Consider the following 69,802-nt stretch of genomic DNA (forward strand, 5'->3'; position numbering starts at 1 on the left):
AGCTTCAACTATAATTTTGAGAGTTTGTATCAGACATGAATAACTTTATAACATTGCAGATTAAGGTTCAAAATATTCAATAGTTGTCATTCTTTTGTGCGTGAAAATGATTGTGAAACCCAAAAGGTTGGTATTTAACCAAACAAATAAGAGGTTGAGTTACATGGTGCATTTTTTTGTCAAGAAAAAAAGTACAAAAAGGTGCTGATATGATGAGCTTTGCAAAAGGTTGCATACTGAAAATGCAAATGAGATTCATGACACTAGAGCAGAATTAATCAAGCTTGGAAGTTCAACTCCTAATTATTTTCTTTATTTTTTTCTAGGTTCCTTCACACTTATTGATGGCCGATGGGTATTCCAAATAGAACACACTTGTTTTCCTATCTTTGATGGTCATAAACCTTGGAGATTTCTAAAAAATTCCAATGAGATGATAGCCACTGGCTACTCCTTAATCCAAAGGTTGCACGATATGGTGAGTATGGTCTGATGAAAAGTACTCTCCATCTAGCCCTTAGCTTGGACCATTTTTCTGGTGATCAGGTACATTTACATGCAACAACAGACTTAATATTTTCTCTTCTTTTTATGGTATGAGCAAAAGTTTATCTATTAAAATGCTGGCATCACTGTCTTAGTGGATCATAAGTTCATACTTGCATTCTCGTTTCACTGCTTTTTATTCACGTTTTGGATCATTTTACCAAGGAGATTGTCTTTCATTTCTATTTGTTTTGGAGAGTGAGAGTGTGCAGACTTTAAAATAAATGCTCCAAGCTTCTAAGATTAATCAACATTATATGCATTTTTTAACACATCACCTTTCATTCACAAAACCTTATCTGATTGAACACAAGGTGGGCGGATTTTATGCAGTTTTGGCTTGACAACTTCACCTTCTCTCTCTCTCTCTACGTACATCTTTTTTTTTTCCATATTTACTCTACCTCATCATCCATTTCATTGAACCTCCTGTCAGTTTAGCGGATATTGTTTTAAACCATTTTGCATCCGTTAACCATAGTTTTGACTTTGGATGTTAAATTTTTAGTTGCAGGGTTAAAGTTCTTTAGTAGCATGCTGAATATGTGAAAGAATATGTGGATGCTCTTTAGATCAAATGGGGAGTTTTTTTATTCAAAATGAACGTAATTGGAATAGAGGTACTCTTTTTTCCTTCTATTCTTGCTAGAATGGCCTGCATCCTTCTACTGATTGAGTTACATTTATATTGCAGAGGAAAACATGTATTTAGAGACATTGGAACCATCAGATGACATTGGTTCCACAAGCGTTAGGGATTTGTTGTCAATTTACACACTTCTCAGATGTTAACTTGTTAGGGATTTATGGTGTTTTTTGAGATTTTATTTGGTTTGTTTCAGACTTAGGAACCCGAATCAGATTGCATTTGTTGTTTTTTATTATTATTGTGCCCGTGTTTCAAACTGTGTTGAACTAATGTTGAGTTTGTTCTTTTTTAGAACAAAAACAAGTGTATTTGGATATCAGATTGATTTTATTGCTTTAGTGCACAATTTTTAATTTTTGTTTCAACATTGTTATATGGATTTCGAGTTGTTCTATATTTGGTTTTTTTTATCATACTGTTATGTTTTACATTGTCTCTTTATCAAGTGTTATTTTGCTCATATTTTGATTCATTTGGGTGTTGTTAAAAAAAAGTAAGGCAGCGTGTTGATTCATTTGGGTGTTGTTAAAAAAAAGTAAGGCAGCGTGTTGATTCATTTGGGTGTTGATTCAAGTCGTTCTTTTTTTTTTTTGGTTATATGCCTAGATGGGTAGCGGTTGAAAAGTTAACCGACATAAAAATGTCAGGTGGTTAGCGACGGATACTTCCGTCGCAAACAACGACGGACTGCTATATTATGTCGTAAATAGCGACGGAGAGTTCCGTCGCAAATAGCGACGGAGAGTTCCGTCGTAAATAGCGACAAATAGTTATATTCCGCCGTAAATAGCGACGGACTGCCCCGTCGGAAATAGTGACGAAATCATGGGATAATCCAGCAAACGACTTAGCGACGGTAATATAGAAATTAGTGACGACAGATTTTCGTCGCAGATAGCGACGGATTTAAGAATCCGTCGTTAAATATTTATCGAGACCACTTTTCACGACGGAAGAAGTTCCGTCGCTAAAAATTTAGTGACGAAATTTTCGTTATTTAGCGACGAATTTCGTCCCTCGCTAATTTGCTGTTTTAGTAGTGGTTGGCTAGAGCCACCACTCCGGCGAGGACCTAAAGGCACCATTTCATGAAGTTACACCGACGAGGAACCAAAACCAACCGTCGGTCATAGTTCTTTTTTAGAAAAGAGAATCAAATTGATAAAAAGATAGACTTGGAAACATGCTCTTCCAAGTGAGCTTTAGGTACAAGAAAGCAACATAAACCAAAAGAAGAAGAAAAAAAACATTCTAATACAATAAGAGATACTACTGCAGTAGAGAGAAACTAGAAACAAAGACTAGGAAAAGCAGCAGCAAACTAAGTTAGAAGACTACTACAGATATCTAAAGTCTAAAACTATCCGATAAAAAACTTTGAGCAAGGCAGGCCACGCAAAGCAAGCAATCTCCACTCAAATCCTTCTACCTCAATCACGTATCATGGCGCACTTGAAGTAAAGGTGACAGCCTCTCTACTGATATTCATTTCACTGTGAGTGAATGCAGCGTACCCATCAATTGAAACAAGACTCAGCGTGCCCATCAATTGAAACAAGACTCACATACCAGATCAAGTTCTTCTGAGAAGCAATTTTATTGGTAAAAAGCCCAGATAGAAGTAGTTCTTGTCACTCCTGACTTTGCAAAATAATCAGCCTTGGTGTTAGCTTGACACCAGAATACTGAACTTCAACCATTAACAAGTCTATCCGAGCCAATTCTTGTAGCAGCTTCCATGGTCTGTTGTTTTTCGACATCACCCACCCTTGGTCATAGTTCTGGGACGATTTTCATATTTATCCCTATTTACTATAAAATGTTGTAAACCTTATTGGAGTCTATATATATAATAAACACTAAACTCAATTGCACTTTTAGTCCTTCTAATTTAGCTATTGTCTGGTTCTAATCACCTTAGTTATTTTTTAGCAACTTTCGTCCTCATAGTTTTAAAATTAAATTAAGCATTTCTACCTCTAACTTTCTATCTAAAATTTAACGGTTTAAGTTTATCTATGTCTCATTTGTCAACGTTGCACGTACCTTAGATGATTGAGACATGTTCTACTTTTTATTAAAATTAACCAAAATATATTTTTGGTTAGTAAGTTATAGATTGAAAATGCCTGTATTTTTTATTTAGCTTAATAGCAATTTTGGTCACTCACTTATCATGATTTGATAGATTTCGTCCTTCAAAGAATTTATTAGCCTATAACGTCCCTCATGTTTACTAACGGTTGCAATTTTGGTTTTTGTCAACTTTCATCCAATATTTAACAATTTTTAATTAAAAAATCAATTAAAAATAAGGCTTGAAGAACATTTTTATGTTTTCTTATTAACAATTTTATGGTTTCTAGTTTTTCTTAATTGATTTTTTAATCAAAAGCCATAAAAATATTGAATGGAAGTTGACGGAAAACCAAAACTGCAACAATTAGTAAACGTGAGGGACGTTGTAGGCTAATAAATTCCATGAGGGACCAAAACTATCAAATCGTGATAAGTGAGGGACCAAAAGTGCTATTAAACCTTTTTATTTTAATTTCGTGTGATTATTGGTCATCATCTGCTTACGTTTTTGTCTCCGTCGGAGCTGATTTCATCATATGTAGAGGATGCTCACAGCTTCATCTGCAGGTCCAGGGTATGAGAGTCTATGGAAAAAGAAAAGAAGTTACATTGTTTGATATTTGGTTCCCATTGACATTTGATTATTTGAATATTGTCCAACAGTCCAAGACACTGGAAAATTCAATGCAAGCAAGCAAGCAACTGTATTAGGAGTGGAGGATTTGGGGCAACTTATCATGATTGTGGGACTGATTGGATAAGAGAGTCTAGTAAGAAGTTAGTTATAGCTAACTCAGTTAATTTGTTATTGATATGTTTAGTTTCACAATGAAGATAAACATGTTATAAATTACACTGAACCAAAAGATCAATCTAATGAAGATAAACATGTTATAAATATATAATTATTCAAGTGTCTTCACCAAACAATTTAAGCTTTTGGATAGTTAATTCATAATAAATTCGATACTCTCCCCTCCCCCAAAAATAATTTATTCTAAAAAAAATTTGAATTTTAACACAAGGTATTCTCGTATTGTCCATGTTTCAAGCCTAATAAACTCTTGTGCGAGGTGGCTAATTACAAATATAACATAAAATCACTCATGCATTTTCATGTGACGGCTTAAATTTTTGGGATAGTTGATTTATGATACATGCCATCTCACAACAACAGGGAAGAAGCCAAAGAAAAGGTAAAACTCTGCAAATTCAACATTCCAGGTATCATCTTTATGCTGTATAGCTCAACTCAAACTGGTCAGAGACAAAAACAATAGATATAGATATTAAAAGACACATGTCCAAATGGATGCAGCTTCACCTGACAAGTGGAGATACCAATATCATTTTATCTAATATAAACACAGATTATTCTCAAATTCAAAAAGATGTATAGTATATACTGGTCCTGGACAATGAAATAAGAAATTCCAGCAGCTACACATAATAAAATAGGATGTGACAAGCATGAAGATGAAATATGCCAGAAAGTTGGCTCAAAGCACAAGTGTTCCAGGTTTGAAAACTCACGTTAACCAATTTCTCACTCCAAAACATCCTCTTGACCATTGTCATCTCGTTAAGATTTTCAGTCGTTCAAATGCACATTGTATTTCATGCCTTTCTTCAATTTTCATACTTTTCTCTGATGACTGCAAAAGAACAAAGAAACTGAGCAGAGAAGGGCAAGCATAATTTTTCGAAAACTAAATAGCTTAAATAACAGAACGATAAGAGAATTAGAACATTAACTAAATAGCACAAATGACTATCCCAAAACATTGAAAAAGCTACGGCATACGAAATATCATTTTGGGCATGGAAGTTGTAATCTTTCCAACCATCTCTGGCCAACGTGAACCTAGTATAATGTGAATTTCAAACTATGAAACCATGATCTTAGCCTGCTTGCAGTGTCAACACAAACTCATAAAGCTGCCCAAATTTTACTACTGATTCACATGCACTTAATCCTCAAACAATGCTCATGAGTGATAAGTTAGAACAAAATAAATGTACCTACAACATCAAAGACATTTTATCTATGTATCTCAGAAGCAAAATTGGTAACATCATTAAGGTTCAAATCCATAACCAAACCTTTTTCTTTCATTCAAAGACATTGAATTATCTTGTTTTAAAAATTAAAATAGTTAATTTTACATGTAGCACATGCAACTCCATTGTCTTGCATTGCTAACTTCAAACCTTTCTAGTCGGTTCTGATGACTCATACAAAGCATAATAGACAGAAGCACAGATTTGAAAAGCTGAAATAAGAAATGGATGTTATCAAAAAAGGAGTTCAAACAAGTTATATAATTGTAAGCTACCAGGAGAAACTTTGAAACGCAAGACCAAGGTAATGAAGACACTCAAGTAATCTGCAATTTTAATATGTCCAGCTCTATATGCAGAATGGAGAATCTCTATGATCCGAAATAATACGCAAGGATCTAGATCAGGACCGTCAATTAGCAGAAAGCAAAATTAAAATACATTCTCTTTAACCTAACAATGCATTAGTATCATTAGCATCTGAAATCTAAATCCAACATAAATGGAATTTGTTATAGTGTACATTAAAGGTGCTTGTACTGGAAGTGAGGAAAAAGTACAGTACAAAGTCGAATCCACCATAGTTCTAATGTTTAACTTATCAAAGTACTAAAATAGCATATGACCTCTCAAGAGCCCCAAAATACAGACTCCATTAATCACTCCCTACCCGACTCAAAGTCCCCTAGTCACGAACGCCTGGTCGACAACCTCCTGGAGCAGGGACCTCAACCTGCGCTCCAAAAGTCTGTCGAACAGTCTCAGCACTGCCTCTGCTTCGTCCCCAGCACGTGTCTCGAAGACCGGGGCTGCAGCAGCTGGCTCCGGCTCCGGCTCTGGTGATGCGGGAACATTCTCCTGCGATGCTGGGGGATTCTCCGGTGCCCGAGGAGAGTATCCTGGAGAGTATGTCAGGTCCACCTCCATAGAAGGGGATGGTGTGATGTCATCAATAGGCAAAGCGAAATGCGGGGGAGGATAGGGCATCCTCAGCCGCCCAGAGTACCATCTAACCTTTCTGCAACGTCCATCTCGGGAGAAGGTCGACTCCAAAGTCGGACCTCTATATACATAGCGACTGCGAGAGTGGTCAATCTCCCACGCAGCGTTGGTGGCGGCGTCAATCAACTCGAGGCGTTTCAACCGGCGATCCATCTAGGCGTTAAGAGAGAACTCACAGCTAGAACAAAAGAAGCTTATAGTGTGAAAAAAATGAGAGGGAACTCTATTTATAATGTAGGATTAGGGACAAAGCTTTAAAGTGAGAAATAAATGCAAAATTCCCTCCATTTTCCCCTTTGAGTCCAAAACTGAAAACTCTCTTTAAAATCTTGCAAAATTCGCTCCTTTTTCCCCTTTGAGTCTAAAACAAAGCTTTAAAGCCATTAATTTTTTTTTAATTTTACCTACTTATCCACCTAATATCATGCGACATGTTTCCATCTCAATCTCACATAACTTTCTCGAAGTTACAGGATACACTACTAGTGTTTCTTCACTTGCACTTGCAAGCAAAACCAACAATGATTTCTCTTTTACTAGGCCAACAATGGTAAGGACCCAATTAGACAAGTCCCCCGCACACGTGTCGCAGCGGATTAAGATCAACACTGTGCCTCAATGGCCACCCAGAATAATCTTCCTTCAACTCAAAAATGTCATATTTTAAAGTTTGCTTAACAACTGTAATTGTCAAATGCAAAAGCCCTCCAGACTCTCCGAAGTAACTGATATCTCCGTTCACCCACTCCGAATCTCCGTAGAAACTGTATTAGGAGTGGAGGATTTGGGGCAACTTATCATGATTGTGGGACTGATTGGATAAGAGAGTCTAGTAAGAAGTTAGTTATAGCTAACTCAGTTTTTTTTTTTTTTGATAAGCTATAGCTAACTCAGTTAATTTGCTATTGATATGTTTAGTTTCACATTTTGTTAGCAGTTAGAATGTAGTTGAGTTGTTATTTAAAGCTGAGTAGTTTGTAATCAGTTGAGTAACTATTTCAAATCGATTCAGGTCAATGATTTGATTCTCTCTTTATCTCTGAGTTCTTCACTATCACCATCCCATTTACTTGTTCGTCACAGTAAGTCATATTTCAGGACATTTACGAAGCATTTCACAAAATATTCCTCTCTTACAAATTTCATCCGGAGTAACAGGATTAAACCAAAAATCCAATGTTTAGACCTATCGAAAAGTCAAAATATAATTGCACAATATTAAACTTATATCTAGTTACATCATTAGTGCAATCTCACTACAAGAATGGAACTTCAACAAGATTATAAAAAATTACCAGTTACACAACCTATAATAAGGCAGGCCACTGCTCCCTTGGAATTGTTGGTTTCTAATCTTAGTTCTCCAACTCTCCTTTAATCTCTATCTTCTCCAACATCACAAAAAGATGATAAAGATAACAAATCACTCCATTGAATGAACTTGGACAACATCATTCTATTCATCAGTGGAGAGGTATGCACCAGATTTTCAAGACATGACTTGTTGTATTCATTTTTCTTTCTCTACACCTCTGTTTTATTGGCTTTATACACCAAGAATGATCCAGTACCAGTGTAACTAGATGCTAATGCCTTTCCAGCTGAGGTTGGCTGAGAGAATGCTAGCTGAGCATGTTCAAGCTCACAGCCTGAGCGGAAACTTTTCCTGCCATGAATTCAGCACAAAAGAGAATCAATAAGTTGACAATCTATTGAAGAATATTCAACCGATCAATTCAAATTCAACGCATTTAGTATTAAAAGCTTCAAAGATATGATATTACTAATGTTATTTCCTGCAGAGAAGCTTAGAGGGAAATTAGGATTTGGCAGATTCAACTCCAGTACCTACTGCCCCCGGAAGAACACAAACTTGAGGAACTTTTAAAAATGGAACAACGTTCTGAGTCTACATAAGCCATTGAAGACAAGTTCGAGCAGAACATAAATGAAGTTTTAGCAGATAACTTTTCTTTCAGGTTAAAATTCATTATATAAGGTTGGCTATAGTTTCCTACGAGAAACACAAGTAAACCCAAATTTACCTCACAGCATCTAGCAATTGGCTAGCAATGCGTTTTCTCCTGTTTGAGGGAGTAACCCAGATGGCTCTAATACCACAAACAGCAGCAACTGGTTCATTCTCACAGAAGATTGCCCCAGCATCCATCACCTCAGAACCACTCAAGGTCACCGCTCTTTTTTCAACTTCCCTTTGAAATAAAATATTCCCAAACTGGAGAGTGGTTGAGCTTGACTTCTTTTCCTTTCTCCTTACACCATCAGAATGCCCAGCATCCGAGCAAGACACAACCTTGAACGCTTCTTCGATTGGCTCCGCAACCAGGCACCCAACAATCCTCTGAAGAGAAACAAACAGATAGACCTGTATACACATATACATACCTCCATGTCAATGAGTAATACATAACAACCTAACAAAACCTGATATTTTAGGTTCAATTCAGCAAATTACAAACACAGACACACAATCTAAATAGCAAACAAGGAAAGCATTATTATTCACCTTACAGTGTTGATGAACTATCCATCCACTTCCAAACTCAATTTCCATCATTTTCACAACTTGTTCAACCTATCAGCAGAAACAATTTCTCAATCAAAAGCTACAAAAGCAGGAAAAATTATTGAAAAAAGGATTTGAAATTGAAGCTAGCTAACCTTGTTCCTATGAGCAGAAGGATCGCTGTCCAAGACCAAAACGATTCGATCCTCTTTGACGGTGGGCACTGAGATAATCCTTTCCTTGGTCCAACCCTAAAAAACAGAATCAGAAAATAAGGACTCATATCAAATCAAATCGAATCGAATCAGACAAATTGGGAATCACGCTGAATAAAGCAGGAGAAGTTACTCTGAATTGGATCCCCTGGGTGTAGGAATTGTGAAACTCCTTGTGTGATTTCTCGTCTTCAGCGTCGCCGGGGGTGAACTTGACGCCGCAAGTGGAGCAGCGGCGAAGAAGGAAGTCGGATTGGCCGAAGTCGAGGTGGAACTGGGCATAGCTCCTCTTCTTGTTCTTGACGACGGGTTTTCCGGTTACGGTGGGTTCCGGGTTGGGAGGGGAAGTGACGGTGGTGGATTTGTGGCGGTTTCGGGTGTAGGTGATGGAGATTTGGTGCTGTTTGTTCTCCCAGGCGGATAAGTCATCGTCGGAGAGGGATGTGGGAGCGGAGGAAGAGGGAGATTTGAAGAAAGCGTTGATCTTCGGCTGCATTTGCGATGGAATTGGCTCTTCTTCAGTTCTTCGTTCTGCAACGAGCGATGCTGTTGAATTTTATTTTATTTTTCATTTGCCGCCAAAACCATGGTTTTATGTGATGATTTAGATTTTGAGTTTCCCGCTCATTTTCCTTTATGGGGGTGGGGGGAATAATGTTTGGTGCCCCATCCATTTCCACCTCCACCTCTTTAAAATGTGAAGGAAATGAGAGATATGAGTGATATGATATGTGATGTGACAGGAAATGCAGAGAGAGATAGAAAGAAAAATCAGTGGAAAAGAGATGGAAGAGAAAGTGAGGTGTGAATATATCATTACTCGGGGTGGGGGCTTCAGCGAAATTCTATGTCTATGATAGGTGAGGATGATGAAGACAAGGGTGGTCCTTTTTTCGGGACCGATGGTTTCAAGGTCAATTTGGTAATTTTCTTTTTTAATTTACGGGTGATTTATTTTCGATTCTTCTTTTTCCTTGTGAACACCATCACTATGGCTGAGACCATTACCACCATCATGAATCTCAACTTTCTTTTACGAAAGCTTCCACATTTACCTTCATCAAAGCCTTAGAAGCACCTCTCTCTTCCTTTTCCTCTCATTACTTTCACTTATTCTTCTTCCTCATGAACAACGTACTTCACATATCAGATTGCAGGTGGTTCACAATGGAGATGCAACAACTCTATCATTGGAGCATAAACTAAGTAGTAGATCTTCTTCCTCTCATGGCCAAGAGCGCAGTGTGGTGTTTGTTTTGCCTAAAACCCAACAAGTTGGCCATAAACTCCATTTACAGGTCGGAGTTGCTCTCCGTAAAATTTTCATATCTGAATGAAATTGTGTCTTTTGTAGTTTCTAGGTCGCTCTCCTCCTTCCAAGACACAAATAACGTTATCCTCAAGTCATTTTGGGCTGCAATCGCACAAAGTTGAGGCGGTGGATCCATAAGAAGCTCTAACGAAAAAATGGAAGGAGACCATAGTGGTGTTGGTTTGTCTAAAAATAAGGGAAATGAGATGATTTTGTAACGCTTGAAAAACCTTCTTCATGAAGCAAAGAAAGGAATGAGACCATAGAGAAAGGATTTGCGAGAAAGAAGCGGTGAGAGAATTCAAGAGAGGGGTTCCATCCCGCGGTCCCTTAAAGTGTCAAGCGCTGTCAAGTTAGCATATAACGTGTCAACTCGGCTTCTCCCGTTAGCGTTTATTACGTTTTTAACATCGGGGACTAAGTTGACCGATGTTTGCCACTTTCAGAAATCGCATGATGAATTTTTAAGTTTAAGGGCAAACTTGACACTTTCAATAACCAACTTAGCTATTTACCCATTATATTTTTATCCCCAATTCAATCATAACCATACATCTAAAGAATATTCATAAATTTCAACATCTAAAAGTGTTCAATGATGAACCACTATAGGTCCACTATATTATTTTTCTATTCCATTTAACATCTGTTCAATTAACAAACGATATCTACAGCCCAAATGATCAAAATCAGCAAAATTTTAAGTGTAAATCTATCATAGATATTAGATACTTCTCAATAAAGTATTCACAACAGAAAGAACATATATATTTTTTTAAAAAAAAAATCACGATGATCAGTGACGGATCCAGAAATTTTATGCAGTGAGGGCAGTATATACATATAAATTCGTAATAAACAAAATTAACATATGTTATTAGAAGTGAGGACATATTTTACCCAAATAGACACACATGAAAACATTTTTACCAAAGGGGCCACCAAAAATCACATATTTTTACTATTGAAGTGAGAGCATTTAACAATGTGAGATACAAGTGAGGGCATTTAGCAATGTAAAACATAAGTGAGGGCAATTTTTATCAAAGAAATTATAAAAAGCCACATACTTTTACTACTTAATTTTTTTTCTAATGCATTTTTTCATATTCAATATTCAAGTGAGGGTACTTGCCCTCATACTTGGCTACATAGATCCGTCACTGACGATGATTCCTGACATTTTGTACGATTCATGGGTTTATATAAAACATTGGTATCGTGTGTTGAATTGATTTGATTCAATTCATGAAACTCATGTGGTCGCAGATATAGTAACAAAATTTTGGTAACCCGGCTGTTCAAGGACCAAGACAGAAGTCATGGAAGTAAACTATTCCTATCACTTAATTAAAAACAATGAATCTAACTGATAAAACATCATTATCAAAAATTGGAGGCAAAATTTACATTTCTCCGCATGAAACAAACTGCCAACTAGCAGGCCTCATAGCGGAGGGGAAAGTAGGTAGGCAGTTCAGGATACCGAGTTCCACTATCAAAGCTGATAACATTCTCCTTAACTAGTTCCAACCCGGAGTCGCCTGAGATCAAGAAAACAAGTAGAAGACAAACTCATAAGTGATCTAACGGATAATAAAGGCACAGGAAACAAATTCAGATATATGTTCATAGAGTGAATGCGATAATATCATTTTGTCTATACCATAAAGCCGGTTTAAGTCCTTCTGCCCGTCAATTTGACAATAGAGTTGCCAATAATGCCTGAAGATATTAGTTCAAAGCATATCAGAGATATCCAATTGTTACTTTTATTACTATAATACTATCTTATTTAAAAAACAATATGGCTGGATCAACTAAGTGAGCAATGGAATTATATGTTCATGTTATGTGGTGACTATGGAGGTCAAAACAAATATGATTCATTTAAAGGGCAGAATGCAAACAATGAAAAGAAGGATTTGTGAGCAGAGCACAATTACACTGAACCAAAAGATCAATCTAATGAAGATAAACATGTTATAAATATATAATTATTCAAGTGTCTTCACCAAATAATTTAAGCTTTTGGATAGTTAATTCATAACAAATTCGATACTCTCCCCCCCAAAATACGGACTCCAATCACTCCCTGCCCGACTCAAAGTCCCCTAGTCACGAACGCCTCGTCGACAACCTCCTGGATCAGGGACCTCATCCTGCGCTCTTGGCGCTCCAAAAGTCTGTCGAACAGTCTCAACACTGCCTCTGCTTCTTCCTCAGCACGTGTCTCGACGACAGGGGCTGCAGCAGCTGGCTCCGGCTCTGGCTCTGGTGACGCGGGAGAATCCGGGCCGGGAACACACTCTAGCGATGCTGGGGCATACTCCGGTGCCCGAGGAGAGTATCCTGGAGAGTAGGTCGGGTCCACCTCCATAGAAGGGGATGGTGTGATGTCATCAATAGGCAAAGTGAAACGCGGGGGAGGATAGGGCATCCACAGCCGCCCAGAGTAACATCTAACCTTCTTGCAACGTCCATCTCGGGAGAAGGTCGACTCCAAAGTCGGACCTCTATATACATAGCAACTGCGAGAGTGGTCAATCTCCCACGCAGCGTCGGTGGCGGCGTCAATCAACTCGAGGCGTTTCAACCGGCGATCCATCTAGGCGTTAAGAGAGTCTTAACTCACAGCTAGAACAAAAGAAGCTTATAGTGTGAAAAAAAATGAGAGGGAACTTTATTTATAATGTAGGATTAGGGACAAAGCTTTTTTTTTTTGGTCACTCGGGACAAAGCTTTAAAGTGAGAAATAAATGCAAAATTCCCTCCATTTTCCCCTTTGAGTCCAAAACTGAAAACTTCATTTAAAATCTTCAAAATTCGCTCCTTTTTCCCCTTTGAGTCCAAAACAAAGCTTTAAAGCCATTAATTTTTTTTTTTAATTTTACCTACTTATCCACCTAATATCATGCGCCATGTTTCCATCTCAATATCATCAATCTCATATAACTTTCTCGAAGTTACAGGATACACTACTAGTGTTTCTTCTACTAATGTAAGATATTTTTAGACATTTTCTGATCACCCAGCCATATTCCATGTAAGTTCCAACAGCCATTGGTTGTTTATCTATATTCATCATCCATTCATACCATGAAGATGTCAACTTGTGCTAAATACATTTCAAGATGTTATCAAACTGTTCAAATTCAATAGTTTAACATGGATTTACATAATAAGTGGGGTTACACACGAGACATGCGATTAAAAGTGAAATTATTAAAGAAAAAAATTGAGACAACTTCCATTGTGAAGGCAGACAAAATGAAGGATAGTCTAACTGTGAAGTAGACCAAGAAAAACTAAGAATTTATATTTAAATAGGCCTGGACTTGATTCATGAAAGGATCATCCTTCACTTGGTAAAAGACTTTGGGTACCCACTCAAACAGGACTCTGGGCAGCCTAGACCTCAACCCAACACCATGCTTCTTCATATGTAATGTCAATGTATTTTTTTAAACATATTTTATGAAGCAAGTCCCTACCTAACATTGGGTCAGAGACAAGACAACCATAAGCCACAAATAATTTCAATAAATAGCAAGTACGAAGCAAAAAACATTCGAAACCAAATTTAGATCACAAATAACACACATCCATCAGTGAATTTTCATATTTTGGTGCTTTTGATTTATTTGAGTTTTAATAAAACAATGAGAAATCAATGTCAAACTCATGATTAGATCTTGAACACAAGAATTACTCCAGAAATCAAAAATGGGATGGTAGCCAACTAGATATAAATGCATGCATCCTAAAACTATGAACAGACCACATGCTACTCAAAGTTTCGAACCAAGTGCTCAATTCATGGTGCAAAAGACAACCCACATTGCCTCAAGTCTGGAATCAAGAGGAAATTTATATCGCACATGTGCTGTGACGAGTCCAAGCTCACAGCAATTAGAATTATCACAATATCTCATGTAAAAAGTTGTTCATGAAAGAATAAAAACAAATGAAGTCAAGATACGAAAAAAGTTCTCCCCACCTGAGAGAACAAGAAGGCAAACATATCCAAATAACATGTGGAACAGAGAACTTGGATCCACTCCAAGAGTACTTCTCAGCTTACATTATTTTACTCCTAAGTCCTAACTAGTGAATCAAATCAGACAAATGCCAATGAAGATATGTGAAAAATTAACTAGTGAATCAAATCATGACTACGTGATTACAAGTTACAACCATTAAACACATCATCTAATAATCATCCTGATTCTCCTAGGTGAAAAGTCAGACCGCTAACATAACCCTCCAGAACAAGTAAAGCAAAGAAATCAAAGCAATCAGTCAATAGCATACGGAGGTAAGATTTGCAATATTATCAAGTTGAATATTTTGTTCAGCAACAGCCAATTCACCTCAGAAGTTGAAATGTAAGGCTTAATGCATTACATACCTACCAGCAGCAATTTCCCATAGTACCATTGGCACCGGTTGAACAAAGTAAAGGGATAAAGGCAGACAGCTATACTATCCCCAGTTTCAAGCCAGTGCCAAAGAAGCAAAATTTTAAGGGTAAACTATCATAGATATTAGATACTTCTCAATAAAGTATTCACAACAGAAAGAACATATATTTTTTTAAAAAAAATCACGATGCAATTCCTGACATTTTTTACGATTCATGGGTTTATATAAAACATTGGTATCGTGTGTTGAATTGATTTGATTCAATTCATGAACTCATGTGGTCGCAGATATAGTAACAAAATTTTGGCAACCCGGCTGTTCAAGGACCAAGACAGAAGTCATGGAAGTAAACTATTCCTATCACTTAATTAAAAACAATGAATCTAACTGATAAAACATCATTATAAAAAATTGGAGGCAAAATTTACATTTCTCCGCATGAAACAAACTGCCAACTAGCAGGCCTCATAGCGGAGGGGAAAGTAGGTAGGCAGTTCAGGATACCGAGTTCCACTATCAAAGCTGATAACATTCTCCTTAACAAGTTCCAACCCAGAGTCGCCTGAGATCAAGAAAACAAGTAGAAGACAAACTCATAATTGATCTAACGGATAATAAAGGCACAGGAAACAAATTCAGATATATGTTCATAGTGTCAATGCGATAATATCATTTTGTCTACCATAAAGCCGGTTTAAGTCCTTCTGCACGTCAATTTGACAATAGAGTTGCCAACAATGCCTGAAAATATTAGTTCAAAGCATATCAGAGATATCCAATTGTTACTTTTGTTACTATAATATAATATACTATCATATTTAAAAAACAATATGCCTGGATCAACTAAGTGACTGATGGAATTATATGTTCATGTTATGTGAAACAAAATTTGTGAGCAGAGCACAATTACACGATCAATCTAATGAAGATAAACATGTTATAAATATATAATTATTCAAGTGTCTTCACCAAACAATTTAAGCTTTTGGATAGTTAATCCCAAAAAAAATATTATTCTAATAAAAATTTGAATTTTAACACAAGGTATTCTGGTATTGTCCATGTTTCAAGCCTAATAAGCTCTTGTGCGAGGGGGCTATTTACAAATATAACATAAAATCACTCATGCATCTTCATGTGACGGCTTAAATTTTTGGGATAGTTGATTTATGATACATGCCATCTCACAACAGGGAAGAAGCCAAAAAAAAGGTAAAACTCTGCAAATTCAACATTCCAGGTATCATCTTTATGCTGTATAGCTCAACTCAAACTGGTCAGAGACAAAAACAATAGATATTAAAAGACACATGTCCAAATGGATGCAGCTTCACCTGACAAGTGGAGATACCAATATCATTTTATCTAATATAAACACAGATTATTCTCAAATTCAAAAAGATGTATAGTATATACTGGTCCTGGACAGTGAAATAAGAAATTCCAGCGGCTACACATTATAAAATAGGATGTGACCAGCATGAAGATGAAATATGCCAGAAAGTTGGCTCAAAGCACAAGTGTTCCAGGCTTGAAAACTCACACTAACCAGTTTCTCACTCCAAAACATCCTCTTGACCATTGTCATCTCGTTAAGATTTTCAGTCGTTCAAATGCACATTGTATTTCATGCCTTTCTTCAATTTTCATACTTTTCTCTGATGACTGCAAAAGAACAAAGAAACTGAGCAGAGAAGGGCAAGAATAATTTTTCGAAAACTAAATAGCTTAAAACAGAACGATAAGAGAATTAGAACATTAACTAAATAGCACAAATGACTATCCCAAAACATTGAAAAAGCTACGGCATACGAAATATCATTTTGGGCATGGAAGTTGTAATCTTTCCAACCATCTCTGGCCAACGTGAACCTAGTATAATGTGAATTTCAAACTATGAAACCATGATCTTAGCCTGCTTGCAGTGTCAACACACTTGGCCAAACTCATAAAGCTGCCCAAATTTTACTACTGATTCACATGCACTTAATCCTCAAACAATGCTAATGAGTGATAAGTTAGAACAAAATAAATGTACCTACAGCATCAAAGACATTTTATCTATGTATCTCAGAAGCAAAATTGGTAACATCATTAAGGTTCAAATCCATAACTAAACCTTTTTCTTTCATTCAAAGACATTGAATTATCTTGTTTTAAAAATTAAAATAGTTAATTTTACATGTAGCATGCAACTCCATTAATACAGAATCATCTTTCCATGTTATTCAGTAAAGCTAGTCAACACGCAACCAGTAATCTACTTGAACTTTCATGCAGAAGAAATATGTGACGTTGCAGATACTAAGTGCGCATGTGTACGCATTTGGTGCAGCAGGTGTACAATCCAAGGAGCAGTAGATCCCTAGTAAGTTGCAGGTCACAAGCCTTACTTACAGCAGAGGATGTAAATTTCAACGTATGGCCAACCACAAAATGTAAAACACCTACATCACTCACATTTCTGATTTTTTACCCATGGAAAGGAACTCTTGCAGATAAGTAATAGTTAAGAACAGCAAGCTTCAAATAGTAATCAATAGTAGCTCATCAAGGTTTAAGTTACCTGTAAAGAATGAACTTTCTGGATGATGTTATCAATGTCTTCCTTGAATTCAGACATAATCTGTCGCAGTTTAACATCCTTGTGCATCAACACAAGTGCAGAAGAGAAAGCTTTTACCCTACTCAAGCAGTTCCTTTTATTTTGAGTGCCATTATCAGACATCGGCAATAAACTACTTTCACCTATAGTTGATCCCATTGTCTTCAACACAAGATTCATAAGTTGATGGCACCGATCAAACAACAAAAAACAAGGTAGGAGATAATACAGGGTACTTGATCGACCGGAAGGTGTGTGCTGCTCAACATCATCTTCTGGAATGCACTGTTAGGGAGAACAGCGAAATATATTATCAGTGAAATGCTAAAATCAATTCATGTCAGCAAATTTACGAACCATTTCTTTAGGTAAAGAAAAAGAAGGAGAATAAGATAAAATACAGACACGCTTACTAGCACCAGAAAACATACATACTTGCAATGTAGCAAAAAGTTTGTATAAAATAAAAAAAAGGATAATTTTAGTAGCTAGAACTAGAAATACCAGGACAAAAACTGACAAACGTTCTTGATCATTTGTTAAGATAGCCTTGAAGTTTTAAGGTTGGTATTATATACCCCTCCATTTTTTCTATTATATACCCCTCCATCCATAAAAGAATTACATTGATGCAAGAAACATAAAAGAGAAATCAAGTCCTAGCTCAATAGAAGGGCAGAGTTGCATTTCCCCCAACGATTTGTCACTTTGGTTAAAACTGCGATGCTGATATTGTTGTTAGATAAATCCAAAAACATAACAAAGGAACCCAAATCAATCATAAAGTATATAAAATTTAGAAAGTATCCCCCCTCCCAAAAAAAACCTTTAGTGTGTCTTGTTCCGTATTTCTCTCTAAAAGTTGTCAATCTTTATTTTATGTAGTAACATATCATACCAATCAATCATAATATTTCAAAGACGTAGTAAACACATCGGCTTTCAAAACAAAATATGACAAAGAAATAAAATAGTTTTGAAGAAAAACATTATCAGTGACACCCAAAGATAAAGTGGGACATAAAAAATAGGTAGATGATGACATAGCTTGAAGTATGTAATGTTCGCTTGTCAGAGAATTTTCGACAGTAAACTCACCTGCACCACATCCATGAGATATTCAGGAAGTTGATGGCCTAGAGTTATAATGCTTTTTCCAGAAAGCCTGGTGGGCTTGGAATCGACTGTGACAAGCATTCTTAGGAGAGAACAACTATTATCCAAAGAAGGCTTTAGCGGCTGTGGTACAAAATACAAGGATGAGAACTCATGCTTCAGAAAGTTAGAAATGAGCCAACAAGAATCACCAGAACAGTAGCAGGGGATATAAATGCTTAAGCAAAGAAAAAAACCTCATGCAAAAGAAAGCACAGAATTGGTTCAACTTACTATCTGATCAATTATCACTTTCTCTATCATCTGTAGAACAAGAGAGTTGTCACCCAGTTGTGCAATGTATGAGCATATAGTAGCCGTCATTGACTTCAAAGTTTGGCAGGGTGCACCAGTCTTTAAACCAGAAGAATGAACTTCTGTCAATTTGAAAAAAGAATGACGTTTATGATGCCAGCAGACTACTAAAGGTAGGTTATAAAAGATAAACATTGATTTTTAATTAAATAATCCTAGATGTATACATTAAAATTTTTCCAAAACAGGCGTCAAAACAACCTACCTAGCTAGTTGTATGTACATATCAATGACTAAATATGTTTCATGTTTCAGTAACTTTGTTAGCTCAAGGACACGTAAAGAATGCCACCTAATATTGTTATATGGTAGTTAACGAGAAACAAGATTGATGACGGGAGCAAAAGAAGCATTGGTGAGGGTGAAAATTAGCACATGAAGATACATTGTCTTGCATTGCTAATTTCAACCCTTTCAAGTCGGTTCTGATGACTCATACAAAGCATAATAGACAGAAGCACTGATTTGAAAAGCTGAAATAAGAAATGGAAGTTATCAAAAAAGGAGTTCAAACAAGTTATATAATTGTAAGCTACCAGGAGAAACTTTGAAACGCAAGACCAAGGTAATGAAGACACTCAAGTAATCTGCAATTTTAATATGTCCAGCTCTATATGCAGAATGGAGAATCTCTATGATCCGAAATAATACGCAAGGATCTAGATCAGGACCTGCAATAAGCAGAAAGAAAAATTAAAATACATTCTCTTTAACCTAACAATGCATTAGTATCATTAGCATCTGAAATCTAAATCCATCATAAATGGAATTTGTTATAGTGCACATTAAAGGTTCTTGTACTGGAAGTGAGGAAAAAGTACAGTACAAAGTTGAATCCTCCATAGTTCTAAAGTTTAACTTATCAAAATACTTCTCAGTGGCAGCCTTTTCTCCGGAGTTGTATATTTATTTTTAAATGATAAACCTTTTGATATCTTACCATTATGTATCATAGATATTTCATTATCCATTGAATAAATGATAAAAGCTAAAAAATTAATTGAAAATATGTGAGGAACTAAAAAATAATAAGAAATCATGTCAGCTGAATTTTAAAACAAGCATGAAAGGCTTACTTAGGCCACAACAAGCTATTGACTTTAGAAAAGGGAAGTCCAAATAAGAGAAATAGTAAAGGCAACACAAAGAGATCTCTTGAGATTCTCTAGGAAGCCTAAGAAAAGGTCCATAACATATCTGTCCTGCAAGATGGAAAGCAAAACAATTAGAGGGCAAAGAATAACTCTCAAGGGAGTGTATTATCAATACTGAATACTGATGTTAACAGGAAGCTCATGTTTACCTCCATCTTGATATGTACAATAAAAATCTTGCAACGAGTACTGCATGTTGTCATACATGCAAACAAGTGATGAATTCAATAAAGCACATTGTCCAATGCGAAGTTGAAGCCGTAATACAATCTATAATAAACATAGAACCTTTTCAGGAAAAAAAGATACTAAATTGGAGATTTAAGATCATAAATGCTACAGCATATTATATCTGCAAATTCGGTCAGATTCAGGAATTTAACATAAAGAACATGTTTTTCAAAACAAAATTAAGAGTTTGATTACCAAGGAGCAGTCAGGGCGTTTATCTCCAAGCTGGATCAGCAACAGAGGGAGCTCCCTAATCCATGCAACTAAAGAATCTTGAAGTTCTGAATTTTCTGCATTGCTTGCCTCCAGGGAAAGCAGGCTTTGGATCTAGATTTGAATCAGACAGCAACATATTAATTTGGAAAAGAGAGGACAGTATTAGAGTATATAATGTATTGTTAGTGTATCTATTGTATTGTAAATACAAACTGAGTTAGTTGTCACTTGTCAGGTATATGCTAGTTTGACAAGTAGTAACTACTTCTGTAACAGTAAGAGTTCAGTTAGATTAGTGATCTGATAAGTTATTAGAGTCTCAAAGACTCAGTCCTCGTATGAAAAATGGTTGTGCAATTACTCATTGCAATCAGAAATACACAATTCCATTTTCTTCAAAAACAATTTTCTGTTTCTCAGAATTTTATCAGAGAGGGGGTAGAACTTGCTTTCATAAGATTATCCAAGGACCAAGTCAAGGACATTCATGGAAAAGAGATAAAGCTAAACATACAGGAGTTAGCATATCTTCAATTGTAGAAAGACAGGCCAATTTCAATAAGGAACCTGGCTTGCTTTCCCTGAATGTCTGGGTAAATGCCTGCAAGGGCAGCAAATTCCAAGTCAAATTAGCAACTTTGAAACCTTTATTAGGAAAATAAAAACCATAAGCATAAACATGGTAAAAGAATCTGAAACCAGAAAATTAAGGTGGTGTTTCACTTAGATTCTGTTTTTCATTTTGATATGTCTTCACTAATTACGACAAAAATACTACCTTGTTTTGAATTCTTTCCTGTTTTCAAGAACTTCCAAAAGAAAGGGTGAAAACTAAGTCTTGTATTTATCATTTCCTTCATAACATCTTGGAATTACGGAATTAGAAAATATGTAAAAAATATTGTGGCATTTTTGCACTTCAAAACGAAAACAAATGAAATAGAAGAAAAACCCCACCTCATCTTCAAGAAGTCTGAATATCCAATCAATGGTTTTCAACTAATTTTAAATTAAAATTCAGAATTCGTGTGGCAAGTCAAACCTGAAGAAGATGAGATGTCCAGTAGCTTGCCCCACGTGAAACAAATTTTGGAATAAAAGAAATGAGCTCAACTAGATGCTTTTCCCAGACAGCCTTACCAGACTGTGCAACTTTGCAGAACTGCAGATTAATAATTCCAGTCAAATCAGATTTACAAAGACCATTACTTTCAATTTATAAAGCTTAAAATGATTTTATAGGTAAACATAGTAAACCTTCCCAAGCAGTGCATTTTCCAAAAATTCTAGAAATTTATCCAACAAATCAGGTGGAAGACAGATCCATTCATTTATTTCAAAAAATATCTTTGCAATGGCCATGTTCAAGTCAAGCAACTTATCATCATCCTGCAAAGAAAAGAGAGAAAGAATTAAGTAACTTGAAATTATAAGAACATCATAGTTCAGCTACTCCCCATATGCCACAAAAGAGGATCACTATAACAAAACAGAAAAAGTTAACCCACCACAAGACAACTTATAGGGGAAAACAATATTTATTCTTTTTTTAATATACTTGGTCATAACTCATAACATACCGAATTTGAGTTCTGACTGTCCAAAGCAAACGCATAAACCAAGATGAGCTCAAACAGATTACATCGTTAACCTCCCAATTAGGTACCAAAATATAAGGCTAGAAGCTGTAACATAAATGCATGTTTTTGAAAGCAGATCAGTCGGAACACTAGATATGCCTAATCAAAAGTCATATTCTCCAATCTTATAGTACCAACTGTACTTGATATACTTTTCTAGAAAACAACTTTTGTTGAAGACAAAAAAGGAACAGAGGGGGAAAAAAGTATATTATGTCAATCTACCCTTCGACCTAATTAGGGAAAGGAAAAATCTTTTTTCAGGGACAACCATGGTGCAAAGAAATTGGAGAGCTATTCCTCTCCTCCTGTGATGTACTCTATATTATCTCATAGGGAAATGTCTTCTTTGGGGAAAAAAAACCCAATGACTAAATAACTAACTTAGCAAATCATTATATTTGATGAAATGAAGGAAAAATTACATTGATTATTTATAAAAGGGAGGAATTAGCAAATTGAACAGTTCCATCTCCTCTTTAGACCCAGAACTTACAAGTATTGCTCTACTCGCCAGTTCCCGCTGAAAGGTAAAATGAACAAACAAACGGACAATATATCAATACCTTTTCTGAAAGATGATGCACTGGATTGAGGGGGAAAAGTGGAAATAATTTCTTCAGCAGTGCAGAAGAGATAGTAATATCCCATGCAGCCACATCGGCACCACCTTGAGAACTTGGAGATTCCGACTTCGTATCAGTCCCATAAACAAAGGACCTGACTATAAGATCTATACTACGAAGAATGGAAGACATGCAACTAAAAGACTTCCCTTCAAGACTTGCCATAGCATGAGCAGATTGAATAAATTCCTGGAAACTATTTACTAATACTGGCACTAGATCCTTCAGTTTCTGTATGATATGAGAAATACCTGTACCAACAGATAAAGCATAGAACAGAATAAGAAAACAATAACCTTTAATGCACTTAAAAATTTATGTAAACTCATAAAGCACTGATCATTTAGTTATTTCTTTCAAATTCTAACCGTAATTTTTAGGTAAACATACCAATAGAGTTCATAGACATATCAGCTTCAAAAGCATGCAATACCCTTTCTCCAGTATCATCCTATTAAAATAGCAAAGGCATTAGAAATAAATTAAAGAAGGAAAGTACAGAAGATAAACAAATAAAGCCTGTATAAATCAGTGGGGAAAAGAAAGCAAGTAGTTTGAGATATTTCAGAAACGTAGTAGATTTCGAAAAGCCAAAAATTTAACCATATATCCCAAGCTACTCGGTTATAAATCTATCCAGCTAGTAAAAAGTATTACGACTTGTGCAAGATTGTAAAGTACTACAAGCTTCCTGAGCATAAGTCACAAGTTCTAGATGCATATACTTCAACCTGTTTAAGCATAATGTTGCAACATGGAAACAAAATGGCTATGCTAAAATGTCAAAAGAGGTTACATTTATCATGCATAGATATAACAAAGCCTAGAGATTGACCAGTGCATTTGCAATGGTATAGCTGATCCAGGTCTCACAGATTGAATCAGAACAAGATACCTTATTATGCAAATCAGTTTCTACTTTATTCCATGGAAGGAGTGACAAGCAGCGAACCAACCCAGTAAGAGCATCTTTTAGTTTTCCTTTGTCCTGTAAATAGTACTTGTTCTTCCTAAGAATGTCCTCATAATTTTGAAAAACCTGTTAAGCATGCAACCAGCACTACAGTGAATCCTAGGCCCCAAATACAGAAATACAACAAATATACTCATAGGAATAAACTCAAATTCAGGAAAGGTTTAAAAATATAGTACACAGATGAAGAAAATAACAGGATAGTAAAAAGAGAAAAATATGACGGCACAGAAATAATTATGAAAAATGCAATCATAGTGTGCATTTAGCCAACACAATTAAAGAACAAAATTGCGGCAATATTCTTTGAAGCAATTTTCACAAATTTTCTCAGACAAAACAAAATTATAATAAAAACATACACTGTTAATCACATGGGAATACAAAATAAGAATGATAAAAAGAAAACGAAAATGAGAATATTAAAAATAACAAAGAAACTGCGGCTCAAGTAAGTTTTAATTTTAAGCTTTGGTCAAATTTGGGGAACATTGCACAATGTTCTATCAAATCCAAAGATATGTTGAAATGGATCTTTTCTTATTTTTAAGCAACATTGCAGCACAGAAAAAATACAAAGAGCCTTTACATGGAACTATTGGAACTGTTTAATAACCAAAGTTTTGTCACAGTGCTGACATAATAAATAAAAGGTTAATCAAAGATAGGTTGATACAAAATCCAATCATGAGAATACCAGCACAACTGCTTCTATGGCATGTAAATCACCTTCAGCCCCTCCCCCCATTACCATAGTAGAGAAAATTGCATCTTAAATAAAGCATATGCCAATGGACTGAGAGGAACATTCTGACATATTTGTCAAAGAAAATTTATAGTATGAACAGATAATATCACCTTTTCTGCGTTAGAAGAAAAGGAGGGAGGATAAAAGTCCAGAACAAGGTCTAAGAAATCAAATGCCATGATCCGAATTTCAACCGCCAAATGTGTCATGGCATTGAAAATGTAAGCCATCAATAAAGAAGTGATCAGCTCTTGATTATCCTACAAAATATAGGGAGAACCAAGTAACAAAGTAAGACGAATGAAGTAATGATATGATCATATAATGATTACAGGTGCATCTAGGGAAAACAAATTAGATCCTCGGAATCAGAGTGCAGAACAAATGAGGATAGCAATCAGCTTGACAGGGTACAGAGTATTCCAGCCAGAAATCTTAAGAACCATATGTTAATAACCAGAAGGCAATATAATAACAGAAATCATAAGAAAAAACTATTAATATTTTTCATAAGAGAAAAACAGATCAAACATCAGTCTTCTAATACAACCTTATGCCTCTTTGGAAACAGCACAGTAATATTAAAAGGATAAGTCTCCTTTAATTTAAAGTGAGCAAACAGGGTGTATGTACCATTAAATTTTAGAGGGTGAAGATCAAGATGTATTTTGAAATACATCAAGCGTAGATACACTCATACACCCTTACTAGCTCAGTTAGAGATAACCTCACTTTAGAGGAGTGTAAATCCATATAATAAACATGGTAATCTGAATAAGTATAACTCTCATTAATTTACTAGTGTCACGTTTTATTTTTAAATACAAAAACAATTTTCTCTATGAGTATCAATCTCATGATTCAACCCTTAATATATGGAAGACATGATGATGGACCACCCACCCACCCCTACTAGTTAGTTAAAACTTCTATTTATTACCTCCCATCACAATTAGAGAAAGATGTTAAAGGGTCAAATGAATAATAAGTTATTATTTTGAGAGGCTGAATATTCTAGAGTCAAAGGGTCAAAGTATTATAAAAAATATACATTTATGTTGAATAAGATGAGTTGAAAACTAAGATATTATCCCTGATTGAAATCCTATAAAAATGCTATATTTTGAGTTTCTTTTCAGGGATGAAAAATTTCCACACAATTTTTTGTTTACAGTTCCAACAAGACACAATGGCTTAACAGTTTTTTTTGGGTAGATGCTGGTTTTGGGAGTAGGACGGACACTAAGGTGCTTTGGTGTTGTGTGGAGAGCAGGATGGATAATAAGCTGCGTTGTTGTTGTGCTCTTCATGTGGAAGTGTGGTTAATTCGGCTAGAGCATGATTCCAGAACTTTTAGCCACAAATATCTTCTACTCCATCTTTTATGGGCCTCAGGGTTTTATTAATAAATTTTTAAGGGTGCCTCTAGTTCTAACAAGTGAAAGTAACGGACTGCTCTTTTGATGTAATTTACTTTTATATTATTTTCTTGTCTCTCTCGTAATCTATGCAGCTGTAGGAGGACACTTGATCCTCCTGCTTCGTATTATGTTCTTGCTTCTACGTAAACCCTTTTATCATAAGGGGGAGAAAAAAAAAGCTGCAAGAATATTTTATTCTTGCAAATGATGATGGAACAACTTCTAAATGTGTAAAACAGAACGTACCTCTTTACAGCCAGGTAAAATCACCAGTTTAAAAAGATCATATAATGATTTCCGGACCACTTTATCATCATCACCAATGCGCTCACGAAGTTTCTCTACAGCAGCATACTTGTGCAACTTCAGTTCTGCTGGATATTTGTTGAATAAATCCTTAATGCCCGTCAATGCATCTATATTTTAGAGGGGAGAAGAAAGAGTATTAATATGAGCACCATAAAATTTAAATGAAACTTTGAATGCTCTACAAGATTAAATAAAGCAAGAATACTAATTCATGATAGCATAAAAAGAACATAACTATATAAGGAAGAGGAACCAACGCCTTCATAGGATCCATGCAATATGATTATCAAAGTTTTCTTTTCAACAGTATCTGAAATCATGTTTGATATTGACATTTGACAGAGCATGTATACTCGATGGTCCAAATTTATTTGGTACTTTAGGTTTAGGCTTAAACTTGAACCATACTGACTTCTATCATTCCTTAAATTAAAAAAAAAACACCCAGATTCATTACTATTTTAATTCATAACAATGTCCTATTAATTATGATCACAACGCAACTACGCAAGTTATACACTTAAAAGTATAATACAGAATCATCAAAGTAGCTCATACACCAATCATATTCTCTATGCAACAAGTTAGTAGCAAGTGCATAAGTACAAATTGGCTTCTAACTTTCAAGGTTGCTAATTAACTGAAAGAAATAAATTAATTTCGAATTAGTTTGCCAAGATTAATCTTTCAGAAGAATTTAATGGTTTCAACCATACCAAATTAGTTTTATAGACATTTAATGAGGCTGCTGTGAAAATTTAATGGCAAAGTTACATTAACAACCTCTCTGATAAAACAACTATACCTCTACGAACTTTTGCATTGTGATGAGATGTTTGCTGAAGAAGTTCTTTTAATGTCAAACCTTTCTTGTTTACAGCTAAACCCGTCTTCTCTGCTGCTACACTCTGCTCCGGCAGAACAATTGCTGTTGGGGATGCGTCAGCAAACTTATTATACGAAATCAACTCATGTAAAGTCATTTATAAATAAAATAAATAAATACATATTCTATTCATCGAGCTATTTGTGTAAGTGTTATAACTTATAAGAGCTATATATTAACAGCGCAAAATTCTTAAACTACAGGCTAAGTATTCAAGCATCTTAACTTGGAAACTAAGGCATTTCTTTTAATCTAGACATGCTCCTGCTTACACAGCTGCTATTAGCAGAAGTTATTAGAGGAGCAAAATCAAGCTGGTTAGTTAGTTCTATGCTTGGTGTTAGTTAACCAGTTTTACTGTTTTAACAAGTTAGTTAATCATACATTAGTTACAAACCTTCAACTAGTATATATGTTGATTGTATCACAATTGTTCAGTGGTTAATAGAATCAGTTTCTGTCTCCCCAACACTTCTTCTACTCTCTGTATTCGCGTTTACTAAGAAGTTGAACCCGAGCCAACAAAAAAGTTCAGGTAGTATTTTTCATCAACTAAAACAAACAAGTAGATACACCAAATTTCACCATGTCTCTTCCACCTCCACCAACAAGTCAAGTTCAAAACCTATGTAATTTTTTGGAGCAGAAGGGATATGAACTGAATACCTTTGGATTTAATTTCAGTATTCGTTGTATTCTTCGGCGGTGGCAGTTTCCTCCCAATCTTTCGCCTTATTTTCTGAAAATTTTGAGCAAGCAAAGCAACAACAATGAGCATTCAAAAGCTTCATAAACACAGTTACACATGCAAGCAAGTAAACAAGAGAAAAATCATTCATGTTAGGGCACATAGAGTTAACCTTGAAGTCGACGCCGCCGCCACGCTGTTTCTTCGAGTTTGCTTTCGGACGAGTCATCTTCTGCTAATAAGGAGAGTACAAAATGCAGAATAAGCAAAAGATTGAACTAGTTCAGTGCGAGAATGAAGAAGCAAAAGATTGAAGAAGCACCGGTAACTGTAATTTGAATCGGAAGTTGATTGATACGGTGGTTTTCTCAGGATTCACGGCGCTGCGTCGCTGCCTCACTGCTTACAACGGCGCGAGAGAGTGTTGTGTTGGTGTTGCTGTTTTTTGGAATTGTGCGTTATGGTGTGTATGTTTTGTTAATGGGCCTAAACCGGTAAAAGAAAGCCCAATTTTAAGGCCCAATTCTGAGTTGTTGTACCAAACTACTAACTGAGAAGATTCCACTATCCATGTTGGCAACTCAAGCTGCGAAAACAGTGCAAATGCAACAAACTCAGAACGCCACGGCGGCGTCACCGTTCTCAACTTCCGTTCCTCCTCCATCCTCCGGTGGTTCCACGGCCGAGGCACCGCCGAAGTTGGTGGCTCTAGCGATGGAAAAGCTCGGACAAGCCGAACGAATCATTGCCGACATCAGAATCGGTGCGGATCGCCTTCTTGAAGCTCTCTTTGTCGCCGCCGCGCAGTCTCACCAAGGGAACAAGCATTTGCAGCTCTTCCTCAAGCAAGATGCCTGCATGCGCCAGTATCTCCAAGATCTTCGATCGCTCGGTATGATATTTCAGTCATTGTACATTTTCATTGACCTCCGGTTCTGTGATTAGGGTTTTAGATTTTGCGGTGTAGTTTTGTGCTTTGACATTGCTCTCTGCGTGATTTTGTAGGGAAGGAGATGGAAGAGTCAGGAGTTCTCGGTGAATCCGTTCGGTCGCGGAAAGACTTTTGGGGGCTGCATATGCCGCTGGTATGCCCAGATGGTGCCGTCGTTGCATATGCTTGGAAACGACAGCTTGCAGGACAAGCCGGTGCATCTGCCGTTGACAGGACTAGGTTCGTTTCAGTTCAATTGATTTCAATTCCCATTTTATGGCTACTTCGTTTCGATGAATTGTATGGTGAGGAATTGAATGAAAGCCTGTGGAATCAACTATCTTTTATTTTATTTGGATGCATTATGTTATAAATATGAAAGAAGGTGAAGGGAATGATGGTATTGGTTATTCTTAGAAAAGCTTTGTGTTTTTGCTTTCTGAAGAATTTTGTGCATGCTCAAGTGAATATCTTAGATTGATCATGCTAAGAGTGAATTGAAAGTGAACTGATTTGTGTTTATGAGAGAAGTGATTGCTGTAAGGTAAAGTTGTGAGATTTAGTTTTCAAATATCACAATTGATTATTTAATAGTGGATTATGTTAGTAGCAGAAGCTATGATTGTTGCTTAATTGCAGAATTAATTTTGGAGGTAGAATTAATTTGGAAAGGAAACACCTGACCACACGAAAATTGATTTGGACATTGGAGAATCAATTCTAACAATTGCAGATATGCTCTTCAAGTTTTATTATCATCTCCTCTCCTGAATACATAGCACACAGTAATAAAGTAACTAGTAATATATGATATGAGCCTTACTTAAAGTATGCAGTGAAATAATTGTCTCATACCTAGGCTGTTTACTGTTTCGAAATAGAGTACTAAATTCAATCAGCATAGTATGCTAGTTTAGTATAATAGACTGACAACTAGACGCTTTTTTTCTTTTTAAGTGGTAAAAACTGCTGTTAGTTTAACTCAGTTCACTTTCATCATGTTTCTCATCCAAATTTAGCTGGGCTGTATTTAGTATGAACTATAATCCTTGCTTACATGATTCTGTGCAACATTTAGTTGCTCCCCTTTCTTCAGCTCAATTGGGAGGGGGGGAGGGTACTTCAAAAATCGCAAAGTACCCGTACCGGGTACGTACCCGGTACGGGTACGCGATTGGGAGGGGGGAGGGTACTTCAAAAATCGCAAAGTACCCGTACCCGGTACGGGTACGCGTTGGGTACACCTGGGATACGTACCCAAATGTGATTTCAAACAAAAAAAAATATGGGTACTTCGTGGGTACGTTTTTGGTACTCTTTGGGTACTCCGTAAATTATTTTTGGGTACTCTTTTGGGTTATAACTTCAGTTTTATGATGGAACTCTATCATAATACACATTTGCATCGGACATTAGTGATAACCCTACCTCAGAAACACCTCCTTTCACCTTTTTGTTTTCCGATCGTGAATCTGAAGTGGGTCCTTGTCGCAACATGTCTTCTACAGTCTTCCATCCATCGTACCGTCTATTGTCATTGTTTGTCGTTCTCTCTGTTAAAATGTTTCAATGTTGAAATCCATACTCTGCTGAAGGACTTGTTATAACCTATCCTTTAAATTTTTTTGGGATCAATACTATGATATGTTTATTGTTATGTCTTTTCTATATTTTATATATATTTCAATATATATATATATATATATATATATTAAAAAAATATACATATATACTAAACGTACCCGTACCCAGGATTTTATAAAATTGTCGTACCCCGTACCCGCACCCGGTACCGGTACCGTACCCGTATCCGTGCAACCTACTTCATGGCTATTGTGATTTATAAGCTTGTACTACCTTCCCAATGCTGTTGACTCATGCTACATTAGCTGCTGTATCTGCTCACTTAAGTTTCTGAATAATTTTAGGTTAGCTCTCAAAGCCTTCACTGATCAAAAAAGACGCTTTTTTCCTCATCTTGATGATGGCCTTGAAACTAATGAATCGGCTTCAAAGAAATTCCGTGGGTCTGAAGAAGTGACAGTGGATACTAAGGAAGAAGTAAGTTTTTTTAGAACCGTACAAGATGTTCTTAAGTCCTTGGAAAAGGACGTGCCAAATGTGAAAATTTCAACTTTTGAGCGATTGGACTGGTTAAAAAGAGCTTCCACGCTCACCTCTTCAACGAATGAGAGCACTCTGGAGCATAACTATCCTGGTTCTAGTAAGCTAAGGCTAGGATCCGTGGGAACTGTTGCTGCTGAGAAGGTTGCGGTGATAGAGTTGTTGTTCCCATCTATCTTCAGAGCTGTTATTTCCTTGCATCCTGCTGGTTCAATTGATCCTGATGCTGTAGCTTTCTTTGCTCCTGATGAGGTATACTTGCCAATATTACTGTGACATTAATCACTGTTTCTCTTTCCTAATATTCATTATCAGATTTGAACTGTTTTTTCTTGGCATGTTATGGACATTCTAGGTGATGTCTCAATATCCGTTTTGTGATATTTTATTGTGGTATTTTTTCATTTTCCCCTCTCTCTTGAAGCCTTAGTTGGTTGAATTGGGGGTTAACTTCTGTAAACCAAGCTCCTATGAAGTCCGCATTAATTTTAGCAGCCACTAGACTTCATTTTTATATTGCACTTTGAAATGTTTTCTCTTGGTAAGCTGGATGGACATTAGGCTACCCAGAGGCTTTGAAGCATTTTCTCTCGTTTTGTCTTACAGGTTACATGTCTGGTCTTTTGAATTCTTTTTTTAGCTGGGGCAGAATTGTTCAATTTTCAAGGATATGCCTTTTCTCCAGTGCTTGGTGTTGGGATAGGGTTGTGAATCTTTTGATTATGGTAGCTCTTTGGTGTTCTTCTCGTGGCTGCTTGAAGGAAGTTTACACTTCTGATTTGCAAAGTCTAGATAGTGTTTTCACTTTTATTTATTTTTTCAGTTTGCTTTTCCACCTGTTTTGGTGGATGTTCTTATCCCCCTGTTGTTCATCCCCTGCTCTCTCTCTCTAGTACAACTTTCTTTCTAGTTTCTAGTAATATAAGAAGACTTAATTTGTTATTGTGCAGTAAATTTGCATGAATTTTACATCCATATAGTTCACAGTTTAATAGTTTCTTGTGTACTACTTTAACAGAGCGGAAGCTATGTGCATGCGAGGGGGTTTTCAGTTCATCATGTGAATAGACATATTACGGTATTGTCTTCGTTGCTAACTTCTTATTTCACATAATTCTTTCTGTGTCTGTTTGAAGTCTTTCTGACTGTTGCTTTTCGTCTTCCAATGGCAGGATTATGCAGCGGTAGCTCTGCAGTATTTTCTTGGGAACCAACCTGAAACGTCCCTGTATTCTCTCTTGGTACTGAAAATATCCTGCTTTTAAAAATCCTGATGCTTCTTTTGGTTAGATGCTATTCATTCATTGTAGATTACTTGAGGTTTTCTTATGTTTCTGCCTTTTTTGCTGCAGCACTGGATAAGTAGCTATCAGACTCTGTTTTCAAGACCATGCAGGTTCGATTTGTGGTTTCCATATCCTTAGATTTTAATACCATGTGATGGAGTCACTAATCTCAATTTGTTGGTGGTGCAGCAAATGTTCAAAGCTACTTGCCATGGATAAACAAACAAATTTACTGTTGCCCCCAGTCCACCGTCCTTACTGGAAGTTTTCCTTTTCGAAAATTTTGTCAAACATATCCTTGAAGGATCAGAATTCAGATACTACTCAGGCTTATCATACTGGCTGCCTGACAGAAGAAGTATGATTGCCTCAACTATTAGTCCAGGTAAACCAAGTGTCCCCTATATGTTTGTGAAACTACCACCATTTTGCTGTTGTTTGTTCTTTTTTCCTCATGTATGGTTACAAAGGTAGGGTTTGATGAAAAAAGAAACTATCTTTGTTTTATTTTCTTTTTATTTCTTAGATTTAATCTTGTGGAAATTGATGAGCACATGGCTTATCATGTAAGCATCATGCTTGACAGCATACTGTTGTCTTAAAATGGTTCCATATCAAATTCATTGAAACATTGGTTTTTTCGATGCCAGGAAGTTATCCTCACTCTGACATTGATCACTGCCACAAGACAAAACGAAAAAGTACAAGAACAGCATTATGACCTTTTCCTTTTGCTAAATACAAATGCCAGCTGATTGTAATTTTTTAAAGTTCTGTCAGCTTGTGAAACATTATTATGGCACACCAATATTTCTAATTTTAGAATGATGCTGCCTACACAACTACCTTCTCTGTATGTATTAGCTTCTCCATCCAAATATAATAGAAAACCGTTCCAGAGTGCCAACTTAAAATCTGAGGTTGAGCCACTTGTACAGTTATAAGGCGTGGTGGATGCAAATGCGCGGGTGCTGAAAGTTGCTGCTGTGGTCCTGTAATACAAGTGTTCTGATGGAGATAGTGCTGTGGTGGTGCTCTAAAAGCCATAGTAGTAGCAACACTTTCTTTTGACTGTACAATACACTTTCTCATTCATTGCATTGCATGAGTGGAACCAGTTGTAATTAGTGAAAAAAATTTCAACTTGTTAACAAGAGATTTCTAGAGTTGTAACAAATCCAATGAATTTTTACTATGGCTATTCCACTATTGCGGATTTGGATCATGTGAAAAGTGTCACGTTGAAATTTTGTTTGTACATGTGTGTGTGTGTGTGAAAAAAGAGATAGATGCAAAATTCAACATCGGGGGATGAAGATCTTGATCCCATTACTCCAACCTAAAATCATAGCTCTGAACCTTTTGCTTATCAATGATAAATGTTTCTCTGTTTGAAGTGATTAAAGTCCCAATAATCAAGTGCTTTTCGTGGTGTTTTCAACCAAGAAAAAAGTAAGCATCTGCCCAAACAATCTTTCCGACCATTTACCCATTTACATGCTCATAGATTTGCGTTAAAGTCAAACGTTTTAAGCACTCATCGTAGAAAACAGCTTGGCATTTCCAAAGAATTTACTACTACTATTTTGATAGGGACTCTTGATCAATTTCCTAACCTTTTATTGGCCCCATGCTCAAAATTAATTAATATATTGATTTGTTGGTCTTTCACACCACGAATAAGCACAAGAAAGAATTTCTGACAAGCAATGGTGATGGGGTCAGCTGTCGACGTGCGTGGCAAAAAGGTTTGGTCATCGTACAAATTCAGTTTAATATTTCTCATTTGGCCTATTCATTCATAGGTGTCTGGTTTGCCAATTGAAAACGAACAACAACCTCTGTTTGTGTTGTTTGCCAAGTGGCAGGTGCGTGCGTGGCAGATCATAATTTGATGGCTGTATTTGACCACACCACCCCGTGATGCCATGTGAGATTAATCAGTAATCCCACATCAAATAATGACATCCTTGAAAGGATGTGTAGACCCACTGCATGGATCAATGAGTCCAATTAGTGTCAACCCGTCGATGATAGATTTGAGTTAACTTTCACCTCTTTATAGATGAAGATGTCAATTCATTTCTATCTAGTAAAATTTTCAATTGGTGGGCAAATTTTCATAGGGAGATCCCGTGACGTGTTCAAGTCGATAGTCTGAATATGTTTTCTTTTATGTTTTTTTTAAAAAAATATATAAATGAACCCAATTAGTTGTCCACATGTTAAGTGTGCAACGTCACCATTGTTTCTCAATCAGGATTCCGTTACATCACCGGCACTGACTAATAATCCATTATAAATTAGTATTTCTTTACAAACTAAATGAAATTTCATCAAACTTTTTTAATGTTTTCCAAACAGATAGATACTTTTCGACTCAGTAGACCCGATCAGTAGTAGTTCAAAACCTATGTGCTAATTTCATTGACCTATACACCTTTCTAGTTCATAGTTTTGTGTAACTTTGCGTGTTGCGTTGAAAGTTGAATCTGTTCATGAAGGTATTGTAGTTTCGTCACGTAATGGAAAATATTTGCTGTTACCACTTTCCATGCATGAAAATTGGCTAAGTCAAGAGCCAACAATACGATCAACTGAACGCCAATTTGAAGCTTCTTTCAAGTTGGGGCTCTTAGAATTCGAGATTGAGCAAATATTATATTATAATGCATCAAATGTGGTATTCAATGCACATACTAGTACTAGTGGATATTAGCTCATTTGCCAACACAATTTTTTGAGGAATCTCAAATTCAGAGATGGCATTATCAGTTCAGCCTTTGATGCATATGCCCATGAAAAAAATTAAAAATCAACAAATGAGAGGTAGTAGGTAAAAAACTATGTACATAAAACACAGAAACTTCATCAATACCCAAATATATGACAAATCTGTGTTGAAGCGGAAATGAATGAACAAATAACAAGCATTCTCATTGATCATGGGCATGGCTCACTATCTACAACCATTAACACTTAAATATCACAGTTGAAAATACAAAACATGCAAATGAGATTTCAAATGCATATGAAATCTCTTACTCAACCACTATTGCATTGAACATTTTACTGGGGAATTTTTATAAAGAAAGAAAAGAGCATGCTATCTACACAAAAACAAAAAGGAAAAAAGGAAGAAGAAAAAAAAAATCAACATTCAACAAAGCAACAAACCAACTATTTCATCGGCCATCAGCTGAAGTAAAAGATTCTGCAAATCCAGTAGGCCTTGCAGGGATGCTACTCTTACTGTCTTCAAGGTCGATATAACTTAAGTCCTTTCCTTCTGCCTCCTGCCAGCCCTTCACCATCTGGTTAAGGGGAAGGCTATAATCGATGCCGGAATACTCCTCGGTGTCGTCATCAAATGGTTTCCATTTTTCAACAAGCGGTGCCAGAACATTCACAGCATGACCCATATCTGGCCGCTGGCTCGGTTCTCTGGCGGTGCAGTGCCCAGCTAGCTCAGCAATGATGGAGATGCTCTCAAATATTTCTTCCTTTACATCAAGAGCAGGGTCAATAGCAGCCATTAGTGTCTTCTTATCAGATTTTATGTGCCAGAACCATGCCGCCAAGTATTGGCTTTCTTCAGGTCTGTCATCATCAAGCGCCATCAATCCAGTCAGCAGCTCCATTAGCACAACCCCAAAACTGAAAACATCTGCTTTGGTTGTGATTTTTCCTGTCACTGAACATATTTAACAGAGAAATCCAGGATTAGTATAACATTTGAAAATATCAAATGCATTAGCGGGCATGCAAAAAAGTTGAAATATTAGGTACAAGGCCTACAATGCAGATGTGAAAAGTTTACCAATATTCTTTGATTAAGTGATGCAGAAAACTAAATTTAAGTGTGGAATCAGCAACTCAACTAACAGGGCTAAAAGCCTTAAATTCAATGCAAAAAAATAAAGCACTAGAAGATAAAACCAGAGAGAGAGCTATCATTTCTGCTAGAGATAGGAAATCCAAACCCTAGAGAGAGCTAACACCACATTTTAGAAATCATAAACTGATACTACAGTAGGTAGAAAGTAATCCATATACAATAAAAAAACTGAAGAATATACAAAAGAAGAGAGACATTAGATAAAAGTACATGTAATTTTGAGGACTTGTGGGAATAAAAAAATCACCTGCATATTCTGGAGCTAAGTATCCAAAAGTTCCAGCAAGCCTGGTCACTACAGATTTTTCATCACCTTCAGGGGCAAGTTTTACCAATCCAAAATCTGAGATTTTTGCTTTGAAATCATCACCAAGCAAAATATTTGATGACTTGAGATCTCTGTGGATGAAGCTTTGGTGAGCCAGAGTATGAAGATACTCCAATCCTCGAGCAACATCCAAGGCAATATTGAGCCTCCTCTTCCAAGAAAGGGGCTCCATTTCAAAGCTCTTCCAGTGGAAAAGATGCTTACTGAGAGCCCCCTGGGGCATATACTCATATACTAGAATCCTCTCATTTCCTTCAGTTGAGTAACCTAAAAGGGACACTAGATGCCGGTGCCGGACTTTTGATAGAACTGCAATTTCAGCCTGGAATTCGTCCAAGGCTTTATTACTAATCACACCTGATTCCATTCTTTTTACGGCAATGTTAGTCCCATCATCCAACTCGCCCTTATAAACAACCCCAAATCCACCACGGCCAAGTTCATTCTTAGGGGCAAAATTCTTGGTCACATTTCTTAGAACTTGAACTGATATCACAAGATTTCCAGCTTCAATGACATGAGAATCCCTTGCACTGCTGTTCCAACTCCCAGTCCCACTCCCTGTTACGGTGGAAGTGCTTCCATCGGTATTATTAGCAATGGCAATCTTTACGGTACTGTCTGAATCAGATGGATCTCTAGGGTGAACTACTATTGAACTTGGAGCCTGCAAGCCATCCTTTCTCTTCCTGAAACAATATGCATAAAGCGGAATTAGCATAAAAGCAGCAGCCGCCACACCCGCAATGGGGGCTACTATCAAAACCAAGTTTTTCCTTTTGGTTTTTTTCGTTTCAGGAGAATCACTTGAATTCGAGTGTGATGGTGTGGGCTCAGCATTCCCAGATCCAGATGATGGGCTAGTGCTCCCTGAGGAAGGAGCTTCCGGGTTACCACTGAATAGAGGATTCCCATCAATCACAGGTTTCAAGCCATTTGTAAACTTTGGCAGGGGAGGAGAAATGTTATTGCCACTAAGATCTAACAATGTCAAAGACTTCAAGCTAGTCCAATTACCAGGCACCACACCACTGAGATTGTTACCCCCCAATCTGATTTCAGTAAGAGAACCCAAGTTTCCAACAGAAGGACTTAAAGTACCATTAAGATTAAAGTGTGGCAAATTAATTATAGAAACCTTTCCATTTGCATTGCACTTTATCCCCAACCAAGGACCCTCACAAGGGTTATTCCCAGTCCAGGAACCAACAAGATTTGAAGGGTAATTCAACCCACCAAGAAACCCCAAAAGCGCCATGACTTCAAAGGCGCAGGGAACACCCGGTTTGGTTTGACAGAAATCATTATTCTCATAAGAAACCTTAGATGCTTTGAAATTTGGGATTGGACCCATCAACTGGTTATTGTTCAAATTCAAATTATCTAATTCCATGTTACCTAAAGCATCAGGGATCAGCCCAACGAGCTGGTTTCCATTGAGGTTGAGATCCTTGAGAGTAGCCAAGTCCCCAATGTTCCCCGGAATTGACCCACTGAACTTGTTCCCATGAAGCCACAAGCTCGTGAGAGAAGCCATGGTAGCCACCACGTCAATACTCCCGGTAAAACCCCCACCCTTCTGGTTATTCAACCACAGAACCTGCAAGCCGGAGCCGTTCAGACTCGCCGGAATCTCGCCGGACAAATTATTCCCGGCGAGAATCAAAACCGACAAGGAATTCAACTCCCCGAGAAAACCCGGTAAAGGACCCGCCAGATTGCAACCCAAGCAAGTGAGATTGGTCAACTGAGTCGACCCCTGCAACGAATTCGGAAACTGCCACCCACCACTGCTAGCATTCAGATCGTTGTTCCTGTCCAATGCCATCACCTCCAAGCTCTCCAACCCCTCGAAGAAATCAGAAGGAATGGAATCGAAATTGTTGTTATCAAAGAACGCATACTTCAGCTTCGACAACCCCTTCAACGACGGTAACGGCCCGTTGAGCTTGTTGTTCTGAAGACCCAAGTTGAAAAGCTCGGTGAGCTGGTTGAGATTCTGCGGTAAAGGGCCGGTGAGGTTTAAATTCTTTGTTTGAATCTGCGCAACCCGGTCGCCGTCGCAGAAGATGTAATCCCAACGCGGGGTGCCACATGGGTCGCCGCCTTGTTCCGGCCAGGGAAGGAGGTTTGGATTTTCGAGGCCTTTCCTGAACTGGTGGAGGATTTTGACGTCGTTAGGGTCGGTGGCGGAGAGGACTGGTGGTAGATAGAGTGGCGCCGCCGCGGCGAAGAGGAGAGTGAGGAGGAGGAAGGTTCGAGAAGAAGAAGCGTCCATGGCGGCGGGTGATGATGTTGTTCATGAGAGGGAGTGATGAAGGGAAGGTGTTTGATGAAATGCGAGAGAAGGAGGCATGTCGAGAGGAATGATGAAGAAGGGGAAGAAAGGGAGTGTGGGAAAAAGAAGGTGTGTTTGTGTTGGATGCAAAGATGGAAATTATGGACTTTTTGGGTTCGGTGGAGAAATTTGGTGATTCTCGTTATCGTGTTTACTGTTTTAGTGTACGCATGGTCTTCTTCTTCTTGATTCTCGAATAACTCTATCAACCACAATGGCATACTTTTTTAATTTAGAAAAAAGAAAAAACAAGCAAAAAAAACTCTTTTAAACTACCTTCTTTCAAAAATCAGACACTTTTTATGATGAGATTAATTACATGGGATATGTTAAAAATATGTTGAGAATGGCATGAGAGATAAAAGGAGAATATAATGCAAGTGATAATGGGGTAGATGATGTGATATGATTTAAAAAGAGAGAGGTGATGAAAAATTGAGTTTGTATCTAGTGTATTTACTTAATTTAAGATAGCGGTTGTGTTGAATTAAGATTATTAATGTTACATTTCTCGACACCAATGTCGGAAATATGGTTTCTCGATAGAAGGGACCATAGTAAAGGAAATTTCGACAAACTCAGCGGAAGAAGCAGTTACCAAGTGATGGGTAGTTATCAGCACGTGCGTGTACCCACGATGCCACGAATGGCGACAGTTACCCACGACTCAAGACCACCCACGTTGCAAATAGACAATTAAAATCACGTGCTCAAAACCTCCGGCTGAACGTGGGGCAAGGCGCCAAAATTCAAACCCATGAAACCCGCGCGCACTGAAGAACAACCGTCAAGAACGTGGAGGAAGAGAAAACACTATAAATAGGAGAAGAATCATCAGGAAAAAGGGTTCCCAACTCAACTCTGAAAAATTCACTAAAAGGCTCTCATGTCCGCATCAATGAGACTCAAAGAGCAAGACGTGATGATGGAGGAGTACGTTGCAGAACCAGCTGTTTATCTTTCCTGCATTTAAGCTTATCGTTTTACCTGTTAATTTCCTGTCGAGATTTACGTTTCTTGCAGTTTTCCCTTTGCTTTGTTACACTTTGATCTTCATGTAATTAATCTGCGTTTAATGAAGTCCAGTTTCTTTTGAATCGTTCATTTTTGTCGAAAAATATCAACTCACACACAACACTTTGGCAAGACGTTTTCCCAAAAGAATCATGATTTTAAACTTCCTTTAGTCGAACTAAGAGGATATTTGTTTACCAAAAACCATAGTAAACAGGTTGATTTTGAGTTAATAATTTAACTAAGCTCTTTTTGGTATTAGTGTGTTTGGAAATGGTGGCAACTGTGTAATGTGTAACTGCATCTGCATGAGATTCTGGTCGGCGACGGCAATGTGTGGTGTGTTCATTGAGGAAGGGGGCGATGTGGCTGCGACAATGTCTGAGGGAGAGGGGGCCAATGAACTAATGAGGGGGGAGAGGGAGAGCCAGAGGAGTAGGAATAATTTGAAGGGGGTCGGGTTGGAGGAAGAAGAGAGTGACGGCGAAAATGAAGGAAAAGAGAGTGGGCGCGGGGAAGAGAAATGACTTCGCGGAGAAAAAATAGAGGGAGGCATGAAATTTACCGCGCAAGTGAAACTTTTATGGCTTTTGTCACTAATGGCCGCTGGAAATGAACTTGTTAACGACTAACTTCCAATTGCGAAAACATTTGCAATTTTGCACATGAAATGGTACTCGTAGTGCTATTGCCGCTATACAATTGTCTCTAAAGGGGAGGGTGTAGCGTAGCCATTAGATCTCTAAGTGTGTTCTTTGATTTTCCTCCTTTAAAAAGAGGGGATCGTTTGGCCCCCTCCGTAGCGAGCAATTGCACCATGGTTTGTTACCATGAAGTTGCAGGTTCAATGATGAGGCCTAGGAAAATATTACCATATATCACAATGAGCGTCATTATTTGGGGGAAATCTAGAAAGTAAAGGTGTTCGGTCTGACAAACCTCCACTGTCAGTTAGTTGAATATTCAGTGTGTCTTTACAATTGATACTACATCGGTTTATATGTTGTCTAATCTAGAGTTCCGCATTTGCTTCCTTCATTGTGGTGGTGTAGTCGTTGCTTGATCTAAGGGCTAAACGTAGTAGATCATGACTAGTCCTTCCATATTTGGGTCAACTCATGGGTATTAAAACCAGGAAAAAAGTTCTTACAAGATAAAAGAAGAAAAAAGCAGGTGTATGACTGGCTGACTTGTCAAGTATTCCAAAAATTATCGGGAGAATGATTAACCGTTAGAGCAATATACGTGTATAGATGTATAGAATTTCTGTTATGGATAAGATCCAACCGATCAAATTTTCTATACTTAAAGTTACAAATTGATCTTGACATTTTAGAACAGGATAACTCAAAGTTGATTTGATGTAACAAAAATTAAAGAATTTAGCTAAAATTTCATAAAATTTGGGTAACCAACCATGGGATATCGACTGCCTGAATTAGAAGCATATCTGCTTGAGGATTCAGCATCCATATATTGGAATTCAAGGATCTCCTTAACTGGTGTACGAAGAAATACGCAATATGCTTAAATTGGTATCGATCCTATCAAATCCAATTCCACCCAAAAAAAGACATATATTTGTGTACTATTTTCTTAATATCACAAAGAAAAGTTCGTCTATATCCATAGGCAGATATCTAAGCCCGAAAAAGAGAAAATTTGTTTAAGATTAACATTCTAAGAATCAGAATCTAGACTCGTGATGAAAGTGAATGAAAGGAACATGTAGTATTCAAGATTATGCATATCGTATATGACTGTATGTTACAAAATTATTACAGCTAGTTGTTATTTTTCAAGTAGCTTACAACCCAGCTGTATTTATAAATTGTTTGATCAAAATGAAAGAATACGTACGATTGTTCAATTATTTTATGTGAATTGTGAATATAAAAGCATTATTAAAAGCTAACCTAGGTAGCTTTTAATGAATGAAGTAATTGGTGGGTATAATAAAAATCTTTAAATAATGGTCGTTGCTTAATGCTTAAGTGGGGGAAAGAAAAGAAAAAGAAGATTGCGATGATCTCTTTGTATCCGCAATTAAAGTTGTGTTGTGTTTTATAATATAATGGAAGTTGGTTACAGAAATGGACAAAGATTACTCTTCTTCTTTTTTTAAATGAAGATTGCTCATTACCTGTGTATAAGTTCAATTCATTTCATTATCAGCAAACGCGTATCTATCATTTATCATTATCTTTTCTTTCTTCTTATTGTAAGTTCAATTCTACGTACAGAGCTGTGAGATGCATATATTCATATAAAAAACAGTCATACCTATTTATTTATTGTTGTTGTTGTTGTTAGAAGAGGACGTTCTTCACTGTTTACGGGATTGCTCTCAGGCGCGCCAGGTCTGGCTTCATGCTAGGCTGCCCCTGTCCCCTAGGTTCTTCCTCTCCGGTCATGTGGAGTGGCTGCGTTTCTTGGTGACTCATACGCGGAGTGCGGCGTTCCTCACCCACCTTTGGTGGATTTGGCGCTGGAGGAACAATGTTGTCTTTGAGCAAACTCCTTGGTCTATTCACCATGTGCAGCGGTCTATCGCTACGTCCCTTCAGGATATTCAGGTCTCCCTTGCGACATCATCAATTTTGCAGCGCACGGGGATGCCAGCGGCCTGGCGGTAGTTGCATTCCGTCGTCCTCCTTGTGCTCGGCTGGCGGAGTAGTTCGCGACCCGGCTGGTGCTTGGCTCCTTGGGTTCATGTCCAAGACTGGACATGGTGATCCCCTCCTTGCTGAGCTCTCAGCGATAAAGCAAGGTCTCTCTCTGTGTTGGCAAAAGGGCTACCGTCGAGTTCTTTGTGAATCGGATTGTGGGTCTGCTATCTCCGTTCTCCAGAACAAAGGGGCAGGGGCTTTGCCGGTCTACTCCCCTGAGATTGCTGCTTCGCTTCAGCTCCTTAGCCTGGATTGGGAAGTTTCGCTGCTAGTGGCTCCTCGCTACTGCAACTCCGTGGCTGATAAGCTCGCTAATCTAGCCCATGGCTCCCACTGTCCTTTCGTCTACTTCGACTCACCTCCTCCGGCGGTGCTGTCGTTCCTCGCTTCGGATAGAGGGATTAGTTAGTTTGCCTTTGTGTTTCTGTTTCTTTTTGTTGTTGTCGTTTTCTTTCCTTAGCACCAAAAAAAAGAAATTTATTATTCAGACCAAAATTACCTATGGCACCTAATGATCAACCTCTTCATATGAACGTCAAAAAAAAAAAAAAAAAACCTCTTCATAAGCCATAAGTAAGGTTGGTACTTGAATTCGTATATATGGACAATCTTTACCAAATCATTAGTGTTTAACAAACATACCAACAAACAGTGGGGTCAGTCCATCCATCACCTTAAATTGAGTTTGTTTAAACTTTAAAAACAATTTATAAAACATTAATTTTCCGATCTTAATAAAGCAATTATTTTCTTTTTTGATGTGAGGTAAGGCTATATACATGATTTGATTGTTTTCTAATGAATGGAGAGAGTGAGTTTGTGGCTTTGCAAAGTTGATTTTGGAGTGAGGTGGAGAGCACGTACGGACAAAGTTGGGGATGGGTCATGCTTTTTGTTTGTAGTGTCGGACGAGCATAATAGGTTCCTTTGTTGGGAGCAAAAAGTCAAAAGTTGGAGGCCCATTAGTTGTTTTTTGTTTTCGTTTTAATTATAAAATTAATTTTTTTTTAATTTTGCAAAGAAAATAGTTAGAATAAAAAAATACTTTTAGAATTTTCCGTGTACAAGTTTTAGAAATATAAAATACAATTAAGATTGAAATTAATTTATATTTAAAAATACAAATAAAGACATGAAATAAAAATACATTCCTAAAATCTTCAACCCTATTAGTTTTCCAAAGAAGAAAAAAATCTTCAACCCTGTTTTTTTTTTATATTAGAAAGATAAATTGCACCCGCCAAAGATTGATCCCTGAACCTCCTCCATCCAACCCACATGTCTCCTAGCTCTTACTACTTAAGCTATCACTCGGGGACTTCAACCCTGTTTAGTTTGTCTATTTTTTATTTTTATTTTCAAAGAAAACAATAAATAAAGCTGAAAAGATATTTGGTTGATATTTCTAAAATATGATCAAAATAAATTTTAAGAAAAAGACATTTTCATTTTCGGTGAAAATGAAAAATTATTGAAAGCAGTGGTGCCAGTGTTGGCGGTAGCAACAACGATGGTGGAGGTTGGTGGTGACAACGATAACAATGATCATGGCGATGGTAGTGATTGTGGTGGCAATTGTGACAATGACATTGATGGTGGTGGTGAAAATGTATGAAAAAGTTAAATAAACATGTTTCCTAAATTTTAAATATTTGAAAGTTGAAAGTGAAAACTATTTTCAAAAACTAAAAAATAAAATATAAAATATTTTCTCAAAACATACATGTCCGTCATTTTCTTATATATTCCATCATTCTCCCTATTTCCATACCTATTATACAAGCACTGGGGTATTTACATGGAAACTATAAATTAAATGCATTTTTAGTACTTTTACTCTTAATTTTGGGTAATTTTACTTTATGTCCCGCCCAAAATGAACAATAAGCCTTTGAAGCTAGTCATGGCGGGAAGTGCGACACAACGAGCTTCATTGCCCTCCCTTAGATGATGGGTCCACAAGCCAGCTGGAAGATTCCTTTAGATTTGTCTTATATGTACAGGGATTTGGGCCCTGATTGTCAGGCCCAAATATAGTAAAGGTCCATGTCATGACCACCCCCTCTATAAAAGGGGAGGTCATCCACTTGTACGAAACCAACTTTTTCAGCATTAATGAGAATATTACTTTTATGGTAGTTTTGCTATTTTAGTGCTCTGCTAGGGTTTACTTTTTGTCTTTCTCTTACGCAAGCTTGCCCTAGTACAGAACAATTTTAGTCCCTCTATTTTAATTTATTCCTTTTACTTTTAGCTTTGGGTGATCTTAAGCATCTTGCTTTCAATTTATCAATTTTAATCTATATGTTTTATCTAATGTTGTAATCAAATCTCTCTATTAGAAATGACAATACAATTTGAAACCAATTTTGATAATATCATCAACGCTAATCTAAGTGAAAGTTGATGTGTTACATGATTGAAAATAATCCTTAAGTTTAGAGTTTTATTTTTCTAAGTCATATTTGTATGAACTATAGTGTATATCAGTTTCATTGAAAGATAATCATTTGATATTTTCATTCCTAATGGAGTTAGCATCCGTTGGACATATAGTGTTCAAGAGTTCTGCTTTGATAGTGAACATGTGCTCAGTTCTCTTCTTCCTCTCCTTAGGAATGATGTTGTAGGTACCTTTGTTTCTAGAGTTGTTTAGTGTTGTCTTTGGGCTTTTAGCCCCGAACATTATAAAAAAAAAACCTAGCATCCGTTGAAAGCCTTTGGTTGCAAGGATTTTGTGCTAGCATACATATGAAGGGTCGTGGATTTTAGTTTAAGCTATGGAATTATCCTTACTCAATAAATGTAACTTAAATTGAGAAGTTGAAATTGAAATTAAGGTGATTAAAATCACCCAGAATTAAAGTAAGAGGATTAAAAGTGTATTTAATCCTAAAAGTTAAATCGAAGAAATAATTCAACGCTTATGAGTTCATCGCAAATGTTTACATCAATACACAGATCATCATTTTATAGGATTGGTTGAGGTTTTGGCTGCGGTAATAATTCAACGCTTATGAGTTCATCGCAAAGGTTTACATCAATTCACAAATCATCATTTTATAGGATTGGTTGAGGTTATGACTGCGGTTAGTCAATATCTTCCATGTGATCATCGTTTTGTTGGACTCTTTATTAAGCGTGACATGTATTCCTTCTTGGGCTTTGTTGCCTTCTTGTGTTAGCCATAGTAGAGATGAATGAGAATGTTGTTTATTACAAACAATGCTAATATTTTTGGTAAGAAATTACTATACCCGAGTAAGGTCGTGTGGCAGTGTAGAAAGGGTACTTCATTGAACTATTTCTCCATTGAAGTACTCTGTTTTCTTTGGTCCAGTGATCACATTGGCATTGAAGGTGGACACTTACAAGACACTTCACGTTCAAGTAAGCTAAGCTGAGAGAGAGGTTAGAAGGTAGGTTATAAAGACTCTTTATGGTAGAAACATGTTAAGACATAACTAATACTAGTTCAGTGATAGTAGATATTGCCTCGATTAGAAATCATTATTCTTATATGTGCATGACATTGGCAATTTGAGTCAAAGTACTCCAGAGCTCAACTTCTCACTTTATTGTGTAACACCTCCCAAACTCGTGATATGACCAAAAGAAATATATTATTATTTTTAATAAAGGTTATATAAATCACTGGTCCAAAACAAAGAAAGTTATCCGTCTTAAAGAACACTTACACAAGATTACATTTGCCACACCCCAAAACTAATTAGAGTTTAAGGGCCCGTTTGGTGACCAGGATAGGATAGGATAGGACAGGATAATAATCATATCCTGTTGTTATCTGTTGTTTGTTGCACCAGCAGGATATGATAATACTATCCTGTCTTCTATCTTATCCTGTCAATCATGTGTAAAAGTTATCCTGAGGGGGGAGCTAGGATAGAGCAGGATAGGATACCAGTTATATATTTTCTTTCAGTATCTTAACTCCAAATTAATTTATTTTAATATTATATAATTTATAATTTATAATAATATTAATTAATAAATATAAAAATATTAATTTAACTAAAATAAAAAATAAATAAAATTATTATTCATAAATAGTAAAAATAGACTACTCACTTACAAATATTGATTTATTAATAATAATAGACTAATTTAATATTTTCATCTCCTATTATTTAAAAATTATTTATCTACTTATATAATAATTTAAATATAAAGTATTTTTGAAATAATAATATTTTTAATTTAGTTAATTTTTATTGTTTATCACGTGTCACAACTAAGTGAAAAACATTGATTACAAATATTGATTTTTTAATAGTAATAGATTAATTTTTTATTTTCATCTCCTATTATTTAAAACTACTTATCTACTTATATAATAATTTATAATTCAAATATAAATTACTTTTCAAATAATAATATTCTTAATTTAGTTAACTTTTATTGTTAATTATCACGTGTCACAGCTAAGTGAAAACCAATCGGTTAACTGCATAATTTTATTTAAAATATAGGGTATCATCAAAACAATAAAATAGGCTAATTAATAAAATTTAAATTAATTTTATTTATTTTAAAATATAGACTCATTCATGAAAATGTAAAGAAATTAAATTTAATAGAATGATCAATTTTAAATGTACTTTTTATTCAAATATAAATCTGATATATTTTTCCTTATCATATCCTGTCATTATCATGTGCACCTCAAACACAGGATATGATAAGAGTCTATCCTGCTCTTATCCTATCCTGTTGATATCCTATTCACATATCATATCCTATCATATCCTATCCTGACCACCAAACGAGCCCTAAACCTACAGCTTGTCAAGTACGAGATTCTATCATACTCGATTAGACTAACACCAAGTTTTATTCTTGTAATTTGTAAATAACCCTTTTAACTATTTTTTTTACATGATTGGAAAAAAGTAAAAGGTTACACTGCCACGTACGCTTGAGCAGAGTGTAGCTGTCGCATAGGCATATGGCCTCTCTTTGTGTCCATATCCCTTTCCTCGCACTAAAACACACAATCGATTCCACACATTTTCCAGCAAGAAAATTGAAATAGGTTTGTATGATCGTGTTTGAGGTTAAGGGCTTAGTTTAGTTTAGGTGCCCTCTCAAACATGCAAAGCGTGGAGAAGAGGACGGTGCTTCCATCAGATAAAACCCATGACTCAGAGTGCTTCTACAAGAATCTCACTGCGTTGTTGGAGTCTTCTGGACTGAGTTTAATGTGAGTTTCCAGTCCACTACACAAAACGTGCTTCCCATTTCTCTGTTTTGCCCTTAGTTTGAAGATGGGAGGGTCTTTATTGACATTTTCTTTATACTGCTCTGTTTGGTTCCTAGTAAATTGCTTGCAAAGAAAGTTTTCTCCTTTTTGTGTTGGCGCTTCCGGTTTAGCTAATGGTTTTCCTTACTCTAAGTGAGATGCATTGCCTTGTGTTGCTAGCAAATCATTTGTTGAGAAGTCCAAATTGACTAATTCACTCGAGAAATGGCTAAGATAATCTTTATAAATGGTAGAACAACCCTTACCTTGAAGTTATCTTCTAGGATAGAGTTAAACCTAACCCAAATTCTAAGATGGTATTAGAGCATGTACTAGATTGTTTATTGGAGGCTATTTATATATGTAGTGGCGGAGGCAGACTCCGGAAGAGGGTGGTGCTAAGCCTAAAGAGGGTGGTGCGGTACATGTATAATTTTGGTATTGGTAAAGAAAAGTATCATTTTGGGGGTCACTATGGCATGACCTAGTCCCCATGGTTCCGCACTGTATATATGGGTCATCCGCAGAGATGCATATCTCTGCTGACAGATGTTCATACCTGCAAATTTCAAGCTCCACATATAAGTATGACTAAGACAGGCCTCCTAAAGGGTAGAACAATTCTCATCTCTAAGCTAACTTTGGGAGTAGAGTTAGGTCTAACTCAAATTCTAATAGCATTCGTATGATGGAATAATGTGTGTTCTTATGTGTTCCTCTTTTCTCTTTGCTATGCAAAAACAGAATGAGTTAAAATTCAATATGAAATATTTAATACACACACACACACACACATATATATATGAACTAATTCACAAGAAAGATGTGATTCATAAAATGGATTATATGAATAATGTTGTATTCCAATTGTACTTGGCAGTTTGAATGACTTGTACCTGTTTTACTTGGAGGTGACCAAAAGAGGAGGATATCATCAGGTATATTATGTGCATATCAAGTTTGTTCATCCAATTTATTCAAGAGTCTATAATCTATATTCATGGTAAATTTAATTTTTGATTTTTTGTATTTTTGTATATCATTAGATAAGTTTGTCCCCTCACTTAGTGATATAAGACTTTTGTTGTTGTTGTTGTTGTCAGATATCTATCTGGGATGTTCAAATTTAGGATCATTACTATGGATTTTCTTAAATGTTTTCAGGTTGACCAAGAAAAGAAATGGGGTGAAGTGGTCTCTGCACTAAAATTAGAAGGAAGTAATGCAAAGTTATCTGCTCAAGTTGAAATGCTCTATGCAAATCTTCTTTACGAATTCGAGCAATTGTACTTCTACAGGTGTCCTACAAAGCAAGCCAGCACCAAAGGTTAATCTAAGAGCTAGTCCAATTTGAAGCTATTTTATTAACTAAATATATTGATTCAGTATGGTGATTAATTTCACACATTTTTTATGTAGTTTCTTTGTAGTTTCTACATAGATGATTATAATCAATCTTTACTGCTTGGACATAAGAGAAGACCTTTCAGTATCTTTATTGTATGAGATTGTTGGTGCATTTTGGTTTTATGATGACTTTTAACCTGACCTGAATGAGTCCTTCTGTTTTATCCACAACCTCACCTTTTCCCAAAGGTCCACTTAAGAGGAAGCGGAATTTAACTCAATTAATGGATAAGGAAAATGTTCAGAGGGTGACAATGTGCAAGGACTACTCTTCCCAGAAGACAGGTTTGGCTGCATATGTGTACTTATCTGCATACTTTTCAAATCCTAGGTAGGAGAATAGATGATTTTTTTTTTGGTAACTAGGGGAATTTTACATGACCAATTTTTAAACTCATCCCAATATATTACTTAGTTACGAGTAAATTAATTGTCAGTACTCTCGGAGTACTCAAGATTCAGTACATCCCTCACAATCTGAGAGAGTCATCCTCATTTTTAAATTTTAGAAAAAAATCAAAATCAGGATAAACTAACAATAAAAGTCAGATGATATGCTTTAAGACGATGGAGTATGTACTACAGGAGTACTGATTATGAATTTGAGGTAATTATGAATTACATTGGTTTGCAACTTACAGCTGAGGGTGGATATGTAGAGCCAGTGCTTCAACCGGCACCTTCAAATGACAAAGGAAGGAAGAAACGCGGAGGTGCTCCAACAGGACGAAGGACTGCATATCAGATATTCGTCAAGCAGGAATGTGCTCGATTGAGAGCTTGTAGTGAGGACTCCTTAGATCGCACGAGATTCCTACGCATGGCTATTGACACATGGAAGAACATGTCTGAGATTGAGAAACAGGTAAATTGAAATAATGAAATTGACATCATATCTGATATTCTTAAAACATTTATCCCTTTTTTTTGCCTTTTAACACCCTTATGTGTTTGCTTGAAATTCTCCACTTCTGATTACTTTTCACGTAGCCATATATGGAGGAAAGCAAGAAGAACAAGGAAAAACACAAGGAGGAGGAAAACAATAAACAGAAGAACGCACAAGATATGAAGCAAGTAAACAAGCCAACTAGTCAGTGTGGTGATTATTCTGTACCTTCACAGCCTGAGACAGATAACTCAATTGTGAGTGCAGAACTTGGCTTAGCTCTTAAAATGACTTGGGAAGTAATGACTGGAAAAGCACCCGAGGAGTCCTTACAGGAATGGGATACTTATTTTTCAGAACTAGATTTACCAACTGGTGAATCCAAGTAATTCTACTTACTCTAGTTAATGGTGGGTTGGTCTTTTTGCTCTTTTGAGGCAATGACTATGTATGCATCCAGCAGTTTTCCCTTCTTTTTTTTGACTCAAACCAAGCTAGCTGCTATGTATATATTGTTTTGAAACAGCACAACAGGGTTGGAATGGCTGGATAGCATATGCTTCCGCCTCTTTCAGTAGTAGTGAAGTATGTAAATATTAAACGGTAGTGTAATGCAAACTTTTGTTGGAATTTATTTTTTCTTCCTGTGGAAGCATATTTTTCTTTGTTGGAACTAATGAGTATTGACTATTGAAGTCATTACCAAAGTTATTAAAACCGGATCGGTAATCAAACCAGTGAGGGCACTGGTTCAAGGTTCAAAGGTTCAACCGTACTTGAACCGTGGTCCAACCGATATTACCACTATAATTTAATATAGTTATTTAAAAATAAATATATACTAATATAGGAGGTAATATTGAATAGAAAATGACAATATCCATAACTTAGTACTAAAAAAAATATTATCCGTATTTTTATAAAAAAAAGGCTTAATTGCATTTTTGGTCCCCCAACTTTGGCCTTCATGCGAAAATCGTCCCCAAACTTTAAAATTAGCAAAAACCATCCCTGAAGTTTACACCTGGTTGCAAAATTGGTTTTCCGTTACACTTTCGTGAGAAACTAACAGAATATTTCGTTTAAAATGAATTAAAAAATAAAGAAAAAAAATTGAGAATTATTTTGATTTAGAGCTTCTCCTCTACCCATCTCATATGCTGATCTTCTTCTGCATCTCCTCTCTGTCCCTCAATTGCGTTCATCTTCTTCTTCTCTTCTCTTCTCCGTTCCTCTTCTCCTCACCCATTCCTCTTCTTTTCTCGCGTTCATCTACCTCCCACATCTTCTTCTTTATCTTCTGAAACCCAGCAACCCCAAATCGCGAAAAGAACCCAGATCCTTTGCCAATGGCGGTGCCTTTCTTGCGATCGGTTGCAGGTGATGGTGGGGTTGGGGTTCTTCAGAAACCTAATCTTCAGAAACGCAAGAGAGAGAAGCCGACGACGAAGATAAAGAGAGAGGGACAACGACGGAGATAGAGAGAGAGGGACAACGACGGAGATAGAGAGAGAGAGGAACGACGACAGAGGTAGAGAGAGAGGGACGACGGAGTTGGCTGGAACACACGGCGGCGTTCGAGGAGGTGGGGCAATGGAGACTCGGTGAGGACGATGTCATGGAGCGCTGGGGCGACCCTTGCGGCGACAATGGAGCTGGCTACGGCGATGGGGAGAGGGAAACAGTGAAGACATCAGAACCAAGGTGACCGAGAGATGGTTATGACAGTTGTGGTGTTTTCTTTCATCTTCTTCTCTGATTGGTGTGATAGGGAAAATTGGGGGTTTTTAAGATGTGGCTTAATAGCATGGTGGTTTGGGTTCTGCGTGGTGCGTGATGTTGGGGTTTTTGTTCTTCCTTTCATCTTTTCCTTCAATGGTGAAGTGGGAGGTTATGTTTTGAGTGTTGAAATGGGAGGTTCTGGTTTGGTGTGGTTGAGGAAATGGTTATTTGGAGATGGATTCATGAGGTGAAGAATAGTGGTTAGTCATAGCTATGGAAAGAAGGATCAAATGGTGTTGGTGATGGAAGATGAAGAGAAGCTTGGTTTGTGTTATTTGATTCTTGTTGAGGAAGAAGGACATGATGAAAGTTTAACCAAGCTTTGTAAAAGTAAGGAGCAGAAATTACAAAGGGCTCAAAAGCCTCTTCAACATGATTGTGCTTGTTCATTTCATACATCTTCATCTAAATTGCATTGAATCTTTTATTTTGATTTAGAGCATGTGGTTTCAAAAAAACAGTTGAGATAATTTTTAGGCTTAATTGCACTTTTGCTCCCTGATCTTTCACCTTTGTGCGATTTACCTCCCTCATCTTTAAAATGAGCGAATTCCCTCCCTCTTCTATTAATATGTGCGATTTAGGCCCTTCCGTTAGTTAGCCGTCCAATTACTAACGGCGGTTGCTATTTTCACCCTCCCTTTTACTAACCACACCCCATATCAGAAATAAAAATAAAAATAAAATAAAAAAATGGAGGTAAATCGCACAAAGGTGAAAGATCAGGGGGCAAAAGTGCAATTAAGTCAAAAAGTAAAAAAATAAAAAAAATAAATTAAATACAATTAATTGAAAATAAAAAAAACTGAAAAAAATATTTTTATAAAAATCAAAGAAAAAATAATAAAATAAATGAAATAAGTTAAATACAAATAATAGATGAAAAAACATTTTTATAAAATCAAAAAAAAAAAAACTGAAATTTTATAAAAATCAAAGAAAAAAATGTTTTTATAAAATCAAAGAAAATAAAATATTTTTTAATTGAAGATAGAAATTTAAAAATAAAATAAAAGAATAATTATTTTTAATTTAGTGTAGGTGGTGCAAATAGAAACAAATTCTTCGTTTATTTTATTTTTAAATTTCTATCTTCAATTAAAAAAATATGTAGTTAAATACAAATTCTTTGTTTTTGGTGTTAAGGTTAAAAAATTTCAATTTAAATGATTAGACAAATTTTTAAGAGTAGTTTTCTTTAACAATGCTTTCATTTTAAAAAACACTAGAAGATCTATTTTTATTTTGAAAATGAAGGGATCTATTGTTATACTTATATATGGTTGAATGTTTTATTTAAAATTAATATAAGGGTCATTATATTGTTTTTTTTTATGGAAGGGGATCTATTCTTTACATTTGGATGAGTGTTTTTACTTTTAATGTCGTACATCATGCAGAATCATGGACATTTCACCGCCATCGGAGAGTTTCTTCGAGCTGCCCTACCAGCAACACAACCAACTTTGCTTTAGAGATCAGTTCGATGATTTTGAAAATTTCAGCCACCATTTCAACCTTCCCGCTGACATGGCGCATTGCAATGGTTCTAGCAGCAACGAAGGTAATGCGAAAGCGAGTAGCAGCAGAAAGAAGAAGGAGAAGGAAGAGGAGAAACCCGGTAGTAGCAAAAGGAAGAAGACTTCTTCTTCACGTGTGTTGGATTTTGATGAAATAAAGAAGCATTTTGAGGTTACGCTAACAGAGGCGGCAAAGGAAATGAATGTTGGGTTGACCCTCCTCAAGAGAAAGTGCAGAGACCTCAATATTATGAGGTGGCCACACAGGAAGCTCAAGAGTTTGAAGTCTGTCATCGACAATGTCAAGATACAAACAATTAATGACATGATCTCGATCTTTTGTTTGTTATTATCTGGTGAATCCTGATGAAATTGTTTTATTTGTTATGAGGTGCAGGAATTGGGACTCGAAGATGAGCTTGGCATGTTGGAGAAGCAAAAAAACATGTTGGAGAGAATGCCAGAAATGGAGCTGAGTAAGGAAACAAAGAAGTTGAGACAATCCTGTTTTAAAGCTAATTACAACAAGAAGAGGAGAAAACAGAACACACAAGACTAATAAGGAAGTTGAGACAATCTTGTTTTTGACTCACATAAATAGTGTTAAACAACCTGAATTGAGTTATGAGTAACCTGTAGTCAAATCTGAATGGTGTTGCCTTGTTGGTATTGACTACACCTACTTGTCATGCCCAATGTGTGTTTCAACTAGACCATCACTTGTTTCTACGCATTATTCACTCATTTCATGGTGCTTAAATGATTAGTTTTGAAGCGTTTCACACGAAAATCCATCATTAATTCGTTATCATAACAACTTCATAACATAACTTGAACTTATTTATATCAACAAATCTAGGATTAAGCAAATCATAAAATTAAGCACCTTCACTGTGAGTGAGTATCTCTCTTTGTCGACTCGAATATTCTTCCCCTCCAAAATGACTGCTATCTCGCAATCCCACATGGTCCAATAAGCTATCGCCACATCAGCACAGCACATGTTACGTCCACATCATCCTACGAAATCTCGTTCCAGAACACAAATCCCAACCATTCAAATCTTCTTCTTCTTCTTCTTCTTCTTCTTCTTCTCTCTTTCGCTGTTCTTGTCAGATTCGCATTCTCCAAAAGCAGAAGCAGCATCAACGTTCATTCAACAACAACCACCTTCTGTGGTTGAGGTTGGGCGCCATGGCCTCCCAGCGTCAACCACCGTCGAGCTCCAACGCGTTTTCCTTCCTCTCCAAGGGTTGGCGCGAGGTTCGTGACTCAGCCGACGCGGATCTGCAACTCATGAAGGACCGAGCCAACTCGTTCAAGAATTTAGCGACGTCGTTCGACCGGGAGCTTGAGAATTTCTTTAATTCCGCGGCTCCGGCGTTCTCTGTCCCCGCCATGCGCTCTGCTTCTCCGCCTCCGGCGGAGATCGAGTTCGTGAAGAAGCTGCAGCCAAAGCTCTCGGAGTTTCGACGCGCGTACTCGTCGCCGGATTTTAGCAAGAAAGTTCTGGAGAAGTGGCGGCCGAGGGCGAGGATTCGAATTGATTTGTCCGCCATCAAGAACGCGATTGTTTCGGAGGAAATTGATGAAGGGATTGTGGATTTTGAGAGGGGGAAGAGGGAGAGGAGGTTGAGCTTCTGGGAGGAGTTGAAGGGAGAGGGTGAAGCTCAGGATTGGGAGCCAATTCGAGCATTGAAGACTAGGCTTAAGGAATTTGAGAAGCGTAGTTCCTCTGTTGAGTTTTTTGATGGCTTCAAGAACAGTGAATTTCTCGAGAAAGTCAAGTCTAGCCTGGTATGTTGCTTTTTTCCTCCTTTTAGTCTGAATTATGGGGTTATATTGTAAGTTGTTCAGTTGCTTTGCCTGTTTTGTCACTTGTTCTTGGAGGAGAGAAATTATAATCTTTCGTAGGACATGGCCCCTTATTTTAAGAGCTTATTTGAACGTATCTTATAGCATAAGTACTTATGCAAGTATTTGAGTAAGTTTATGAAAATGGTTTACAATCTATAAGTTGTTTTGAGCTTATTTTCATAGATTAACTTATCAATATTTGTTTACTTATAAACTATATTGAACTAATAAGCTTCTAAAACTAGCTTTTGAATAAGTGCTCATGTTGCCGTAATTGCTTAAACAAGATGTTTACTCAATAGCACCTTATATATGCGCCATGCGGTTTATCAAGAAGAATTTGGGTTGGGACTGTTGTGGATTTTCATGTGGCCAAAGCCTTTCATTCTTTGATGGAATACCGGTAGACCTTGGGTGATACCTATTAGTACTTTAGTAGCATAAGACTTGCTTGTTGTATTTTTTTAATAAATTTTAGGATTTTTGAACTCAAAAACAATTGACATGACATTTTCTGCCATAGTCACATTTTAGGGATGATTCATCAATGCTGCAGAAGTGAGGCCAATCCATTGTTGTTTGGGATCGTGTGGATATTATGTTTTACATGTCCAGCTTATTCATGTGATCCCGGAATATGAAATGCTCTTTATCTTATGTGTATTTAGCAATTCATGTTTTATCTGGTTTCGAGATTGGTGATATATGTTTTTGTGCATTTTTTGAGCATAAAATTTCAACAGAGCTTTCATTCTAAGAATTCACGTGTTCATTTCTTGACTTGCTTGCAGAAATCAATGTGCAAGGAGCCTCGAGATTCAAAGGTTTGTGTGTAATTTGTTTACTTCCTTTTGTTCACTTCAACATGCCTGGTGCCCTGGTCGAACATTTTGCACTTTAGTTAAAGAAACAAGGAAAATTTGTGTGTAACTGGAAGGCCCTAACTTTCTATGGACCATTATGCATACATACGATGCCTTGGTAGAGTACAATCAATACACTAGCCCATGTGTCCTAGGCTCCTCCGTTGGACATAAAATCCTTCTGCTCTTTATATTTTGCTTAGCTGGATTTCCAAAAATACATCCTCCTGTTCATGGGCTTATTTATTTTATTTTTTATTTGGTATGTCATGTCATTTTCATGTGAGTAGCATCATCTTGTAATTTAGTTAGGAGAAGATTGATGCACCATGCTAAAAGAAATAGGGCCTTAGCCACTCAAGCGTGATATGAATGCTATATTTGAATAGTTAGCTTCATGATAAGGATGATGTTCCCGATCCATACATGCCATCCTCCTTATTGAGGTGTTAGAGTGTTGGACATATTCCTGAGATTGACACGATGACGCCACTACGACATGTGCAGGAAGCCAGGAACACTCCTCATTAGGTGTTCTATTTGACAAAGTATTTTTTATGAGTTTGCCCACAGGCTAGACAGTAGACATGTGTTGAACAGAACACTTATAGGACACTTAAATAAATCTTGACACTTGGCGACACAACTCTTTTAGCAATTTCACTTTGTTAACTTTCCGAACTGTCAACTTAAAATATAGAAAAAAAAATTGAGAATATATATAGGGAGCATATCAAGTGAGATCTTTGAGATGAATCATGAACTAGCGTTGACAGTTTCACACATTCTTTGCAGGAAGTGCCACCACTGGATGTAGCTGAACTTCTGGCCTACTTTGTTAAACAGTCTGGGCCATTTTTGGATCAACTTGGAGTCAGAAGAGGTACAAAGTTTCATTTCAAACGTGAAATTTCACAACCATGCAGCCCATGCTTTCCTGCTTTGTATATCTTATCTGGAAGCTAATTAGTCTATCTGTTCAACGAATTATACATAGTTTTCCTTTTGATCTTATAGACCAAATTAGTCAAATTCATACAACTACAAGCGTGTGATAAAGAGTTAGATATTTTCATATTCATGAAAAATTGTATTATATTCTAGTTTTAGTATAATATGAGGGAATAGAAAACAATACTGAAAACAATTTTTGACAAGAATGTGATTGTGTTGCAGACGTATGTGACAAGATAGTTGAAAGCTTGTATAGCAAACGCAAGAACCAACTTCTATTGCCGTCCCTTTCTGGAGAAGAATCTTCCCTTCTTGGGAATGGAAACATAAATGATGAGTTGGATTTGCGAATAGCTAGTGTTCTTCAGAGCACAGGGCACCGGAATGAAGGTGGCTTCTGGACAGACCATGCAAAGCATGATTTGTCTGACAATGAAAGACATGTTGCAATAGTCACAACTGCTAGTCTGCCTTGGATGACGGGAACAGCTGTAAACCCGCTGTTTCGAGCTGCATATTTATCACAATCTGAAAAGCAGAAAGTCACTCTGCTGGTTCCATGGCTTTGCAAATCAGATCAAGAACTAGTTTATCCCAGCAATCTCACTTTCACTTCACCTGAGGAGCAGGAAGGTTATATACGTAATTGGCTCGAGGAAAGGATTGGTTTTAAGGCAGACTTCAAAATTTCTTTTTATCCTGGCAAGGTAATGTTTTTCATAACTTAGCTAGAGTTATTATTTCGTATGCATAGCTCAATCAAAAGCTCAATATACATTAAAATATTAATTTAGAAGACAATTTAGTTGTGCATAGACATTGTAGTAAGGGTAATAGTTAGCTATATTCTACCATTTTCATATCATTACTGTCAATCAATTCTTACTCTTTATCCTTTTCTTGTGTAGTTTTCACAAGCAAGACGAAGTATAATACCTGCTGGAGATACTGCTCAATTTATACCATCCAAGGATGCTGACATTGCTATCCTAGAAGAACCAGAACATTTGAATTGGTATCATCATGGTACGCGTTGGACGGATAAATTCAACCATGTTGTTGGTATTGTTCACACAAATTACTTAGAATACATCAAGAGGGAGAAAAATGGGGCACTCCAGGCATTCCTTGTGAAACATATAAACAACTGGGTTGCAAGAGCGTACTGCGACAAGGTATGAGAATTTATCATCAAAATATGTGAGCTTGAATTAACATTGGAGATAATTAGAAATGATTATCAAGTTTTTTTTGTAAATAGTTGTCATGAAGTTCTATCCTAAGGGAACAAAACAAGATAAAAGACTAAATTATTTGATTTATTTTCAGGTTCTTCGTCTCTCAGCTGCTACTCAGGATTTACCCAAGTCTGTAGTTTGCAATGTTCATGGCGTGAATCCCAAATTCTTAAAAATTGGAGAAAGTATTGCTGCAGAGAGGGAGCTTGGGCAGAAAGGCTTCACTAAAGGGGCATATTTCTTGGGAAAGATGGTATGGGCAAAGGGATATAAGGAGTTGATAGATTTATTAGCAAAGCACAAGGCTGACCTTGATGGCGTTAAGTTGGATGTATTTGGAAATGGTGAGGATGCTAATGAAGTTCAGAGTGCAGCTAGGAGGTTCGATTTGAATCTCAACTTTCAGAAAGGAAGAGATCATGCCGATGATTCTCTTCACAGGTAAGAACAATTTGAAAACCAGGGTTCAGATTTTAATTTAAGATATATTCAATGAAAAGGTCCCCCACATTGTTGCAAAATACACCTAAATGAAATAGGCATAGAAACTTGAGTTACATTCATTGCAAACATAGAACTCAGTTATGTTTTTGCCCTCCCCTATCTTCCTAAAGTTAAATGTCCAAAAACTGTTATTAACATGCATGTATAAATGCACCTTCAACTACACATTACAATTGTTCATGCTTTAACTTTATGTACCCGCTTAAGAATAGGGAACTTGTATTTATTAAATTTGGTGTTTTTGACACAATTTATCTTCTTTATTGAAGGTACAAAGTCTTCATAAATCCTAGCATTAGCGATGTGCTATGTACAGCTACAGCTGAGGCACTTGCAATGGGAAAATTTGTAGTTTGTGCTGATCATCCATCAAATGAGTTCTTCAGGTCGTTTCCCAATTGTTTGACTTACAAGACTCCTGAAGACTTTGCAGTAAAAGTTAAAGAAGCATTAGCAAATGAGCCTTATCCTCTCACACCTGAACAAAGATATCAACTATCTTGGGAGGCTGCTACTCAAAGATTTATGGAATATTCCGAGCTGGACAAGGTCCTGAACAAGGAAAAGGATGGTGCAAAACCAAGTAAAAATAATAGAAAGATCATGGCTAAATCAGCTTCGATGCCTAATCTGACAGAACTAGTAGATGGAGGATTAGCATTTGCTCACTACTGTCTCACTGGGAACGAATTCCTAAGATTATGTACTGGAGCGACACCGGGGACCCGGGACTATGACAAGCAGCACTGTAAAGACCTGAATCTCTTGCCTCCACAGGTAGAAAATCCTATTTATGGCTGGTGAATAGATTGACTAGTCTGAATATCAAAATATGTAAAAAGTTTATCAATGGTATTGGTTGGCGAATACTGAATAGCGTTAGTGCTATAAGTTTGTAGTTTCTGATTGTTTTATAGTTTGTAATTAGGTGCCCGTTAAGTTTTGTAGTTGATTTTGATTTTACTTTTGTAAGTAGAATGGTAATGTTAAGTTCTACCATGTAATGGCAAAAAAGGTCATTTCTCCTACGTAAGTTTTGATAATGAACCGTAATGAATATGAATCAGTTTAACATGGAATAACTGTTCAGGATATATCATCAACAAGGAAATTTGTGTACTCTTGCTGGATTTACTTCTTACATTCTCCTCAAATAATAACATATCTTTCAAGGATTTCAGAGTTAATGATAAAGGTGATCATCTAAAATCTTCAGATATTATAAAAGTTGGATCCAGCACTCGGTGTCTCTGAGTGAAATCTAAATTAACATCTAACAAATTACTGTGTAAGTTGTTCCTAAAGGGGTTGAAACCACCGCCACATAAATTTTTTAATTGATCTCTCCTTCAATCTTTCTACAATGTAATCATGTTTTTCTATAAAATCAAGCATGATGTACTCGTGCTCAGTGGAAAGAAACAGAAAACAATACTAAGTGGGTGGGGGGGTCTAGGATCACTAACCCAGGTTCTTTTGAGCACCAATCTTTTCCTTTTAGGTGTTCAACTTTTGACCAGCAATATATTATATTATATTCTGTGTCATTGTCAAGTTGACATTTCTTATCATAAATCTGATCAAACATAGGCTAATGTATGCCACAAAAAATGCTTAATTTTTCTGATGCAGAAGCATTATATGACAGTATGGGCTATTTTGAACAGGGTTAATTTCATTTTAGAAGAAAAGATAAGACATATCACTCATTAATAAAAAAATTAAATGGGTATATTTTGATAATTTATTATTTGCTATACATGTACTAAACCATGTTTTTGTGACAGCATGTGATTCCCAATATTGACCATTTCTGGTTACCCTCCTACTGTGTAAGAATTAGGTTTTAAGGTACTAGAATGAGAATCTTTCAGTTTCTGATTGGTTTTATCTGATTTATTTTTTAGCCCATACTTACCTCTGCTATTCTCCACCATTAAGTTTATGTGCTATTGCATGCATTACTTTCACTATCAGAAAACAAATATGGGACTAAATTAATAGGAATTGTTAATATGAGTTTGTACAGAATACATATACATGCTTCGTCCCCTTCAAAACTGTTGCTTGGTACAAGAGCTGCATGGTATGTGCTAGCTGGATCATCAAATATAAGTTCTGTTCAGTATGATTGAAATAAAAAAGAGAAAGACATGTAAGAATTCGTTGAACCCAAATGATTTACACAAAAAGTGAGGAGTTATCACATAGACTTATAGTCATTAATTACAAAATTCATGGTGCAGATTTAAACAACTTTTTATAATTCAATCGTCAATTTTAATGAATCTCTCCTTAGAATATACTTATATACTTGGCCCTTTTTTCATTTACTGTCTGTCAAGAACGTCGAGCATCTTTTTAGTTTTTATAAGACACTTGAGACAAATTCATGCATCTACTAACTTGTTTTGTTACAGTTCCACGTCATTTTTTAAGATCCAAGTGATTTAGTAGCAGTGTGTGCAGCTTTCCGTGGCTTAGGGCCTTGAGCTCTTGAATTCTATATATTCACGCTCTGCTTGTGCTTGTCTGAGTTATTGGAAGACAGAACACAGAAGTAAATAAGCATACATTCTTTTGTTTTTGGGTATCACTTTGTCTTACTAGAATTCAATGCATTTTATAGGACTCTTTACCTCTTGTCAATTAGGAATACCAATAAACTGATGCTTTTTTCAATACTCCTATACTGTAACTCTCTTTATTGGGATTGAGAAATAGCAATTGTGTTTACAATGTATCAACCTCGTTTCTCTAGAGATTAATACTCCCTCCGGTCCTATTTATAAGCAACAAAAAAAAATTCACATAGTTTAAGAAATGTAGTAAAACTAGATAAAATGCATTAAATTTGTCTTGAATCAAAATAAACTTCCAAAATTACCCTTTGTTATTCATGTTGGAAAGTGGGAAAGAGAGAGAATAATTAATGAGACACATTCTACAAGTTAGAATTAATAAGGGCATCATTGGAAAAAAAAATTAATATAGCTCAAACTTTCATTTGGTTCTTATAAAAAGGACCAAGATTTTTCTTCTCTTTCATGCTTATAAATAGGACCGGAGGGAGTATTAAATGGAGTACTCACAGTCACTTTAACATAATATGTGTTGTTAATAAAATATTACAGTTAATTAGTGGACCTGAATTCAGAATTTCATTTTCAACTTTTGGTTGTAAGTTAATTAATTACTGGGTAGGGAACATCTCCATCTTGAACCATGATCGTTAGATGAAGAAACTGAAACAGAAAAGTACAGAACCAGCACCATATGGCATTAATGGACATGTCGAATTTCAACTTTAATGTCACTTGATGATGTACTATAATTGTTTCAGATATCTCCCTCGGACACTCTATAATGTCGTTGATTGGCCACAACTAGGGAACTATTGTTTCGGATATCTCCGATGGACTTCTGCCTCAGACGCTTTATATAACTCCAACCAATAGCTTCGCTAATTGACCACAGCTAGAAGATTACTATTCCAAATATCTCCGACACATCTCTCCCCCAGAAACCTTCCATGCTTCTGACCAATATATCGTTCCACAACAAGATTTATACTGTTCTAGAAGTCTCCAAGACACACATAACTTAATATAGGTCGCCACAACTCAACAATGAGATTCACCGAGATACCCCTTCCAAATCGGCGCATCAATGAGCTTGACCGAGATATCCTATGCAAACCGATCCAACGATGAACCTAGTCGAGGTATCATGCCGAAGCAGACTCAACACATACCAGCATTGAGCTTAGATGAGACATCTCTTCCAAAGTCAACATCATCCTAAGCAGCAAACCAAACCACAATGTAAATCACAATTTAGATATACTTTTGCGGACGAAAACACTAGACTAAAAACCACAAGCAAAAGACAAAAGCTATGACCTCCCAAAGTTGTTCCCACCCAAAGCGAGGAGAACAATATGATACTCAAGGCCGTTCACCACGCTCGAGGATTGGCTGGCATCAGGTGTTGAAAATCCCCATCGTTCATCTTCCCTAATACTTGAGCAGACACAAAGGATCAAAAGGTAGAACACATCACGCATTGAACATGACACATATTCTACCTTAACCCCCTCGACCCTAGCATTGAAGTTCAAGGAATCTCCACTGCCTATAACCTTGACACCGAGACAATCCAAAGGCTAGCCACAAAATACGCTACTCTCGGGTAACCCGCCGACGTTGACGTAACATAGGAATCCTTCAACCTTAGCCTACTTAAGGAGTAGAAGTAAACCTTACTAGGTATACTTTCACCCGAGTTTGAATTCTATATTCTTCTCTTCCCTTAATAACATGAGCGTTATAGTATCTTCTTCGTAGGTATCCCAGCATGAGCCCAACACCACGACGCGAAAGTTGCCCAGAACGAAGTGAAGTCCAAAGACATCGTATATCGCCCCTAACCGTTCCCTTATTCTTGAAGTTACACTCATCAATAATGATTTTTTTTCTTCTGTTTCTTTCTCTTTCTCTTTCTTTGAATACAAGTTGGCTCCATTGCTAATATCCATTAATTGGTTTTGATGAGTTCAATCCATGAGAATTGTTGTCTATATTTTCATCTCAGAAAGCCTTAATCCGTAAAAGAACATCGAGGGAAATAGGGAATCTCCACCATATTTCCAAACATACATTTAAAGATTATTTTATTCCAATTACATTAACCGTGCATAACAATTAAGTTTGAAGTAAAATACCTGTCCTGTCTTTTCTGCCTAAACTACTCCATACCGTTCTTAGTGGACTACTTTAGAATCATAAAGATTCTGTTTTTACCCTTTATTTTTCCTTTTGAGATAAAGTATATTAAGGTTTTCCAACAAATTGACCTTTGCCATGAAATACTTAAGGTCTTATGTTTATTACTTGGCATGGCATCCAGCAATTTGCTTTAGAGTTCCACGTTCCATGCATCTACGAGGAAACCCATAGTGGCTTGTTTACTGCTAGATAATGAATATTATCAAAAAGCAGAAAAGTGTATTTTGGGACAAGGAAGCAGAGCACCAAATGTGGCTGAGAGCATAGCTAGTTCACCATAATCTTTTAGGTATCTGATTAAGTAAAATAAAAATGAACAGCTAGCATAATTAGTTAGCAACCAAGTTTTAAATGGGGGTTGTCGCTGCGTTGCAAAATCATGGACAAATGTGCATTGATGCGGCCACAATTGCGATCATGATGCCGATGAGGAGACACCAAAATCCACTACATTGCGACCGCTATAGCGATCCTGCAATTACAGTTGTGGGGCGCAATTTGAAACCGTAACAACATAACATCCAAGAAAAAGTAAAGAAGAAACAAGATTGAGGGAGCTTCTCAACTTAATATTGGAGCATTCCAAGTTACTATAAACTTTAGATAGAAGGATATTTACTCAACCAAGGAATAAAAAAGTTGAGTGAAAACTTCCTAGTCTCTCTCATGTTAATTACAACTAATTACAGCTGCACAAACGTTCAGAGGATTTTCTTTTTCTTTTTCTGGGGAGTCTGTACTCATCTCTTGGATTATAATTTCAACATGATCTTCCTTTTCATTGTCCGCAACAGGATTTATGATTCCTCGATGAAGTAGGGCTGGTTTCTCTGGTGAGACATTGGGTTCTACACTCTTGAAATGAGCTAAATCAGAAAGCTCAGAAACAGATTCATAAATTTTCTCCACAGACTTGGTGATTTCTGCAAGTATTGCTGCAACTGCAGCAATTGGGATTATATCAAAGACTTCCGCATCTTCAAACGAAATAGTTTCCAGTGCAATTTTGAGGTCTTTGATTGCAGTTTTTGAATTTGCAATGTGGCTTTTAGCGGCCGATGGGTCTGTCATTGTTTTGATTGACGAAGATATTGTCTTTAATGCCTTGTTGGACTCTGAACACATCTTCATGCATGATTCTTCCACTTTATACTTGAATTCCAAAGATGACTGCAATAACCAAGATATATATATATATATATATATATATATATCAGTTTCGAGCTGATGTAGCTAACATTGTTCTGATAATAAAAATTGAAGATAAGTAGATAACAGGTCTCAGAATACTGAATTTATGCAAGCTTAAGGAAAATGAATGATGTATTACTTGGATTTCAGGGTTGAGGTATTTGTTAAGAGTTTCAATCTTGTAAGCACATTCTCTAGCAAGCGTTCCAATCTTCAAGTATTGCTTCCAAGGGTGATGAAGACTAAAATTGCCATGACCTGGTTCCCACCTTGCCAAATTTGCCTAAACATTGTGGAATAATATCTATGGTCAATATTTGAGCAACCTAGAAATTGGAAATGTTGAATATTGATATACCTTAACAATGAAAAAGAAATTAATAAAGAAAATGCTCACCAATGTCTCTTCAGTAGTTTTGGAATTAAGAACACTTTTATATTGTTGAAGAAGGGACTTAGATTTTTCTTTATCGTCTGAGCAATGAAAATATTCGCCTTCAAGCCCTGAGAATGACTTCAGAGTTTTAGACTTTTAACATACAACAAAAAAAGAAACATGTAAATCAATGATGGACCAAACATACCTTCTAGGTAATTTGCTAGCTTTTCGATATTTGAAGCTATCAATTTGTGAAGGTCCTCTCCTGCCCACACTGGACAAATGAATATGGAGATGACCATGCAGGTTGCAGCCCCTAATATGATTGTTGATAGTCTCTGATGGGCTAGCTCAAAGAGTTCCTCAATTCGGTACCCCGAAACCGCAACCAAACAGAATGTTAATATAAAAACCACCATCCCATAGTCATATCTAGCCTTGATCCTGGGAAAAAATCTGAGAAATGTAGACCCTGCAGCTGAACACATAAAACACAAATAGTTAATTAGTTGTATATATGTATTAACCTGAACTAATAAGGGTGTGTCAGTTTTAATATGTTCATCCGTTACCACGAGTTCCAATGCAGAAAATTCCAGTTTTCGATGGAAAAAATGTGCTTTAACTGAATGGAACTTGGCTCTTGGATTAACCAAATATGTTTTACTTTCATTTCAATTGTAACCCATACATACTCTAAGAATGTTTCGAAAGAAAATGATATATCCATTTTCCTGCCTCAATTTTTTGTTCTACTTGTATAGTACCTAGAATGAAGACAAGGGTCCCAATGATAATTGCTTCTCCTCTCTCTCCAAAAGCAGTAGCTAAGTGATGACCTCCAACCCCTAAAGCACATGCTAATAGTGTAGCAAATCCTCTATTTAAGCTTTTGCTGAGTGTTGCACCTAGTTAGGAACAAAGCAACAAATTGAGACACATGTTAGTGCATTATTCTTTAACTCATAAGACATTAACTTTTAATGTAGTAAGGAGCAGAGTATATATGAAGTTTTACCTACTGTGAATTCAAACACCACCACCACAGTAAGAACAGCCCACATTCCCGTAACTCCGAGACCATCATAAAGAGGCCTCAAGTAGTAAAACAAGGACACCAATGTGAGGGCAAGCCCCACTTTTAGCGAATGAATAACTCGTCGCGGATCATCTTGTCCAATTTTCTTTATACTTCTTGCAGCATTGATAACCTTGGACTTGGAGTTTGTAGGCAAAGCCTTGAGGCTGGCTAAAAATCCAGCTTTGTTTACTGGCATTGTTGACTCAATATCCATGATTTGATATAGAGGAGAAAAAACCTTAGCTAAAGGCACTGTGATAAGCAAAATAACAAATATGAAGTGGTGACAAAAGCTTGAGGAGCTTGAGAAAAATGTATTTGAAGACTGATATTTATAGAAGCTGTTTGGTACTGCTATGATTCTTTTTTTCCCTTTTATCAAGACATGAGCTGTTGTCTTTTGATAAGAGAGAGTGGTTTTCTTTGAGAAAGTACATTGTCACAGCAAAAATATTATAATTAAACACAACATGCCCATGACTTAAAAGTTTGTACTTTTGTAGAGTTCATATCAAGAACCAGAATAATAAAATGTACCTAAACTAGTAAAACATGCATAGACTGATAGACAGGGAAATTTAGGATATATACCTCTTGCAAGGAATAGTTTAGCTCCAAAAGTAGATTTAAAAAAGTAATTTTACTGGCATTCCCGCATAAGTAAGATATATAATATGGTAGTAATGTATCAGGGCAAGTAAATGGCACATATACTTTAGTCACAATCAACCCTCAATTGCTGTATCCCACCTCCTCATACTTTTTTTTTCTTTGGTAAATTATGTTTCTACCTTACATTGTACCTTTCTCCAATAAGGTGTTTAATTTAAGTGGTACAAACTGAGAGAGTAATTCTAAAATAATTTAGTTGTCCAAGGCTAGAATGAGATACATGATGGAAATATGTTATCTTAGACTTTCAATGCAAGAAAATCAGTATTTTGCAGCGGTTCTGTAAGCATTGGCGGCGGTTCAATAGCAGCAGAATCTACATTGCAGCAGTTCTGGAAACGCTGTAGATACCAGCGCCGCGTGATAGTTCTGCGGCGATTTAACCAACAGCTGGAATAACCAACATCTTGCAGTTCAAACCCCTGAAAAATGTACACTACATTTGACCTCTCTTTTTCAACGGCTCTAACCACTGCAAAATGCTAACTTGAATGCTTTTCTCTTAAGGTTTGAAACTGCTGCAATGTTTATGTTAGAATATAATATAAAATCACCAACAAGATGTAGCACAACTGGTAGATAGTTGGGCTCCTTAAGCATCTAGTTCAGGGTTCGATTCCTGGGTGGTGCATATGGAGAAGCATTTGTTGGGAGAGGTCTACCCACTTAACGTGATCTCAGAGCCTCGGGGGATTAGTCTCATGGCTGTCGGCTGTTGGGATACCTTGGGAAACCAAAAAAAAAATAATGTAAAACCATTAAAGTGACCCTTACCCAATAGTTTAAGCTTTTGGGATAAGTGGTTATTCGACCGTTTACTAATTAAATACATGCAATTGCAATTTATTTTTTATTTTTGATAACTAATAATTTCCAAGGATTTCAAGCAAATTCAATGATAACTAACGAGTAAATAACTACGGGCACATCATGTAGTATTACAATGTTTGTTTTACTCAACAATTCAAATTTTAGCTAAATTTTTCTTATGTTTCCTCTTTGCTAATCAAAAAATGAATTGAAATTTGTAATTTTCATTCACTTACATAAAAAAGAACTAATAGTCCAAGCACAGTTGCATACAATAAGCACTTACATAAAAAGAACTAATAGCCCCAGCAAAGTTGCATACAATATGCACTTTTCCACATATATTTGCTTTTGGATTCAAAACCTGCACCTAAATATAATGTTTAAGCCAATAACTGAAACATAAACAAAAAATTACACAATAGAAACACTGTCACATTAATGTCTAAACAAGTTCTTATAAGAAAAATGTCCAAACAAGTAAATCTTGAAAGAGTTTACAATCAATTACAACTTACAAAGCAAATGTTCAATATCACATAATAAGTAACTTTTAAGTGTGTCGTAAGAGATAATAGAAAATCCTAGTGGAACTAAAATATAGAAGTTGGTCCTTGATTTTGAGGTTGGTGACTTAGAGGAGGAAGACATTCTCACTCCTATCGGTGAAGTTAAATCCACAACGTGGAATAATAAATAAAGAACAACAATGATATATACATACCTCATTTTCTAAACACTTCATTTCTACTCATTTTTATTTCTATCTCTCTCTTTTTATCATCTATCACATCTCATACTTTCTCTCTCTTGCTTTTTCTTTTCTTCCTATCTCTCTCCTCCTCCACCTCATTTTAGAGGTGTCAACATAACATTATTCTGTCACGTGCATTTATGCAAGTTTGTCATGATTTTCTTGAAACTCGATCTACTCTGGCCTGACATCCTATTTAAAGTTTGTTTCATAATAAATACGACTTTTAGTTAGCTACGAGGTGCTAATTCAATCCTGTTTCTCGTGATTGCTTGGAGGTTGTGGCGGTGGCGCAATGAAGCGGTGATGGGCGATGGACGCTGGACGGTTCAGTATGAGATCTGGGTGATTATATAATCGGTGGCTGCACTGCCAGGATTTGTAGGACCAACCTCCGCGTGGTAGAGCTCAGTGGAAGCCGCCACCGGATGGGACTGTTTCATTGATGGTGGACGGTCGTGAACGTAACATATGGGGATGGGCAGTGGCGGAGGCAGGATTCTGACTTGGGTGGGGCTAAGACTAAAGAGTAAATGACTTCTAAGAATATTTAAATTTTAACATGTATAATTTGTGCAATAAATTTGATGTCTAATTGACAATTTTTATAAAAAGAATAAAGAGAGTAACAACCACTTGTATCTTCTAAATAAACTAATTTAATCCTCATATTACTATGTAGGAGGAAAAGATAGAAAGTCATAAAGAGTGGGAGAGATTAGTTACCAAGAAGGATAAGAAAATTGACTAAAATGTGAGAGGAATTGAATAATATCAAGCCACCAACCAGAATATTAGAGCCTCCAATTTGTGAATTAAGCTAGATATATGTTTGAAGTTCAATGGGTGGTGCTATATATATTTTTATACGAGTATTTGTAAAGAAAAGAAGAATTTTGGGGGTGGCTATGGCATGGCCTAGTCCCCCCTGATTCTGCCACTGGGGATGGGGTTTAGTCCGAGATTCTACAGAAGCTTGGCTTGGCGGATTTTATGCTGGAGCTCCTGGTGGTGATCCTATGTATGCATAAATTCAGGCGATGTTGATGGGGCTTAAGTTTCTTTGGATGAAGAGTTGGAGAAAGGTGATTTGTGGTGTGGAATGTGGATTGTCTAAATCTTGTGAATGCTCTTGGTAAAGAAAGATATAAATTTCATCGGTATGGAAGTTCTTTGATGGATATCCATCTGCTTCTTTCAAGAGATTGGGATGTCAACATTCGCCATGTACCTCGTGAAGGAAACGAACCTGCAGACCGGCTTGCTGGAATGGGGGCATCCTTGCAGTGTTCTGTGACTGATCGTTGTCCTTCCTGATGAGGTGTTGCCTCTTTTGTTGAAGGACCTTGGAGAGCCTTAGTTTTGTTGTTTATTTTTCCTACTTACCAAAAAAACAAACTTATGCGTAAATAGACTAACAAACTTATAAGCTAACGATGAAAATACACTGAAACAAATTCATTGATAAATAGGCCTGAAAAAT

At 36.6% G+C, this 69,802-nt stretch overlaps 7 protein-coding genes across 10 annotated transcripts; 3 read left to right on the forward strand and 4 right to left on the reverse strand.

Moving 5' to 3' along the window:
* Positions 1–7,439: 7,439 nt before the first annotated feature.
* LOC130732694 (protein CHROMOSOME TRANSMISSION FIDELITY 7) lies at positions 7,440–9,645 on the reverse strand. The gene is made up of 5 exons (XM_057584690.1): positions 9,213–9,645; positions 9,020–9,115; positions 8,865–8,933; positions 8,383–8,723; positions 7,440–8,003 (listed from the first exon to the last, which is right to left on the reverse strand). The coding sequence occupies exons 1-5, from the start codon at positions 9,573–9,575 to the stop codon at positions 7,862–7,864; spliced, it is 1,011 nt and encodes a 336-aa protein (XP_057440673.1). The 5' UTR covers positions 9,576–9,645; the 3' UTR covers positions 7,440–7,861.
* A 5,355-nt stretch (positions 9,646–15,000) lies between these two features.
* Positions 15,001–28,263, reverse strand: LOC130730806 (uncharacterized). Of its 3 annotated transcripts, none has more exons than XM_057582919.1 (22): positions 28,106–28,263; positions 27,956–28,015; positions 27,762–27,834; positions 27,015–27,137; positions 26,147–26,316; positions 24,590–24,739; positions 23,654–23,797; positions 23,149–23,209; positions 22,699–23,009; positions 21,750–21,881; positions 21,535–21,654; positions 21,007–21,093; positions 20,472–20,603; positions 20,195–20,315; positions 19,968–20,093; positions 19,428–19,562; positions 18,811–18,953; positions 18,520–18,660; positions 17,383–17,706; positions 16,366–16,481; positions 15,499–15,557; positions 15,001–15,378 (listed from the first exon to the last, which is right to left on the reverse strand). In XM_057582919.1, the coding sequence occupies exons 2-20, from the start codon at positions 28,010–28,012 to the stop codon at positions 16,401–16,403; spliced, it is 2,631 nt and encodes an 876-aa protein (XP_057438902.1). In that variant the 5' UTR covers positions 28,013–28,015; positions 28,106–28,263; the 3' UTR covers positions 15,001–15,378; positions 15,499–15,557; positions 16,366–16,400. The 3 variants fall into 3 exon arrangements, with proteins under 3 accessions (XP_057438902.1, XP_057438904.1, XP_057438903.1); XM_057582921.1 differs by having other exon boundaries at positions 16,360–16,481; XM_057582920.1 differs by having other exon boundaries at positions 27,956–28,018; positions 28,106–28,234.
* Positions 28,264–28,338: 75 nt separating this feature from the next.
* LOC130730808 (mediator of RNA polymerase II transcription subunit 27) lies at positions 28,339–33,349 on the forward strand. Its single transcript, XM_057582922.1, has 8 exons — positions 28,339–28,675; positions 28,789–28,954; positions 30,643–31,090; positions 31,857–31,916; positions 32,011–32,079; positions 32,191–32,234; positions 32,314–32,509; positions 32,775–33,349. Exons 1-7 carry the CDS (start codon positions 28,354–28,356, stop codon positions 32,486–32,488), a joined length of 1,284 nt encoding a protein of 427 aa, XP_057438905.1. The 5' UTR covers positions 28,339–28,353; the 3' UTR covers positions 32,489–32,509; positions 32,775–33,349.
* Positions 33,350–35,036: 1,687 nt separating this feature from the next.
* On the reverse strand, positions 35,037–38,854 carry LOC130730809 (receptor protein kinase TMK1-like). The gene is made up of 2 exons (XM_057582923.1): positions 36,270–38,854; positions 35,037–35,818 (listed from the first exon to the last, which is right to left on the reverse strand). The coding sequence occupies exons 1-2, from the start codon at positions 38,626–38,628 to the stop codon at positions 35,310–35,312; spliced, it is 2,868 nt and encodes a 955-aa protein (XP_057438906.1). The 5' UTR covers positions 38,629–38,854; the 3' UTR covers positions 35,037–35,309.
* An 8,525-nt stretch (positions 38,855–47,379) lies between these two features.
* On the forward strand, positions 47,380–50,571 carry LOC130732695 (putative high mobility group B protein 11). 2 transcript variants are annotated; one of them, XM_057584691.1, is made up of 6 exons: positions 47,380–47,592; positions 48,512–48,569; positions 48,796–48,958; positions 49,228–49,323; positions 49,680–49,903; positions 50,029–50,570. In XM_057584691.1, the coding sequence occupies exons 1-6, from the start codon at positions 47,483–47,485 to the stop codon at positions 50,314–50,316; spliced, it is 939 nt and encodes a 312-aa protein (XP_057440674.1). In that variant the 5' UTR covers positions 47,380–47,482; the 3' UTR covers positions 50,317–50,570. The 2 variants fall into 2 exon arrangements, with proteins under 2 accessions (XP_057440674.1, XP_057440675.1); XM_057584692.1 differs by lacking the exon at positions 49,228–49,323 and having other exon boundaries at positions 50,029–50,571.
* Positions 50,572–54,273: 3,702 nt separating this feature from the next.
* LOC130730810 (digalactosyldiacylglycerol synthase 1, chloroplastic) lies at positions 54,274–59,673 on the forward strand. Its single transcript, XM_057582925.1, has 7 exons — positions 54,274–55,026; positions 55,878–55,910; positions 56,745–56,832; positions 57,126–57,610; positions 57,812–58,078; positions 58,233–58,582; positions 58,915–59,673. The coding sequence occupies exons 1-7, from the start codon at positions 54,424–54,426 to the stop codon at positions 59,447–59,449; spliced, it is 2,361 nt and encodes a 786-aa protein (XP_057438908.1). The 5' UTR covers positions 54,274–54,423; the 3' UTR covers positions 59,450–59,673.
* A 4,044-nt stretch (positions 59,674–63,717) lies between these two features.
* Positions 63,718–66,393, reverse strand: LOC130732696 (aluminum-activated malate transporter 8-like). Its single transcript, XM_057584694.1, has 6 exons — positions 66,021–66,393; positions 65,770–65,910; positions 65,208–65,480; positions 65,021–65,127; positions 64,763–64,906; positions 63,718–64,602 (listed from the first exon to the last, which is right to left on the reverse strand). Exons 1-6 carry the CDS (start codon positions 66,295–66,297, stop codon positions 64,102–64,104), a joined length of 1,443 nt encoding a protein of 480 aa, XP_057440677.1. The 5' UTR covers positions 66,298–66,393; the 3' UTR covers positions 63,718–64,101.
* Between the last annotated feature and the right edge of the window lie 3,409 nt (positions 66,394–69,802).

The sequence above is a fragment of the Lotus japonicus genome, chromosome 1 (assembly GCF_012489685.1).
Source record: "Lotus japonicus ecotype B-129 chromosome 1, LjGifu_v1.2".
Classification (NCBI taxonomy): domain Eukaryota; kingdom Viridiplantae; phylum Streptophyta; class Magnoliopsida; order Fabales; family Fabaceae; genus Lotus; species Lotus japonicus.

Bases quoted from the DNA above. Each gene is read 5' to 3' on its own strand.
- LOC130732694 (XM_057584690.1), bottom strand. From the start codon at position 9,575: ATGCAGCCGAAGATCAACGCTTTCTTCAAATCTCCCTCTTCCTCCGCT. The intron at 9,116-9,212 runs GTAACTTCTCCT...TCTGTTTTTTAG, and splicing joins CCCAGGGGATCCAATTCAGA to GGTTGGACCAAGGAAAGGAT. The intron at 8,934-9,019 runs GTTAGCTAGCTT...TTCTGCTGATAG, and splicing joins CTTCTGCTCATAGGAACAAG to GTTGAACAAGTTGTGAAAAT.
- LOC130730806 (XM_057582919.1), bottom strand. From the start codon at position 28,012: ATGACTCGTCCGAAAGCAAACTCGAAGAAACAGCGTGGCGGCGGCGTC. The intron at 24,740-26,146 runs GTACGTTCTGTT...TATATTTTGTAG, and splicing joins TTTTACCTGGCTGTAAAGAG to GATAATCAAGAGCTGATCAC. The intron at 16,482-17,382 runs GTAACTTAAACC...GTTCTTTTGCAG, and splicing joins AGAAAGTTCATTCTTTACAG to TCATCAGAGAAAAGTATGAA.
- LOC130730808 (XM_057582922.1), top strand. From the start codon at position 28,354: ATGTTGGCAACTCAAGCTGCGAAAACAGTGCAAATGCAACAAACTCAG. The intron at 28,676-28,788 runs GTATGATATTTC...GTGATTTTGTAG, and splicing joins CCAAGATCTTCGATCGCTCG to GGAAGGAGATGGAAGAGTCA. The intron at 31,917-32,010 runs GTATTGTCTTCG...TTCCAATGGCAG, and splicing joins ATGTGAATAGACATATTACG to GATTATGCAGCGGTAGCTCT.
- LOC130730809 (XM_057582923.1), bottom strand. From the start codon at position 38,628: ATGGACGCTTCTTCTTCTCGAACCTTCCTCCTCCTCACTCTCCTCTTC. The intron at 35,819-36,269 runs GTGATTTTTTTA...AAATATGTTCAG, and splicing joins CTTAGCTCCAGAATATGCAG to TGACAGGAAAAATCACAACC.
- LOC130732695 (XM_057584691.1), top strand. From the start codon at position 47,483: ATGCAAAGCGTGGAGAAGAGGACGGTGCTTCCATCAGATAAAACCCAT. The intron at 47,593-48,511 runs GTGAGTTTCCAG...TGTACTTGGCAG, and splicing joins TCTTCTGGACTGAGTTTAAT to TTTGAATGACTTGTACCTGT. The intron at 48,959-49,227 runs GTTAATCTAAGA...CTTTTCCCAAAG, and splicing joins AAAGCAAGCCAGCACCAAAG to GTCCACTTAAGAGGAAGCGG.
- LOC130730810 (XM_057582925.1), top strand. From the start codon at position 54,424: ATGGCCTCCCAGCGTCAACCACCGTCGAGCTCCAACGCGTTTTCCTTC. The intron at 55,027-55,877 runs GTATGTTGCTTT...ACTTGCTTGCAG, and splicing joins AGAAAGTCAAGTCTAGCCTG to AAATCAATGTGCAAGGAGCC. The intron at 56,833-57,125 runs GTACAAAGTTTC...ATTGTGTTGCAG, and splicing joins TCAACTTGGAGTCAGAAGAG to ACGTATGTGACAAGATAGTT.
- LOC130732696 (XM_057584694.1), bottom strand. From the start codon at position 66,297: ATGGATATTGAGTCAACAATGCCAGTAAACAAAGCTGGATTTTTAGCC. The intron at 65,911-66,020 runs GTAAAACTTCAT...GTTCCTAACTAG, and splicing joins GGTGTTTGAATTCACAGTAG to GTGCAACACTCAGCAAAAGC. The intron at 65,128-65,207 runs GTATGTTTGGTC...AGTCATTCTCAG, and splicing joins GCTAGCAAATTACCTAGAAG to GGCTTGAAGGCGAATATTTT.